Below are 72,089 nucleotides of genomic sequence, written 5' to 3'. Positions count from 1 at the left end.
AGAGAGAGAGAGAGAGAGAGAGAGAGCTGTCAAATAACTTGGTTATAAGGAGGGGAAAAGGACAGAAGCCAAAGTAGTTTCGTAAGTGAGGGCAAGTAAACCCCTTCCTAACCCCTTCCTAGATCAAACATAAGAAATTACACTCACATGTCCCACTCCAAACCTCTCTGCCAACCTAAATCTTTAATCGTTTGAGGAAAACCAGGTATCATAGAAACCCCAGGCTCTGCCTACATCAGGAAGCACTCCACCACTGAACTCCACCCCACGACCTGCTTTGTCCTCTTTGTTTTCAAACAGAACTCTCACTACGTTTCCCAGGCTTGTCTTGAACTCCAGGGCTCAAGTAATCATCCCACCTCAGCTTACCAAGTTCTAGAACTTGACAAGCATGCAGCACCATGCCTGGCTTTGAAATTTTCTCTGAACCATGACATGAGCTCACCTCCCTGGCCCCATATGAGGCCTTTACTTTTGGTAAAACTAAAAGCAATCTCTAACATTCTGCTGAGCTGATGTTCATAAGGACAGCCATGTTAACTTTGCCCTAATGGTCATTTGCCCCAGTCTGTGACTAGTAGACCTTTTGCAGGAACAGGCATGGTGTTTGATTATGGGAATCTGTCCCAGAATTCTGCATGGGGTGTGTGGGGGCAGGGCTATGACATAAAATGTACTCTCATACCTGACACTGCCTTACTAAGATCTGAAAGGGTTAATTCTGGACCACACCTGGCCCTGGAAGTTTGTCATAAGTGATGATCAGCCACTTATGACAGGCTCCTGTTCTGATCAGGCAGGGACTGGGTGGGTGCCCAAAGGCAGGCTGCTTCAGCTGGGGTCAGGAATTACTGAAGGACTCAGGCTGTTATGATTTGAACATGGGTAAGGTTCTGTTCCCCCATGAAATGCCAGCTGATGAAGCCACTTCATGATTTAACATTAACCACATTTGAGGGGGAGGTAAACCCCTGTCGAAGCAGATCTGTGCTCCCAAGCTTCTCCCCAACCTGAAAGAACACCCATTTCTTCTTCAACAAGAGGGTACCCTTCCCCATAAAGCCAGCATAAAACATGAGCTGGTTCTCAGTCTCACAATACAACCTGAGCTTAAATTTGAGAAGAGACTTTTCCTTTGTCAGGTGAAATATGTAGTTTAATACAGACTTTACTCATGGTGTTTCTAGAATTGTTTGCTTAAGAAAGATAAGGAGCTGGGAAGATAGTGAAAGACCCCCGAATTGGGGAAGCCCCCCATTCTAGTACCGGCAGAACTCGAACCCAAGAACTCACAGAGATCCAATCTTGCTGCAATTAGGCAAGAAGTTTATTTGGGGGGTGGTTAGGGCAGAGCTCTGGAGATGACACATATCTCACACAGGAGATAGGGGAGTCAACCCCGAACTCAATTAGGGGGACATATTTGTAGGGAAAATTACATAGGCAGTTAGCAACAAGCACATAACAATTTCATTGGTTCATTCAAATTGGCACACTCTGTCTCCTTTTGGATATGATTTAACTCTAGATCAACCTGTTTTGGGGCACACTGACCTTCATTCTTGTTCTTTTTTCAGGACTGCAGAGTCAGACCTTATCGAGACCAGGTGGTCTGCGGTTTTAGTTCTCAGCCTTGAGACATACTTGTCCTCAAGGCAGGGTTAGTTGGGCTAGCTTAAAATTTTAACTCTTTCAATAGCCCAGACAATAAAGTCTTTGCCACATAAGCATGGGAACCTGAGTTTAACTCCAGCACCATAAAAAAAAAGCCAGACATGGTTGCATGTACCTATAGTCCCAGAACTGGTATGCTGATAATTATACATCAACTTGATACAAGCTGGAGTCATTTTGGAAAATGGAACCTCAGTTGAGAAAAATGCCCCCACCAGATTGGCCTGCAGGTAAGCCTGTGGTTCATTTACTTGGTTACTGCTTGATAAATAATGTGAATGTGTGGGATGGGGGGATGTCCAGCTCACTGTAGCAGGCCAAGCAAGCCATGAGGAGCAAGCCAGTAAGCAGCACCCCTCCATGGCCTCTGCATCAGCTCCTGCCTCCAGGTTCTGGCCCTGCTTGAATTCCTGCCCCCATTTTCTGCCCTGATGGTCCATGATGCAGAACAGTAAGTTACATGAGCCTTTCCTCCCACGTGGCAATTGGCCATGGTGCTTTACAAAAGCAAAAGAAACCTTAACTGAGACAACCAGGGAGGTTGAGACCCTGGGGTTTGGTAGCCAGGAAGTCTAGCTGAATTATCAAATTCCTTCTCCCAGGGAGACCTGTCTCAAAAATCATATACCTGTAAAAAGAAACTAACATGTTCTGCTCTCCACATACACAGCACTCACACACACACACACACACACACACACACACACACGCACGCACGCACGCACGCACGCAGCCTACATACATGCTCACAGCAGAAGCATGGAAGGGAGAAATTCTGAAGTGTCAATGTTAGAAGAGTATCTTTCTCCAGACAATGTGGATCAGATGGGGAAGGGGTGGAAACACATCTCCAGCACAAGGCTGTCAGCCTTCACAGTGGCTCCTGATGGACACCAGGCTTAGCTCCTCTTTAATCCGGCCCGAGTGCTATAATAAGCCACTCTAGAGACTTAATGACTACCCCTCCACCAAATCAATAGCAGCTCTACAAGATCCTTTGCCCGAGTGGATTTCGTTTGGAAGCACTCAGACCCACTGTGCTGTGGTCGCTGCCCTCATAAAATGCCTGGCCTTCACCTCTCTCCTAAGCAGGCAGCTCATAGAAAGACCCATCCACCCAGAGGGAGAACCATTCAGACACAAGCTTTGATGGAGACCTGGTAACAAACACGGAAGAAGGCCAGGAGACAGGGAGTTGACAGGTGCACAATGTCACCGTCATTTCCAAGTTGCCCCCCCCCCCACCCCATGAACGCCAAACAGCTTTTGCACCCTGGGAAAAGGGCACCCATGTGTGCATCATTATACACACATGGTCACCTGAAATACACTGACATATATGGTCACCTGAAAATTTACTAAGTGATCCAAGGACTGACAGATGGGGTGAAAATAACCTCCAGGGGTGGGGCCCATTTGCTTTTGTTTTGTCTTTTTTTTTTTAAGGCTAGTTAGTGGATACAATCTTTGGGGTTGACAGAAAAGGGGGCAGGGTGAGGGGTGAAGAAAAATGAGAAGAAGACAGAAGCACATCTCAACAACACTCCAACCAAAGAAGTTGCTGGGGACCTTCACCCTGCCCCAGCCACAGAAGGGGGCTGTCCTGGCAAATGCCAGCACAGAGCCCCCCACTGGTGGTAACCTCTTGGCAGCTTCAACACTATTGTTCTGTATAAGTGAAGGAAAATTGAGCAACATGGCAGCACAACTTCTGAGCAGTCACTCCAGCCCAAGGGAGGTAAATCTGTGCCAAGGACAGAGCAAGTTCTCACCCCTCCACAGTTCACAGGGGGCCTGACAGCCTAGTGAGACCTGATGGAAAACTTGGCTCACAGTGGGTCCACACAGTGCAGCATTTCTCTCTGCTCCACGTGCCTCAGGGGTGTCTCCTCTGAGACAAGCAGTACTATCCCTGTAGAGACACCCCAGAAGAGGGTACCGGAAAGGACATCTAAGAGAATGGTCCTTGACTCTGAACAGAAAGTCTACGTTTCTGAGCCCCCAAGTGTGTGTTCCCCCCTTAAGATGAGATGAGCTATAACTGGCCCAGCATGCAGCATGCAGGATGCTCTTGGGAGATAACACATGTGAGGGGCTTAGTCACACAGCTCATGGTAGCCCTGTTGCTACTGAGGATGAAGGGACAAGTTGACAGTAATGGTTACTTAGTTACTTCTCTGTTGTTGCAAAACACTATGGTCAAGGCAAATTAGAAAGCCGCGTACTTAATTAGGCTTACAGTCTCAGAGAGTTAGAATCCAAGATGGCAGAGCAAAGAAACAGCTGAGAGCTCATATTTTCATCCACAACCATGAGGCGATGGGAGGGGTGGCACTAAGAATTGTGTGAGTCTTTTGAAAGAATAAAGTCCAGCCCTAGTGACACACCTCCTCCAACAAGGCCAAATGTCATAATCCTTCTCAAACAGTTCCACCAGCTGGGAACCCCAGGTATTCAAGTTCATGTGTACATTGAGGACATTCTCATTCAAACCAACACATTGGCAATCACAGTGGTGAAAGTGATGAAGAAGATGATGATGATAGTGATGATAATGTTTTCCCTTAAATTCATTCATTCCTTGGTACCTGGCATCTCAAAATTAGAACGAAGAAACAGAGTAGTGGATAGCGAGATGGACCAGTGGGTAAGAACACGAAGTCTGCATGCATGAGGGCCTGAGTTTGAATCACCAGCAAACATGTAATAAGGCCATGGATGGCTGTCCATGCCTATAACCCAGCATCGAGTGATAGAGACAAGCACGTTCTTGGGGTTCACTGACCAACCTTCCTGAAACAGCAAGCTTCAGTGAGGAAAACCTGTCTCTGTGAGAAAACGTGATAGAGAACACCCAGCATCTTCTCTGCCCTTGGTATGTTTGCACACAGACACATCTACCATATAAGCATACACATGCACCCTCCCTGCCCTCCCCCGACACACACCACAACAACTAGAGTAATTAAGGGTATTTCGACTGTGCTGGAATCAAACAAATGCGCCTCCAAGACAACACAATAATCCCAGTGTGAAATTGCCCGTGGACAGCTGTTGAAGCACAAGGAACACAAGGAACACACGGAAGGGATACCCTGACTTCAGAGTTACTGCAGTGGCCACTTGCAATCTGCCTGGTGGGAGGATGGAGCCAGATTCCCCTCAGCACCATGTCTATGGAGAGGCTACCCTGAAAACGCAGCCTCTGTGCACAGCAGAGAGAGGCTCTGCCTCCTTCTCTCCAACTCAGCTGTAGCTTCCTGCAGTTTCCCCCAGACCCAGGCTTGTCTAACAGAATGAGAAAATGCAGCAACAACTTTCAGGTGTTTCCTCTAAGCCCCTAAAATGGAGCACAGAGGCAGGAAAGACTGAGAGCCGGGTCTCCGAGGAGTATCACGCAGGCCTGTGGTGATGCTCTCAAGTTTTAAAACATTGAAGGTTGGTCTGATGTCAACTTGACACACAAACGAGGGTTTTCGGAAAGGAAGGAGCCTTAGTTGATAAAATGTCTCCTAAGATCCAGCTGTGAGGCACTTTTCTAGCTAATGATGGGAGGACCCAGCCCATTGTTAGAAGGGCCATCCTTGGCTGGTGGTTGTGGGTTCTATAAGGGAGCAGGCTGAGCAAGCCATGGAGGACAAGCCAGTAAGCAGCACCCTTCCATGACCTGTAGAGACACCCCAGAAGAGGGTACCAGAAAGGACATCTAAGAGAATGGTCCTTGATTCTGAACAGAAAGTCCACGTTTCTGAGCCCCCAAGTGTGTGTTCCCCCCTTAAGATGAGATGAGCTATAACTGGCCCAGCATGCAGTATGCAGGATGCTCTTGGGAGACAACACATGTGAGGGGCTTAGTCACACAGCTCATGGTAGCCCTGTTGCTACTGAGGATGAAGGGACAAGTTGACAGTAATGGTTACTTAGTTACTTCTCTGTTGTTGCAAAACACTATGGTCAAGGCAAATTAGAAAGCCGCGTACTTAATTAGGCTTACAGTCTCAGAGAGTTAGAATCCAAGATGGCAGCTCCTGCCTCCAAGTTCCTGCCTGTTTGAGTTCCTGTCTTGATTTTCTTCTGTGATTAACAAGGCTATGGAAGTGTAAGCCAAATAAACCCCTTCCTCCCCAACTTGTTTTTTTGTTCCTGGTGTTTGGTCACAGCAATAGAAACCTGAACTACAACAGAAAGCAAGAGCTGATGTGGAGTTGTACTGGATGGGCCAGTGTAAGGATGTGCTGGGCTTCATGGAGAACACAGGACAGTAAAAGATTCCAAGGCAGCATGGTTGTCACGACGATCATCATCATGACCATCATTATCATCATCACCAATGGCATCATGGGATGGTGCAGCCATGCAGAAATGATTTCTCAAGACTTTCCTTATCTGAAGGCTATAAGGCAAAAGGAGCTTGATGCCCTCAGAGTTTCACCAAGAACTTGCCACAGATGGGGGTGGAACGGCCTAGCCAAGAAGACAAGGATGCCTGAGAGGAGTCAGCTCTGAGGCAACCACCATCTCAGCAGGCCAGCATGTCAGCCACCTGCCTATGAAAGCCCTCTAGGCATACCCCTGTCCCTGCTCACACCAGATGCCCCCAAGTCACCCAACACCCCTCTCCTCTCACCCCATCTCTCATCTATAAATGTGCTTCCTGACACGCATTCTATCCAGAGGATGGAAGCCAATGGCTGAACTTTCTGTTTCAGCAAGTGGGCTTGTTACACATGTAACAAGCAAAAGTAAAAGACCAAGTAGCAAACTGCAACTAGTAAAATACTATCAAGTCGGGCACTTAAACCACCCAGCTGAGACCAACAGGGGAAACTCTGGAGAGGCAGATGGACTTACTAGGAGAGAGAGTTTCAGGCAGAGCATTTCCCTTCAGCTGGGGATCACAAGAAGACCAAACAGCAAGTAGGAGAGAGAGAGAGAGAGAGAGAGAGAGAGAGAGAGAGAGAGAGAGAGAGAGAGAGAGAGAGAGAGCAAAACAGCATCACACAAGATGCTTACAGCTCCCAGTAGTAACAGCCAGAAAAGCCTGAAATGGCCATGCCGCAACTCCTAACTGAAATCTCTAGGCACAGCAGAGCACCTTCTGTCCTCTCCCTGGGTAAGCTACCAGCTTCTCCTCCCCTGCAGGCATTTTATGCCACAGGATAACTGTTCTCAAGATTCCTTGTTTATATATATACCCTTATATGTCTGACTGTTCTTTCTCCCCATAACAGCTCATGGGCAAGCCTAGCTGGACAGAAAATCTTGGAGGACACTTGCAATAAGCATACTTGAGCCTGGAATAAGGGAGTCCTCTCTCCTCCCAGAGTCCACTTTCAACAAGCCTGAGCAGCTCATGACAATTCCCCAGTATGATTTATGCTGTGGCATGGTTTCAGTGCATAATAAGGATCCCCTACTGCTCGACCCTGTCATCCCTACCACCTTGGACGAGATCTGAGTTATTATGACAAATGCCTAAAGATCCTCCCTACTCCTGCCCTTGGCCCAGATGGCCCTGTTTCCATAGCAGCAGGACTAGCCTTTCTTCTGCTAAGAATCCTTCAGTGCCTCCCAGCTTCCTCTCAACACCTCCCCATGCTCCCTTTGTCCTGTCCTCACCCAGCATCCCAAGCTCCTTCCCAAGCATATGCCGCTCTGCCCAGTCTCCCTAGTTCCTCCTCCCCATTGGGCATTCTTGGCTATTCACATCTGTGATCAGTTATCCTCTGAAGGGCTGCTCCATGGGTGTACACACACACACACACACACACACACACACACACACACACACACACACTGTAATCTTGTCTCACCCACAGTTTTTTTTTGTTTTTGTTTTTTTGTTTTTTTTTTTTTTGTGATTCTATTTTATAGGTTGCCTCTCCTCTTGCCAAAACATTTATTCCTACCCATGATTCTGACTCCTGGGGGCAATATGTCCCTGTAAAATGTTGCTCTTGTGACTGGGAAGGGACACCACTGACTTCAGACTGGAGAGATGCTGGCCAGCAGCTAGCAATACACAGTACAGCCCACTGACAAGTAATTGCCTCATAACACTAACAGTAACAATAATGAAAGCTCTACCACCAAGGAGTATGTGAATGGTCCAGAAGCTTGTCTGCCTTGTTCACTCTTGTGATCCCACTGATGGAAAAGGCACCATGGAGCAAGGCACAGTGGCACAGTTGTCATCCCAGCATGTGGGAGGTTGAGACAGAAAGATCAAGAGTTCAAGACCAGCCTTTATTGCATGAGATCCCGAGAGAAAGAGCAGGGAGGAAGAGAGAGGGGGAAGAAAGGAAAGAATGAGGGACAGAGGGACAAGGGACAAAGGGAGGGAGGGGGAGATAAAAGGAAGGGAAGGGAGGAAGGAAGAAAGGAAGGAAGGAAGGAAGGAAGGAAGGAAGGAAGGAAGGAAATAAGAAAGGAAGGAAGGAAGGAAGGAAGGAAGGAAGGAAAGAAGGAAAGAAGGAAGGAAGGAAGGAAGGAAGGAAAGAAGGAAAGAAGGAAGGAAGGAAGGAAGGAAGGAAAGAAGGAAAGAAGGAAGGAAGGAAGGAAGGAAGGAAGGAAGGAAGGAAGGGGATATTGAGTACTTGCTGCACAGCCTGCCCTTGTCTAGAAAGTTGTACTGTAGAGATTGCTTGCCTCCTAGGCATTGGGTACATGAAGAGAGCTCAGTACCCGGCAGAGATTTAATGTGTGCTTATCACGAACTAACCCCTAACCTACAAATATGATGTCATGGCCAACTCTTCCAGGATTATATATACTTCAGCCACATGCATCCACATGGCCACAGGCATAAGATGTGGATGCAGCTAAATGACCTGCCTTCCTCTCCTGGCTCCAGCTCTGATGTGCTTCCTTTGTTTTCTCACAGGCTGCTTGGTTCTGGGAACCCTGATCTATCTGAAAGCCTTTGTTTGGCATTTTCAGTCCAACTAATTGTGAGACTTACCAGCTCAGGCAGAGATCCAAATGCTGTCTGCTGGTAATGCAACAGAACAGAAATGTGTTTGGGTGTTTGGACTCCTGGCTGGTGAAGCCACTTCATCCTGATGAATAGCGACATGTGGAAATCAATCCAGGTCACTTAGGAGAACAACCTGGTATTCGGTGTCCAAATGAATCGCTGCTAATTTATTATGGGCGATTTGATTAAATACACAAGCAGGAAGTGAGTCGATGCTACGGTCTGCGGTGAATTGTCTTGTGGCTCATTTGAAAGCATCTCCAAGGCTCGACAAAAAAGTAAACCATTTCAAAGCATTCTAGAACAATCCAAGTGGATCATCCTGGGGTAGCCAATATTGTTTTGATTCTTCCTTTTTTTCCATCTTTGGGAAATGGACCATGTTGTAAGAAAAAAAAAATGAGCTGACATAAGGAAATCCATCTCCCCCCCCCAATAATAATAATATCAGAAGAAATGTTGTTCTGTTGACTTCTTGTCATTGTGACAGGATTTGTGATAACTGAAAGGGGTCTTCAGTTCGTGGCCCACAGCCTCCACGTAGCCTCCTACAAAACCATAGACAGGAGTGTGGTTTTCCCACAAAACCACAGACAGGATTGTGGTTCCAAAGTGTAAACTCTGAAGATGGTAACACTGTACCAGGGAGAGGAACACAAGCAGGTCCCAGAACTCCCTAGCCACCCTAATGTACTTGGTGGCCGCTGGGCCAGTGAGAGACCATGTCTTACAACACATAGCATTTAGCACCTAGGAAATAATGGCAAGGTTGACCTCTCACCTCTGAATGCATACACAGACACTCACACATATACACACTTGTACATGTGCACACACACACAGATACACATTCATATACTCACAGAGATACACACACACTTAAATACACGCACATGGGCACACAGAGAGACGCACACATATATATACACCCACAGAGATACACACATCGTTTACTAGACTACATAAATATTATAACCCAAGATTGGACCCAGAACGTCAGTCTGGAGGAAGAAATGCAAACACATCCCAGAAGGCGGCAGTAGGAGGTAGCTGGTGGCATCTTAAGGGAACAACAAGAGAAGCTCCTGACCCTATACTGTTCTTTACAGGTTTGTCTCAGCTATTTGCAATGGTGGATAAAACTGACCACATCTAGCCCATTGTCTAGTGTCACCGATGGACAATGGATGAGAAGAGAGAAGACAGAGAAGCAGGAGCCAGAAGCTGGGGGAAATGGGAAACCAGGATCTGATGGTCAAAGGCTCAAGGCTTCTTCTAGGGTGGTGACCTAAAGTCAGTTGTGGGGATGACTGCGCAGCTGGGGCTGCTACAGAAACCACTGAACTCACACATAAAGAAATCCCTGGTGTGTGAGCTGTGCCTTGATCCAGTGGTACCCAAGAAGGAATAAACTATAGGAGAGGGAGGGAGATCGCTCAGTTGGGGAAGTGCTTGCCATGCAAACATAAGGACCTGAGCTCATCCCTAGAGTCCACATTAATGAAAGAGATCTCAGTGTGTCTGTACAAACTGCTAATCCCAGTTTTTGGAGAGGTGGAGACAGAGGAAACTCCCCTGGAGCTCACTGGCCTAATCTGCAAAATCCAGGCCAATAACAGACACTGTCTCAAAAAACAAGGTGGCCAGTGACACATACAGTCACTCACACACACATGCACACACACACACACACACACACACACACAGCCATACAGTAAGTGTAGCAGATTACCTACTAGCCAGCTTTATAGGCATCAGAAGGACCTGAGAACTGTCCAGGTCACCATGGGAATCAACCCCAGCGTGCTCACTCTGCCAGCTGCTTCATCATCACCTTGGACATCTTATTGTCTGCACAAGGAACTGGAGACAGTGGCCTTCTGGTGAGATACTATTGGCTGGCAAGTGTGGGGACCACCGTTGTGTGCTGTGTTGGTTACTTTAAATATGAGTGGCCAAAATTCCCAAGAGAAATGGTATAAGGAATTAAAGCTTTCTTTTGGTTGAGAGACATCTACAGTGTCTGGACCCATGCTCTAGGAGTGAACATTGTGACAAGTGGCCAGAGCCTGTGGCAAAGAAAAGGTGCCTATTTAGAAAGACAGGAAGTAGAATTGAGACAGGAAGTACCAGGGACATAACCTCAAAGGCCTGCTCCCAGGGACCTGCTTCTTCTAGGTAGACTTCACCTCCTAAAGATTATAGAACCTCCCAAAATAGAATCACCAACTGGGGACTAAGAACTCAATGCATCAGTCTATGAGGATATAACACACGCCCTAGAAACCTCGAGAGTGGTTACCAGGGTATGGTGCACATACACTCATCCCCAAATCAATCTTCCCAGCTCTTCTCCCCTCCCTCACTGCTAATCCTGACAAATGTCTTTAGGGACTCTTGGGGTTTCCTGCTATCGTTTGACACCCACACCCAGGACCAAAGCCCTGAGCTCATGAATAATCAGAGACCCAGAGGCAGCAAGACCATTAAGTTTATTCACGGAGGCCTGACCCTGGCAGTCTCAGAACCTTGGAGAAAGGCAGTTCTCACAAGCAAATGTCTGGCTTCTGACTAGAATTGCTGACAGTTCCAGGTCCAGCTTGACAGATCGCCACGGACTACCAATTACTGTGCTTTACAATGGATGATGTCCTCAGAAATCAACGTGGACGGGGCAGAAATAAATCTATTCCATCACACCATTCTTTGTCTTGAGGATTCAGTGGTCTCTCTAACTTTGCTGCCAGCTCAGAGAGACTCTGTTTTTGAACTAAAGATGAAGTGACCATTTGTTTCAGAGCACAAGGGAAGTGGTTCCTTCAACACTGTGCTGGATGCTTAAGTTCGCTCAGGAAGGAACAGACCACAAAAGCAAAGAATGACAGCAGGTGAACTTAATTTCTCAATGGACAATGATACCTTAAAAAGAAAAAAAAAATCTCATTAATTTTGAGGTCATCACCCTAAAGTGAAGTTGCAAAAGAAACCAAGCCTAGCTTCTTTGAGTAATTTCTCCTGAAATATACCTAAAGGCAGATAAGTGAGTGCAAATCCATTTCCCCAAAGAAGGAAGCAGATGACCCAGTACAAAACACCAGGTACTTTCACTAAGATAAGAGAATTTTAGATAATCCATGGGGCAAAGAGCATGAAGGCTTATTCTTGGTAAACTTAATCTACAGAAGTCTAATATTAAAATTAAATTGGAAATGCATTCAAAGCTAGATATGGTCACCCCTTCCCGGATGTCCAGCAGGGCCTGACAGTCACATAATGGGTTTCCTTTGTACTTTTTCTTCCAAACTAATTAAGTTAGGATGGTTTCCTCCTGTTTCCAGAAATGTCCATGAAGCAGTAAAAACCCAAGCAGGGTTGTCTCTGCCACCTGGTGTGTCTAAGATACAATTAGGGGCTTTTAAAGAGGGGTTTAGTGGTATAGGCATGCCATCCAAGCTGCCAGGGAGACCGAGGCAAGAGGATTGCAAGTTCAAGACTAGCTTGGCCCACCACCACTACTAGGCAACTTAGTAAGAGGCTGTCTCAAAATTAAGGGTTAGAAAGAGAGCTGAAGATGTAGCTCAGGGGTAGAGCCTTTCCCTGGCATAGGCAAGGTCCTAGCTCAGCCACCAACACCAAAATAACAAAACTCAAAAAGAACTTCTGAATGAAGCTATTTCTAGCTTTCCCTGCTCTTTGCCTAACTCTGTTGACAGTGATAACTATGAAAATAAAGACCCAAACTTAGGTAGAATTAGTAAGCTTTTATTGGGTTTTACCTAAGGTCCAAGTAAGAGTCTATTTTTGTTTCTTTGAAAATATTTAAGTGTCTACAGTAGTGACACCCTAGGGGTAGACAAGTTCACAGAGAAAACCTAGGGAATTATAATCCCCAAAATTAAAATATTTTCCACAGTGTTAAACCAGGGAAGGTAAGACAATAGTTAAGGTATCTATGACCTTCAAGGGCATCTCACCCACTAAAGTCAAAGCTCAGATGCAAGTATACCCTAAAAGAAGAACACATTGAACATGGATGATTCTTGAACTTTGTGATTAAAAACTAGAACAGAAAGGCAAACAATTTAAAACATTATTTGTACACATGCATATTTACTACACAAGCACCAAGAATCTGAGCTGGCTTGGACTTCATGGCCCTAAGGTGCAAGTGTCCAAGAAGCCACGCTCCTGCTCTGCTGGAGCTATGGGTCTACAGAGAAACAAGATACAGCACGTATGGGGTGAAGATGATGTCACAGGACTTGAGGAGAAAATTATCCCAAGCCCAAAAATTGGAGCATGCTGGTGGAGGAAACATTGGAGCTGACAGCTCAAGGACCTGTGGAGAAAGACTGTAAATAGAATCAGGCAGAGGAGGGAAAGGGATGTGTGTTATAAGCCACTGGCCAGGTGGATAAGCTCCTAAGTTTATGTTTCCCACTGTCGTCAGGAAGAAAGAACAAACGAGAATACACAGGCAGAACTAGCTACTGATAAGAAAGTTTCAAGTTGAGAGATGGGCCTGGCAAAAGAGTTGGAGATAGCCAAGCATCAATGGACAGAGTCAAGATCTGCACAGAGCCCACAAGGTAAGGAAGGGTCAATCTGTGTGGGTCCCAGATGTTGTACAGAAGAGGATGGACTGAGGGAGATCATGGCCACTTCAGTTACTTTTCCAGCTGCCATCTGCCTGCTGGGGATGAGGACAGTGGGCACCATGAGCAGCTTCATAAAGCTGTGTCAGTGAATCAGACCACGGTGAAGGAGATGGACAGTTGGCTTCTATTTCAGGAGTAAAGCAATGGACTTGAGACTCCAGAGCAGGGGATGTGCCAATCCTCAGGAAGAAATGCAGGTTGGTTCCCTCACCTTTTGGCCAGTATCCAGCCCCAGATGGTTCCAAAAGTGTGGTATATGCCTCCTTACCCTGCAGTAATTCTGTGGCCTTGGTTTTGGTTTTTTTGTTGTTGTCGTTGTTTTGGGGTGTGTGTGTGTGTGTGTGTGTGTGTGTGTGTGTGTGTGTGTGTGTGTGTGATCTATAGGTAGGTCCATTTCTGGATTTGTTATTCTATGCACTGTATTTCAGATTTAGGGTTCACAGCCACACTGGACTACAAAAGGAAGGGTCTCTAAATCATGGGTTATTATGATGACTCTTGAGCTATATCTAATACAGGAAAATATATATACCAAACACAATTCAACTGCTAAGAACAGGAATTGGGGTGCTGCTTACCACACCAAAGGGACAGGGTCTCTGCTCACTTTTCTTTGCACATGGTAACCCCAGATAAAGGTTTCCCTGACTACAGGACACTCCCCCAAACTAATGGTGCTTTGAGTGGATGTGTTAGCATACAGCTTTCTAGAACTCTAGGACCTCCCAGCTCTCAGAAGGTAGAGGTAGGAAAATCATGTATTTGAGTCCTGACTGAGATGCATAGTGATATTTTGTCTGAGAGACAGAGAAGGGGAGAGAGAGGGAGAGGGAGAGAGAGAGAGAGAGAGAGAGAGAGAGAGAGAAGAGAGAGGGGGTCAGGGGGAGAGAGAGAAAGGAAGGGAGGGAGGGAGAGGGAGAGGAGGAGGGGGAGAGGGAGGGAAGAGAGGGGGAAGGAGGGGGAGACAGAGGTAAGAGGGGGGAAGGAGGAGGAGAGGGAGGGGGAGAGAGGGGAGGGGGAGGGGGAGGGAACCTAGGGTATATGCACATGACTACTATGCCTCCTATGTCACCCAGCCTTTCCCGACAGCACAACTCACAGTTTATCGTTGCTCCCTGTGTTCTTTGTTTGTGATCCATCTCCAAGTTTCAGGACACCACACAAGCCCCATCTGCCTTATCCATCTTCCTGTCTCTCGCCTCTGTGTATTTTGACGTGCCAACGAGGGGAAAGAAACTCAAAACTCTTCAATTTTTCAGGAATTCAAATTAATCTGGAGAAGTTCCAGCTTCAAAAAAGCTCGTGGAGTCTTGGGCCCCAGGCGGCCTTTAAAGAACATTATAAATGTAGACATGCACACACGAGTTTTGCATCAACAGGAGAGAGAGAAATGCAGGCTGCATGACTTCCCAAAAACATTTGCCTACGAAATAATTCTTCTTTATGGCATCTGGGTGCATGCATACATACATGTGTTCAGGAGTGCGCTCACGCGTGTGGGAAAAGCCAGTGGGCAAATTCAAGTGTTGTTTCCTTGTACCCCACCAGCCTGTGTAGTTTTTAAATGTTTAATTACATACATGTAGTTTGTGGGTATGCGTGTATACTCCCAAGTGCCACGGCACCTGTGTGGTACTCTGAGGACCTTCAAGAATGTGCCTCTTTTCTCCTCCTCCCTAGCATTGGAATTTCAAGTACACTCCAACTGTCTCAGGGTGGTTTTTTTGTTGTTGTTGTTGTTGTTGTTGTTGTTGTTTTGTTTTTATAACGTGGATTCTAGGAGAGCACACTGAGGTTCTCCTGCATATGTGTCAATCACTTCCAACCTCTCATCTAATGTCCCGAGAAGCGCTGCGGGGGGAAAGCACATTAAATCTGTTCTTTAAGGCGCTTGAGGTACAGCACACAGTGCTTCTAACTCCAGAGGGCACAGAGCTTGCATCCCAGAAATCATGGCCTGCCACCCTATTAAACATGTAGCTGACAGACGCAGACAGCCTGCAGAACAGAGCTGTCATTGCGTATTCAGCAAGAAGTGTGTGTGTGTGTGTGTGTGTGTGTGTGTGTGTGTGTGTGTGCATGTGTGTATGTGTGTGAGCATGTGTGTGAGCATGTGTGTGTGCATGTGTGTGAGCATGTGTGTGCATGTGTGTGTGTGCATGTGTGTGTGCTCTTTTGGTAAAGGCAAATAGTTTCCTGTTCTCTGAACCAATGTCAAACGGCCTAGAACGGTGCTCCTGAACAAAGCAGAGCTTCATCTCTCTAGGCTGACGGCTCAGTTTCCGCAGCTCCAGGGAGAGGGACAGTCATGACTGTCAGAGCTGGCTGAGAGCCCTATGATAGCTCTGTGGATGGCAGGCCTGGAAGAGCTTTTAGGCAAAGCAGCACCTACGTTCGTGTACCTGGGGATCACAGAGCAGACCTGCGAGACCTCATATGGAAGCATGTTCCTTAATGTGTACATGTTCCTGGTGCCCAGTACCAACTCCAGTGCTCCAGCTTATGCATAGAGTATCCTAATGCATGGAGAGAGGGCTTTCCAAACAATCTGTCTACTTCCTCTAAAGCCCCACATTTTCGTTCCTACACTCACCTCAGCGGAGTGGCAAACAATGCTGCCTGCATTAAAAGGGTTACAGTTAGCCTGGCCTGGTGTTACCCCAACTATTCTGACGGCTGAAGCAGGAGGATCACAAGTCCAAAGCCAACCTGTTCAAATTACTGAGATGTAGATAATGAGACAGAGGGTTAGGGGTGTGCCCCAGTGATATGGTACAAGGACCTGAGTTCATTCCCTGCACTGTTTTTATTTTGATTTTTTAAAAGTGCATGGACCAAGGATATAACTCAAGAGCACTTGCCTGGCAACACAGAGGGTGTGAGTCCAATTATCACTACTTCAAAAAATAAAATAAAGTCTTAAATAAAAGTGAACCATCCCCTCATCCCACATAGGCTATAAGCCATGGGAACTGTCTGGCTTCAACTCTGTGCAGCTCTTAACAAAAGGAGGGGACAGGGATGCTGCTGAGCCAAGAGCCCCTCCGTGGTGTCAGGTGCTTCCCCAACACCATGCTGGACACATGGTAAGCTGAACTCAGGTTATAGGTCATTGCATCCATGATTAAATATAACCAGACCCAAAAAAAGCATTCAGAATGGTGCCTGTGGCTCAGGACAGCTCTTCACAAGGCCTTGATAAGGCAGCCTATGGGGAGAGAACTGTTTGTCCCAGTGCTAGCATCACCAGGTGAGGTCACTCAGAAGTGATACCTTAGATGACAGGGGCAGAGGTATCAGCTTTCATTGATGGCTTGTTGCAGGCAAGCTAATTATATTATCTTATTTAAATCTAAGTCTGGCATGTTGGGATCTTATTTTACAACATTAAAAAGGTAAACCAAATCTATATGCATATATATGTGTGTGTATGATATATATGAATGCATGTACATATGCATACATGTATGTTGTGTGTTTATGTATATGATATACACACATGTAGTATGTATATGTGTCTGTGTATATGTGTATAATGGATCATCCACAGGTAAGACAGAAATGAGGGTGAATCCCAAACCCACTTACGTTAATGAGCCGAAAGCTGAAGTGCGGAGGCCTCTTATAATGAGACGTGGTCCCAGTATGACCGGTATTGGGAGTCTGGGGAAGAACACTGAACAAGATACATGGCAGCAAGTATTCTCACACCGAGCTGGAGTTCTATAAATCCCAGACTGGCTGGAACTGGTGAGCCCCAGATGAGACACCACAGGTTATAAATAATAAAGGGGATTGTGTGGAGTTGAGATCACAGTGAGGCAGCTCAGGCAGCGGGCCACTTGCTTAGCAAGCACAAAGCTCTGGGTTCAATCTCCAGCACCTCATACACCGGGTGTGGTGTTTAAAATAAGTAACCCCAGAGTTTCCGAGGTAAAAACAGGAAGATCATAAGCTTAATGTCATCTTCAACTACAGAGTGAATTTGAGGCCAGCCAAAACTACACAAGACCCCATCTCAGGGGAAAAGAAAGAGGCTAGGGTTGCGTTGGTTACTCTTACTGACTGTTGCATCCCTGACTAACAGTCCAGCAGCTTTGGGGTATCCAAATCCTTGCAGGGTAACCTGCTACCTTAATGGATGCTGAAGTCATTATAAACATGTGCTTGTAACAAATCACACCTATGGAGTGCCTGTAGCCTGGGTTTGTGGAGAATCAGTGTACTTGGTCCAAACCTCCCTTGTGGGATTCATGGGAAAAGGGGAAACTGAGGCAAGAGCACCAAAAGAAAGCTTAAAGCAAGATAAGGATTCATGGACATTTCAGAAATCAGACTGGACCATGGGTAGCTCTACAAAGTTCCTCCAGCCTTTAATATACAAGCGACACCTTGCTTTTCTGAACACAAGCCACTCACAGGTTGCTGTGCCCTCCCTGTGGCTTGACCAGTCTCTGATCTCTAACTATGGGCCACAAGACTCCACCCTTTTCTTAAGGGGCCAGTCCTTTACCTTTATTGTTGTTGCTGGTTTGGTCCTTCTTGTGCCCCATGAAGCAAAACAATCTATGAATCATGTGTCTGACTCTCCCACAGAATCCAAACTCCACAGAAGCCCTGCCTTTTGCTCCCTGCATTTGCTACTAATTTCAGAATCAATACCAGATACACAGTAGATGCTCAACAAATCAGTTCCAAGCTACTGGATACATTAGCAACGTCTTTCTCAGGCGTTGTTTGTTTTAACCTTACAGGTCTGAAATAGGACACTGGACGTGAGGTCAATCCGACTGTGACCCCTGTGACTCCATTGATTGTCAGGGTTGAAGTAGCATCCTGAATTGTCTCTATGCAGCCTCAGCATTCTGTGACAGCCAGCATCCTTTCCTATGTCCTCATCTGGGCATTTTTTGACGGTTAATGGTACTGAGTAGACTTTAGAGCCCCTGTCAGCTCACAAACAGCAAAACTGAGCCACCTGCCCAGCACCATCCTTGGTTGGAAAATCAGGGACCAGTGAGTTTGAAGACTACTAGTTCGGCTAACAGCTGTAAAATAAAGATCACATAGTAGGTCTGGTATTCCTGACATCCTCCAGCTCCTTCCCAATCCTCTACCTAGTTTCTTAACCTTCGGGTCCCAGTCATGTATGCAGCCATGTAACTAAACGTGTAGAGTCATGAAAAGATGGGCAGCAGTAAAGTGTTCAGGAACACAGAGCAACCAAAAGGAACCCAACGTCAAACCCAAGTGAATCTGACATGTTGCCGGCAGTGTTCACCAGTGTGGCATCACAAGACGTCATCCCAGCCTTTGTTCTGAAGACACCGCACACCCACCTTGTGCCATGCTGTCACACCTCTGTCTGCCCCTGTCCCAGTCCAGACTCTGTCACATTGCATCAGACAGAGACACTATGTTTTAATTCTGGAAAATAAAGACTCCTGCAGTTTCCTCTCACCCGTCCTCAGCATGTAAATATTAAGTGTGTCTATCTGAGGATTGGGTTATGTTTGAACGTTTGATTTTTTTTAATGGTTGTTTGTCCAAATAAATACATTGTGTTAATTTTGTCTTGAGATTGAGGCAGAATTTCCGAAGTTCCTGAATCAAACCTAAATTTGCTTCCGCCCTTTCTAACTATTGACATATGCAGGCTGCATTCCCAGAGGCCAGGATTCTAATATCAAAAAAAAAAAAAAAAAAAAATCAGTAAACTTAGAGAGATGATGAAGAAGGGACACCAAAGCATTCTCGCTGTCACCAGGCAATGACGGTGCACAGCTTTAATCCCAGAACTCAGAAGACAGAGGCAGGCGGATCTCTGAGTTGGAGGCCAACCTGCTCTACAGAGTAAATACCAGGACAGCCAGGGCGACTCAAAAAAACCTGTCACAAAAAATATAAAAAATAAAAAACAAATCTTCAAGATTGATCCCCAGGACCCACGTGGTGAAAGGAGAGAACTGACCTCCACATGTGTGCTGGGACATATATGTGCCCGAGCTTGAGAAATCACATATGTACACGCAGGCGCGCTCACACACACACACACACACACACACACACACACACACACACACACACACACATACACACACACTGAATGAAAAACATTGAAGATGATCTGTGTCCTGAAGTACCCAATAGCCAGTTAAGGTTTGCTTGTGTATGTAAAATAAACAAGCATGCCCATCTCATTAATATGCAAATTATTTGTTTTAAGAAATGAAAAATTATACATGCACTAAAGAATTGTATCAAAGTAAATTTCTTTATGAATTATTATCGGTCAGCGCCTGCATGACATCACTGGTGGTATATAAAAATCTGGGAGGCAGAAAATGGTCACAAGTCGACAGTTTAGGAGGAAAGCCCACTGGATGTGACCCTCAGAGAGTACTCCTTCCAAAGGCACCTCTGCACCTATCAACCCTGCACTGGTCCTTGTTCGAACAATGTGAATTTGATCCACCTCAGCTGACACACCAGACGACAATCTGAGCAGGATGTATTTTGCATCTTCTCATGCATGATAGCATCTGTAAAAAAAAAAAAAAAAAAAAAAAATGCTGGGTGTACACAGAGAGCTGTGACCAGCTGAGATGACACAGAAAAATGTGTAGGCTCCTGTGTTCTATTTATACACATCCACATCTGATGTCATAGGATTCAAATACCTCAGTACCTGCCCTGCTCAGCACAGTCACTCACAAATGGGATGCCCTCCACTCCAATGCCCTGGGGCAACATCAAACTTAAGGTTATTTTCAAGGTAAGATGTTATTTATCATGGTGTGTGTGTGTGTGTGTGTGTGTGTGTGTGTGTGTGTGTGTGTGTGTGTATGTGTGTGTGTAGCCATTGGATTATGCAAATTGGCCCTAATGCTTGTACTAGGTCTCTGCCTTTTTTATTTCTTATGAGTGTCTGTTTGAAGACAGTCTCATGAAGACCAGGCTACCAAGTTCCCTAAGAAACTGAAGACAACCTAGAATTTCCTATCTTCCTGCCACCACCTCCCAAGTGCTGGAATTATAGGCCTGTGCCATCATGTTCTGCTTATGTGGTGCTGGGGATTGAACCCAGGGCTCTAAGCATGCTAGGTAAGCATTTTTTTTAGCAACTCAGATGCTCTGGGAGTTTGCCTTATTCGAAAATCCACCCTACCTCTCTTCTGCACAAGGCTCTAGGGAACCATGGTCTGCCTTCCCGTCACTATGGATTCGCCTGAAGTTTTAGCATTCACATCCAGCGGAGGAATATATGGTATGAAGTCTTCTTAACCTGGCATCTTTGACACCGAGTTAAAGCCTTTTAAACTCAGATACATTGTTACATGTTGTGTGAAAGTCCACTCCTTTTCACTGCTGAATGTTCTTCTATCTCAGGCATGGATTGTTTTCTCTGCCCATGGTGATGCTCACATTTGTTTGGTCTCTGTGTCTCTGTGTCTCTTGGTCTCTGTCTGTCTCTGTTTCTCTGTCTCTGCTTCTCTCTCTCTCTCTCTCTCTCTCTCTCATTTACACCCCAAGAATTGCATAGCTAGAAAAGCTGGTAGGGAGATATTCAGCCAATTTAAGAATTTAAGACACTGACAAACTGTCAAACTCTTTTCCAAAGTTGCTGAACCTCTGAACACACCCACAGATAATTGTGCAACTGTCTCAGGTCCTGCTCATCTTTGTTTTGTTTGGTGTGGTCTGGTTTCCTGACTCCAGCCCCTTTATTAGAGGTTCAGTGGTCCTTAACTGTGGTTTTTGTTTCATTTATATTTATTTTGTGGGAGGGTGCCATAGCACATGCATGGAGGTCAGAGGGCAACCTGAATAAGTTAGTTGTTTCCCTCAATTTTGCAAGTCAGACTCAGCAGGGAGCACCTTAACACACTGAAACATATCACAACCCTCTCTCTGCTTATATTTCTCCAATGATGTCAAATATGTTTTCTGAGATTATTTGTCACAAAGATTTCACTGTATAGAGTGTCTACCCAAACATATTATTATCAGTTTATCTTGGGTGTTCCTATCAGTGAGTTTGAGGAGTTTTTTATATATTCCAGATATAAGTCCTTCAGTTTTAAATTGAACAGATACTTTTCCCCAGCCTAAAGCTGATAATTGTCTTGACAATATAGCTCAAAAACTCCCTGAGTTTTAAATGCTGATAAAGTTCAATTAACTGCTCTTAGTGGATGTACCTTTTAGTGCCTGTGGTAGTCTGAATGAGAAGGGGCCCCATAGACTCCTGTGTTTGAATACTTGGTTCCCAGTTGGTGGAACTGTTTGGGGAGGATTAGGAGGTGTGGCCTTGTTGGAGGAGGTGTGTCACTGCGTATGAACTTTGAAGTTTCAAAAGACTTGCATCACTGTCAGTGTGTTCCTCTCTGTCTCCTACTTGCCGATTATTAATGTGAGCGCTCTGCCTTCCCTGCTGCCTTGCCTATGCTGGAGTCTGATGCTGGTCCACCATCATGGATTCTAACTCTCTGAAACCATGAGCCCAACTGAATTCTTTCTTTTCTAGTTTGCCTTGGTCAGTGTTTTGTCACAGAAATAGCCTAGTAACAAAGACAGTTCCTGTGTTGGTTATTTTTGTGCAGCAGTGACCAAAAATATCTGCACAAACAACTGAATGAAAAACAGTTTGCTGATGAGGTCTGTGATTTCCAGGCCATCAGCCCATGATTGTTCAGGTCCATGAGCTTGGCCAGATCATAATGGTGGCAGGACCATGTCATGTGGAGTAGATTATTCACGTTAGGATAAGCAGAAAACAGAATTGAGGGGAGGGGATGAGGCCAGAAACAAGACACTAAGGACCCTCAAGGACCTTAACTCATGAGCCAATGTGGCTTCATCTATCTTTTTGAGTTTTTAGAACTTTCCATAAAGCAAACAAAAACACCTTGAGTTGGACCAAGCCTTTAGCCCCTCAGCCTGTGGGAGACATTCCAAATGACTTAGATCCCCTGCATTTTCAGGTATCATCTTATCAATTTCAGGTGGAGTCAGCCGTTTCTTTCTTTCCAATTTGGCTTGCTTTTTTTCTTTCTCTTGCCTTACTAAAATGTCTTGTTCCAGCGTGTTGCAGGTCAGAAGCAAGGAGTAGAGTGGCCATGTCCTTCCTGCTCTGAAGAACATTCTGATTCTGGCTGTTAAAACTGAAGAGGATTTTTCCAACATGGAAGCTGTGCTCTACCAAAGATTTCTGTTCCCGCTGGCATCATCCCGTGTTTTGCACTGCTGTTTCTTAATATGACGAGTTTTATGGATTATATTTGTTTGGTCTGGGTTTTTGTTTAAGTTTGATTTTGTTTCTCTAGACTGGGTCTCATTTTGTAGCCCAGGGTAACCTTGATCTCAAGATCCTGTCACCTCAGCCTCACAAATGTTAGGATTACAGGCCTGTGGATTCAACTTGTGAACTAATGCATATATAAACATTTACTATGTATACATATATATTTGACATGTGTATTTGTGTATACATTATATATGTGTGATATACATATATACCACATATATTTGATATATATTTTAAACTAACATAGCATAAGCCACATCAGTCCATGGTAGCTTATCCAGTTTATATGTTAGTGGACCCAGTTTGCTTATTTTGAAAATGAAAATGGATACAGGATTAGTCAGTATTCTTAAGTCTTAAGTTGGTCCTGGAAATATGTATATTATTACACAGTTCTTACTAATATGCCCTTAGTAGGTTTAGGACATATATGTATCTTTTCAAGTTAGAGACTCACAGAGATCCACCCACCTTTGCCTCCCAAGTAGTAGGACTAAAGGTGTGTGCCACCATGCCTGCCTTCCTTCCCTTTTTGCAGCTTTGCCCCTGAGCCTCAAGCCCAGCTCTAGGTTCCCTGCTTTGATAGAGACCGCCCATTCCACCTGGGATCCTCAGGTCATGGCTGCCTGCCCCTTGTAAGTTCTTCCAGCTTCCTGGAACCTGGAAAAGGTTTCCCATAGCTTTCATAGAAGACATCTTCATCAGGACAGCTCCAGGGCTGTTCAGTGGTTCCTTTGTCTGCTTTTGTTACTGTTACAATTTTTCATCACATTTTTAAAATGTATCCTTGGGGCAGTGTGTGGTGCACACTGGAGGTTAGAGGACAACTTGAGCAGCTAGTTGTCTTGAGAAGCCACAGTCCAACCACACTGCATCCACAGTCAGGACACAGGAGGCAGTTAGGATATGGGCCTGGTTATCAAATCCTAGGGCCTGCTCCCCAGTGACCCAGTTCCTCCTGCAAGGCTGCCCCTCTCCCTAAAGGTCCCACAACCTTTCAAAACAGAGCCACCAACCGGAGAGCAAGTGTCCAATGTGTGAACCGATGACAGACACTCCATGTTTAATCCTCGGAGGGCTCCCTGATGTGACTTGAAGGAGCAGATGTCTTCCCCATACCTCCAGGTCCTTGTCCCTCTCACCCTGAGGAGTGGCTCTTATGATAACCCTTCCATTCCAGGCTCCCTGGAATGAGTCTAACCTTCTGGAACCCTACCGTACTGATGATCTCAGACAGTAAGACAGCCATGACAAAATCAGAGAAGCACTAATCATCCTAGCTACCCTGCTTACTGCAAAACTCAAGGCTATTACAAGCTGACAGCTTTGAGTCTCCTCACTTAAAATCAACGCATTTGTGCTCAACAGGTAGTACTGGGGGCCTTTTTTCTACTTCGAGCCTGCTCATTTACCTGGTCTGGGTCACAGAGTGTCGGTGTAGAGTGAAATTGATCCCTATTGAAGGAAGGTGACTCCATGGAACTCATGACGCAGCAGAGAGGGGAAGGAGAGGGTGGCTCTCCACCATCACCAGTCCCCTGATGTTAACAGTCACCAGTGAGGCCCTGGAGCTCCAGTCACACCAGCCCTCTGGAGGATGTTTTGTGGGATGGAGTTCGTATAAGGTCTAGAAATGGCTGGGGAAATATTCACAGTGCATACAGACCACATTTTTCTCATCCATTTCTCGGCCACTGGACATCTGGATAGGATCCATAGCTTAGGCATCCTGAAAGTACAGGAAATCAACACACCTGGAGGCTGCAGAATTAAGCAAGTGACGTCAGCCTCAGAAAGACAGCTCACCAGTCTTCCCTCAGTTATAGGCCCTAGATTTGTGTGAATCAAAGCTCTAGGGGAAAGACATAGATTAGCCAAAGGGAGATGGGGGAAGGGAATGCTCAGCGTGATCTAAATACATTTATATATTCTCATGGGAATGACTGTATGTAGCCAAGTGTAATACGAGAGAGAGAGAGAGAGAGAGAGAGAGAGAGAGAGAGAGAGAGAGAGAGAGAGAGAGAGAAGAGTCAGGAAATACTCAATAGGAGCTCAGACCTTTAAATGGGAACCTGTTCAGAACACGGTGCTCACCCAGTAAAAGGAGTTAAGACAGGGCTCGCCTGTCCTGTTCCTCTACATGTGGCTTTAACTGAAGTAGAGATCTTAGCTTAGTTTTTTTTTTAATTGCAATAAAATGGTTATTAGGGCTTCTCGTCTGAGCATGCAGCGCAAGCAGCCAGGGGGCCCCTTAAAAATGCAGAATTGGGGGCTAGGGAGATGGCTTCTTAGATAAAGTTCTTGCTTCCGAGAATAATGGTTTGACTCCCCCAAACCACATAAAGGTCCCAGTCATATGGCATCTGCCTGTAATCCCAACACAGTGGAGAGGAGAAACCCAGCTGAGGGCGAGCGAGCAAAGACGCATATGCTCTCCCTCTCCACTTGTCACTATAGACAGGATGCTTCAAGTTCCTACCCTGATTTCCCCACAGTGAAGGGCAGAAGCTGGGAATTCCGAAGCAGATAAGCCCTTTCTCCCATGCTGCCTCTTGCCATGGTATTTTATCACGGCAAGATGAGTTTTATCATGGCAAGACAAAAGAAGCCAGCACACCACTTTCGAGATGAGTGTGTATGTGGAATGGTCTACCTTTCCCAGAACTGTGAAGAGTCTGTGGCAGAGGCCACAGCCAGAACTCTGCAATGACCCTGCAGAAGCACCACACGGAGTGGGAGTCTAGATCCTTGAGTTTTCAAATATGCAACTAGGCCTCCCTTTAACTTGTTGTTGGGACACTTTTGCTCTTTTGCTCTTTTGCGCTCTCTCTCTCTCTCTCTCTCTCTCTCTCTCTCTCTCTCTCTCTCTCTCTCTCTCTCTCTCTCTCCCTCCCTCCCTCCCTCCCTCCCTCCTTCCCTCCCTCTCTCTCTGTCTCTCTCTCTGTCTCTCTCTCTGTCTGTCTATCTCTGTCTGTCTGTCTCTCTCTCTCTCTCTCTCTCTCTCTCTCTCTCTCTCACACACACACACACACACACACACATACACACAAGTACATACACACACACACACACACACACACACACACACACACACACACACACCCTCCCCATTCTGTGTGCACTCTAAGAAGAGAGTTGCCTGCTGTCTAGGAAGACTAATGGACCAGGAGTAGGAAGAAGAAAAACAGAGTGACCAAACCCTTTGATCTTTGCTAAATGCTGAAATAAACTTTCAGATCAAAAATCACCCCCCCATCAAATCTAAACCCTCCACGCACCCGTGCTGCAGACACACGGATCCCACTGACTTCCTCTGGCGTTAATTTCTCATGACCGGAAGCAAGCCATCAGAAATGTTCCTTGTCCCCTTTAACAGCTTCAACATCCCCGTCATGGTCACACACCTACTGTTCCACCATTTGTGCAGAGGATGCTGGGACAGCAGGGGGTGTGGCTACAGAGTGAGTCCTTACTCCAGCCTCCGGAGCTTAGTGTAATGTTCCTGCTCTTTCCTTCCACCTCTGCACCCCGAAACACGTCCTGTCACCGCTACTCTCTGCAGACGAGACAAGTCCCCGGAACCTCGGGTGTCAGAGGACCTCACCAGGAGCCAGGAAGTCTGAATGCTGGAGCTTTTCTGCCCGTGGAACTGCTTCCAATACTGGCTACACCTAAGTTGACTCTGTAACCTCGTGCTGTGAAGGATGCTCTATAGATGTGGTCACTCTGGGGTATGTTGATGGAGTCCTTCCTGCAGACGTGGGAGTGGTATAGCCTGCTTACACAGTACTTACGTTTCTGTTCCTTGAGGACCTTCTTTAAGGATCCATGATGATTTCCATAGTGACAATGACAATGTATATGCCCATCAGGTGTGCATAAGGATTCCCATTTCCCCACATCCTCACCAGCATTTGCCGCTGTCCCTTTACACTGTGACACTCATTCTGGCTGGAGTGACGCGGGATCTCAGTGTGCTTTCGATGCGCGCTTCCCTGACGGCTAAGAAGCCGGAACACACCTTCCTGTTCATTGGCCACTTGCTCTTCACTTCTTGAGAAAGAGTCTTCTCATCTCATCATCGGCCATCAACAAAGATTAAAAGATACACCCACATACTCCATGTGTACGAACAGCACCAGGGACACGTGTGATGGGCCCCCCTGTGATGTAGGAAGCCCTTGATAAATGCACATTCTGTGCCAGCCCCTCAGGTCAGCAGTAGATGGTGGGGCCCAGGGACATGTAATTCCCGCACATCCAAAGAAAAACAGGCAGAAACTCTCTCTTAGGATACCAGTGCTGAGAACTAGCTCTGTGGACCTCCATTGAAGAGCTTCAGTGGGCAGCTGCAGCAGGAAAACGTTGTCCCGCCTTGTCCCCCACATTCTGTAGGAAGCTGCTTCAAAATCATGTATTATTTAACTAGCAAGCAATCCTCCAGGATGACTAAATCCACACGGTGAGTTGATGTTTGGAACTGAGCACCCATTAGTGGCACTTAATGACAACAAGGGCACTATTGGATGCTCAGAGGGAACACTTTTATACCCTGGCAGGCGATTCGGGGCAATCAAATTTCTCATAAGTGCAGCAGGTGTTGGTGCTTTCTAGGGAGCCACTGTGTTTTCCAATTAAGATGATAGCTACCTTCACGATGGCATACGTCATTACCTGGAGCATCCTAGGCCCAGGAACATGGGTCATCCCTTACAAATCAGGCACAACACACACAGACACACACACACACACACACACACGCACACATACACATACACACACACACACATACACACATACACACACATACACACACACATACACACACACATACACATACACACACACACACATACACACATACACACACATACACACACAGACACACACACACACACATACACATACACATACACACACACACATACACACATACACACACATACACACATACACACACATACACACACACATACATACACATACACACATACACACACACACACACACGAATACACACACACACACACAAGGTCTGCACTAACCCCTGCTCTGCCCTGAAGTGAGGCAAGGGGAACAGAAGCAGGGGTGCACTGGTCAGTTAGTAGCAACAGCTGCTATAACAAAAATACCCTGCACATACATAATAGGATGTTATTTCTTGCTGTCTACCAGCAAAGATCCCAAGAAATGAATTCTTTCTCTTTTTCTCCTCTCTTCCCCTCACCAACCTCAATACATGACTGGGCAGTTTCATGATTTCCACAAACACATGTGTAGAATTGTGTATGTATGTTTGTGTATATATGTATGTATATATGTATACGTGTATGCATGTGCATATGTATGTATGCATGTGCATGTATATGTATTCGTATATGTATATAGTATGTGTATATGTGCATTATGTATATGTAAATGTATGTGTATGTGTACACGTACATATGGTAGTTTGAATATGCTTGGTCAAGGGAGTGACACTATTAGGAGGTGTAACCTTGTTGGAGAAAATGTGACCTATTTGGAGGAAGGGTGTCACCGTAGGGCAATGACAACATCCTCCTTACCATGTGGGAGCCAGTCTTCCTTGGTCTTCAGATAAAGATGTAGAAATCTCAGCTCCCCGTGCACCATGCCTGCCTGGATGCTGCCATGCTCTTAACTTGATGATAATGGACTGGACCTCTGAACCTTTAAGCCATCCCCAATTAAATGTTGCCCTTATAAGAGTTGCCTTGGTCATGGTGTCTGCTCATAGCAGTAAACTAAGATAGTATGCATATAACAGATATAGCCAAGCTACTGCAGTAATGAAGCAGCTGAGCAGGTATGAGACAGGATAGGAACGATTCAGGCCTGGGAAGAACCCATGATGGTCTGAGCCATCCTCTGACCTTCTAATCCAACTTCAGGCCTCAGTCCCACTGGGAGATAGATCCTCATTGACTCAAGGCCCCCAAGTTGATCCTCAGTGAATTCTACTCCTGGATTCCTGAGCTCATCCCTCCAGTGCCTTGGTCGGCTCCCGTGTCTCGTGTTCACCAGAGTTCTCCTAAAATCTATTTCTAGTCTCTGCCGTGCCTCTGTATGCACCAATTCACCCAGGAGGTTTCTGGGAACAAGAACCAGATAGGAGGAAAGCCAAGGAGTGAACCAGGATTTCTTAAATGCCTTTTCAGAGAAATGAAAATTAAACACGATCCTGTTTAATTCTCATTATGACTCTAAAATTAGTTTTATTATGCTTACTAAATAGTTCAAAAACTGGAACTTGCCCAGGGCCAATTTCAAGGAAGAAATGAAAGATAAAATTTAACAGGAGACATAGGGAATCCAGGAGGCAGAGACAGAAAGTGACTTGGGAGAGAGAAGGGGATGGAAAAAAGGGGTGTGCACCCCTATAATCCCAGCACGCCAGAGGCCAACACAGGAGGAGCAAGAGTGGAGACCTACTGAGCTGTGTAAGATGACCCTGTCTGCAGAAATAACTTCTTGTGTAATCCATGGGAGTATCACCTGTCAATAAAAAGCTGGGAACAAACTGAGGCAGGATTAGGAGGGACATCCAGAAAGGAGAGGGGGAATTCTGGGAAAGAGTCAGGTGAAGGAAGATTCCCTCTGGACTTGGAGGACAAATAAGACAAATGAAACTGAGGAGAGGTAACTAGCTTTGTGGCAGACATAGGATAGTATAAATGGGTTAAATAAATTACATGCTAGCAGAAATAAGCTTAGCTTATGGCCTAAGCATTTAATTAATAAGTAACAAGGCTCCAAGTCATTATTCAGAACTGGGGCATGAGTGGAAAAGCCTGTGGTCACAAAGGCACCCCATTGGGTGTCATATATAAATGTATCTTTTATTTATCTGATGTGATTGTCATATCTGAGGTTTACTACCTCAGTCTGCTAACCTTGGCCTAGTCCTGGAAGCTTCTAGCCTCTGAACAATCTAAGCTAGGCCTACAATGTTTTCGGCCTCTGAGACTTACTGCTGAATACGTTCACTCTTTCTAGTTCCTTCTGAGCTTTGGCTGGTTCAAGTCAGCTGTTCTGGTTCAAACTCCTCTCCAAGCTGACTGACTCAATCTGGCTTCTCTCTCTGTCTCTCCTCAATTACTCTGTTTGGCCTCATACTAACTTCGGCCAAGATCTGTTCTAGTCTTCTGGTTCCTGCTGATTCTCTGGCTCATCCTGTCTTCACCTATGTCTAGCTTGTGCTCTCTGCCACCTGACTCTGTACAATCATCTCAGTGAAACTGTCTCCTCCCCCTCTCTCTGCACTGCTCCTCAAGTAGCTTCCCTTCCCCTCTCTCCTCTTGAGTGTTGGGCATGTCCAATTCTGTCAAATCTTTCTCGGATTCATTGCTTTGCCACTCAATTAGACATCACTTTCAAACATGGGTGCTTCCTTCTACAAACTACCTCTACCGTCATTGTTTGGGATTAAAAGTGTGTACAAAGGGCGTGTCTGCATCTCAGCCCGATCACACAGCCCTAGAAGGTCTTTGGATGTTAACCCAGCAGCCAAGTTGCCAGATTAAAATTCATCTATACCTTGTCTCTAAAACTACAAGAAATGAAAAAGAAACAATGTGAGACAGGAAGTGGTGGAGGAAGGAAAGTTACCGAGGTAAAATTAGCCTCGTTTCGCAACATATACATTCGCCATCAGCCTGTTAGATTCCTGGGGGTGGGGAGTCTCTACTTTAGGACCAGTTTCAGGACCTAGATGTCCCCTGACTGTTGTCAATGGTCCTTGCCTACCATGCCCTCCCAGAACAGGAATATGAGAGCCTAGTGTCAACTGACATTCTAAACAGTCAAGAGGAAGGGTCAACATCTGGGTAAAGCTGCTCGAGTCACATTCTGACACTACTGATCACTGGGTCCATTGCACTCACTCATGCCTCAGTTTCCCCACCTGTGGAAGTAAAATATTAGCCAATGATCTCACTAGGATGTGTGTGGAAGGTCCCAGTCCCATGCCCGAGCAGTCTGGTGACGAATACTGGAAGTTTCTTTCTTACTAATTGGATGACACATCCCCGCCAGTGTCAGGATTTTTCCAGAGCCTCTTCAGCAGAACACGCCTCAGCTCCTCGCAGCATTGGATATTGATTTTTAGCATGAATACCCTTAGATAAACTGCATTTAGAGCAGCAACTGCATCAAACTGACCTGAATTGATTGGGTGTGAGGATTTTCCATTAGAAGAAAATTAAGGAAATAAGTCTTCCAATATCTCAATTAAAACAATGGGAAACTGCAAAGTGGAAGCTGTTGGTTTAATCCGAGGAGGCCGTGTGCTGGGGACCTTTAAAGGAAGGCTAAAGCACCACTGTAGACGCATCGCGCCTCCTCGGTGGCTCTGTCCTAGACACAGTTTCTTCCCTAGACTTGGCCACAGAGGTGGACAAGCTGCAGTGGTGGCCAGAATCTCCCCAGGATGTCCACAAGTCCACAGAGAGCCAAAGGCCCCCAAGAGGCAGGATAAAATCATCCTTCCTCCCCTTCGTTATCACTGCCTGGACCATTACTGCTGCTGTTTTTTTCTGCGTTAGCTCCTCACGGTGCAGACACACAGTTTGTTCTGTGCACTGGTGATGCTCTGACCTGGAAAACAGTACCTAGCCCTGGTAGATGCCCCCTCTCACTGCTCCCCCATGGGCTCACAGGTTCAAACACTCGGTCCTCAGCCGGTGTGGTACTGTTTTGGAAGGTGATAGGCTACCTCCAGTTCTGTTTACCTCTCTCTGCCTCCTGGCTGAGTGAGCCACAAGCTCACACCACGTGGATTGACCCCTCTGTCCCTCACCATGGAGACTGTACCTTTCAAAACACGACTCAAAATAAATCCTTCCTCCCTGGCGTTGCAGCTGTCAGATATTTGGTCGCAGTGACACCCCTTCTCCTCTGCCACGTGACTTGGGGGTCCTCTCACAAAAGAGATGATTCGTCCTGCTCTCCCCCTCCGCTAAAGTATGACTAAGTGACTTCCTGTGTCCAAGAGAAGGCCGCAGAAATCATGGAGTGCCAACTAATGCCTGGTCCTCCAAAGGCTTTGTAAGGTTCTATCTCCTTCACTCTCCACACACCTGGGACAGAGCAAGGTCGGGAGAGATGCAGGAAAGATGTAGGCTTTCCCCAGCCATTCCCACTGCGGCCAACCAAGACTAGACAACAGCACCAGCATCAAGTAAGCCTAGTTGAGCTGGGGCATCCTCAGCTGATCTACAGGATACCTCACTGTTCATTCTCTACCGCCAAGGCAGGAGCAGCTGATCACACCAGGAAGAAAGTCCCTGATGGGCTGACATCTCCACATGAATTGACAGAATCCATCTATTATCTGTATGCTAAATACTAGACAGCTGGTTTAGTGATTTACAGCCATTACAGAGCCTGCCTCAATATAAATATTGATATTTCATCCGTTACAAAGTTTGTTTCATTCCTTATGATTTTTTAAAAGTCGCCTTAATGTATTATTCATTTCAACTAGCGAGGGCAGGGCACTTGTTTTTTGACAACCTGTTCAATTTCATAGCAGCCACTCACCTTGTCCTATTCCCAGCCCTGATTAACACATTTATTCCTCATAAAAAATAATTCCATGAGGAAAAAGAGAAAAAAGGAAAAGTTCTGAATGAAACTGGCTGACAAAACCTGAGCAACAGCAGAAAGAATAAACTATAGGGTTGTCACTCCGGGCATAAAATACAAACCTTTGCACCATGTTGATGTGGGTAAAAATGATTGAATAAATGAGTGTGTGGGAATACACAAATATCCAGTGTAGAAGGGCTCCAAATGATTGATGTACCACCTCCTCCACCAAGAGGGAGATGTAAAATACCACACTTGAAGTGAGCACTAGATGCTCAACCCCTCCTCAGCACCAGAATAAGATATGAAGCGGGGTGTGCAAATGACAGCCTGGCAGAGACCTCTGGAAAGCACGCTGTTAGCCAGACCAAAGTCAACATCTTGAGTGGGGCCATGCTGTCAGCTAGCTGCCCCTCACCTGTGCTGGGACAGATGCTTTTATCCACTTTGCATGCTCCCAAAATTTGGTGTCAGGAGGGTGTTCTACAGGATGCTGATTTGTCTTCCTTGGGAGTGTCAAGGTCACTACAACAAGGCAGGTCTGGGTGGCCTAGGGGGACAGAAGGACTCATATTGTGTCCCCCTAGGGAGGATCCTACAATGGGAAGCCATGTGAGGTAAGAACACAGAGATCCTAATAGAGCACCAGCTTTCATTAACAACCATGCATCAAAACGGGTCCATTAACTTTGACAAATGTACCTTGGTAATGGAGGATGTTAGCCAGAGGAGGGATGGGAGGAGAGATGTGGGGACTCACTGTATCGTTTGAGCACCTTCTCTGATTATCCAAAACTACTGAAAATAAAGGACTGAATTTTTTTAAGGAGTTGAATATGGCTTAAAAAAATGAAATTTGTCCAAGGTCACAGAGCTTATAAATGGTATGGTCGGGATGATTATCTGAGGTTGTGTTTAAACCCATAGCATAGGGTTCACCCGCACAGGCTGGGGTAGTATGAGCTATCCTGCACAGGCTGGAGTGGTGTGAGCTAGCCTGCACAAGCTGGGGTGCTGTGAGCTAGCCTGCATAGGCTGGGGTACCTTTCTACCAGAAGCAGAAAGGGACAGAAAGAGGAAAGGGAGGAGAAAAATAAGAAAAAAGAGAAAGAGAAGGAGGAAGAAGAAAAAGAGGGGAAAGAAGGGAGAAAGGAGGCAAACAAGAAAGAGAAAGGGGAAAGAGGAATAGAGGAAGAATAGGGAAGGGAGGAGGAAAAGAAGACAGAAGGGAACAGGGAGAGAAAGTGAACTTCCACGTACTTGGACAGTAACTCCAGAAAGCAAAGAACCTCTCCCCGTTGGGGGGAGCCAGTGTCAGAAATGCCTCCTGTCTCCTCTCCTGATGCATACCCAGGAGCTCTCAACCACACCTTGGGCTCCTTCTTTCTCCAGCTGTATTCACCCCCATGCAGACTCCCATGGAATCAATAGCTCACATCCATCATTTTATCCCCACCACTTAGCAGAAGCTAAAGCCACTTTGCCAGAGTACCCTCCACTGGACAAGACATATCATCCCATCTCTGCCGCTCACATCCATCTTCCTGCAATTGTTTAAGTGGTTTGGGGTCCTTTGAAATCAGAGATTTATTCCTCCTTCCCTCACGTTTTATTAGGGGAGGTTTATCATCAATATGAAACTTTAATACCTCCAAAGCCGCGGATTAATAGACTCATAAACCTTAATACCTGGTGCTTTATGCTCTTCATGGTGTGCTTGGCACAGATGGGGAGGGATGAGTCCATTCGATTTTCCTGTCTCCCCCATCCTGCAGGTCTGGCACTCTGGGGGGACACAGATTCACCTTGATAAAGCATCACAAGGTGGATGAGAGGTTGAAGGCTGGAATTAGAGCCGGAAGGTTTCAGGTCCCACTTACGGTCCTGCTGTTTTAGTTGTACGGTACCAGGCTGGATGCTTTACCTCCCTGATCCTCAGCAACTTCTGGAGATAAAGGCTGGAGAGGTGGCTCGGTGGTTAGAGTATTCACTGGGAAGATATTCAGACTGTAGCTTATAGAGAGCCCATGGAAGTCCAGGTGGATACTAGGACTGCCTCTAATTCGAGCTTCAGAATGCAGAGGGAGGATCTGCAGAGTAAGCTGGCCAGAGAGACTAGCAACATCTGAACAAGGTGCAAAGAAGGATCAAGGATGATCCCCAAAATCAACCTCAGACCACCCATGCACTCACAACTACATACGTGCTAACACACATACACATCTATGTACAACACACACAAATGGGGAAAAAAATGGGTCAATGGGAATAAAATTGGAACTTTGTGAGCAAAGCCACTGAGGTGTGTGTGAGCACATGTACACACACACACACACACACACACACACACACACACACACACAGAGCTGTGTGTAGGGAGACAGGATGAGGGTAGGCAAGAAGGAAAGAGATAGTGGATGCTCCACATGGTGCTTGGCCTCCTGACCATACCTGGTGTTGAATAAGCAATATATATTGTCATGACCTCCCTTGATCCAATGAGGAAAGATTAACAAAACATAAATTTCAAAGGAAAGCCTTCTCCATAGAAGAAGGAATCAGCCCCCGCCACCCCCCACCCCCAGAATCTCCTCTGGAGCACACACAGTCAAGAGTGCTGGTTCCTCTCAGCCTTCTGTACAGCTCCAACCCAAGTCTCTGATACTTAGTGAATGCTTGCTGTTCTACACCCTTCATTTCTTACAGTGTAGCCATTGCTGCTCCCGGTGGTAACTACTGTGTGTTCTTCCTAAGAGTTCTGGAAAGGCAAAGGCTCAGGCTGAGTCCTTTGCAGCTTGCTAGTTCCTTGGAAGGCCATAGGAGAGACAGGCACATAGTGTTTCCACAGCTCCATGCCCCCATGCTACAATCTGTTCTCCCTCCCAAAGGGTCCTTCTTCTGGCAACAAGTAACTCGACTAAGGAAAACTAATGAGCACACGGACTATTTCACTTCACAAGGGTGGCGACTCAGATCCTGAGAACAGTAACTAGTGTTCACGCCAGTAGTTCTCAACTAGGGAGTCTGAAGCAGGATCTAGAGGCATTAAGGTTGCCATGGCTGAGGGATGCTATAATCTCTAACATGTAGTGGCTCGGGATGCTGTGGGAATCTCTGATCACAAAACGCTCCTGGCCCAGTGTCTAGCTACAGTGCTAAGATTCAATGGAGTGTCTGACACATACAAACCCCAGTGTCGCACTGGCCACCTGCAAGAATGGCATAACATCATAGCTACCCACCTGAAGGTCAGACTGCCAGCCTCATCCTCTGCCTTTTCCAATGTGCCTACATCCTCACCCTAGCCTCTGGACTCCTCTATGCAACCTACTTTGGCCAACGTCACAAGTGAGGGTGACAGGGCACTGGCTAAAGGAAGTGTCCTTTGGCCAGTGGTCTCAGTGGTGGCACCAACTGCATGCTAACTACAAGTTGAGCCTGGAGAGAATTCACCAACTTCTGTTTAGCCTCCTACCACCCAGCTAAGTCTTTGCAAATGAGATACCCACCACTGAGACACAGGGAAGTCAGGTAACCAGCCCTTGGCACACAGATAAACAGGCTCAGATGCACCTCTCCAGGGCCGGGTCTGTGCTGGGTGTCTTTGTTTGTCTGCCATGGACAATTTTAACACAAGGGTGCCTCGGACCCGTTCTTCTGTGGAAACAACATGACATCCAAAAGCTTCTGAACATCAGCATCTTTACCTCATGTTCAGCCCTGTGCTCTGAGACCATCTGCTCAAACCAAAGATTCCACTTGGTTCAGATTCTGCTTCAAGTCTTGCTTGATAGGCTGTGACTCAGGCTCTGGGCATCTCCGGGACCCTCTTGTCCTGGAGCACTGGATACTTTGTCACCTCAGTTGCCTCTTAGGTCTGCAGCTCCTGTGTATGTCTTCATCTGCCCTCTAGCAGCCAAAAGACTAATCACCAATCACCGTCCAAATTTTCAATCTGGAAGGCCTGTGAGAGAGGACGGTGAGTCACCCTGCTTCACACCATGTTTCCAGAGCCTTGGAAACAGCTTATGCACAATGGGGCTGAGCAAAAGTGTGATCAAAGAGAAAGCAGGCCCACTCAAACAAGGTCCTCAAGTTCAAGTGCGTCGAGGGCTAGAGATTAGTGGACAAGATGCTGAGTTTCTACAGCCAGAGATGTGGTAAAACCCAGGCTGCTGGTTGCCATAGGAACTGCTTTCAGGCCCATTTGTCTGCAAGAAGCATAATCTTACCAGATAGGAGATGGATAACCAACCCTGGACTATATCCTGACTACAGGGGACACACTCTAAGGTGGTCTGGAATGGCTATTCATGTGGTCACAGTATGTGATCAATCCTTTCCCTTCAGAATGGCCAGAACCTGAATTTTTCTCTTGGTTAACCCAATGTGGCTAAAATTGAACTACATGAAGATGGCAATGTCACTTGACAGGGTCCTCTGTGGTTCTCATTCTTGTTAGCTTTGATGAAGGAAATGTCATACCAAGGAGAGGCAAGAAGCATAGATAATGTGTAAGAACATCCAGCTCAGAATCTAGGCTTTTGGTCTATTAACTATGAGGCAAACCTTCCCAATGATGCCTATAGGAAGATGCTATGAGCTATGCTTACTTCAATTAAACTAGATTTTGAATCGTCTAGAAGGCACACCTGTGGGGGAGGGTTGTCTGACCAAGTGGAACCTGTGGAGCACAGTTCACACTCTAACCATGACAGGAAACACATAGGGTGTCCACAGCTAAGGGAAGAGTGGGGTTTAAACATGGGCAGCCAAGCTCCCAGGACAAAGTGACCAGGAAGAAAGCAGATGTGGGATGAAACAGGATCTGAGATCCAGCAGGAACATGAAGGAGTTTTGAGGGCAGAGGTCCGAGGAATATTGTAGATTAGCTTCCAAATTTTAGCAGGTGAGAAAAAAGCATTCACGAAAGGCATAAAAACAAAGACGGGATAGTTCTGGTTTCTTCCCAAGGACCATGGCTTCTGAAATACCCACATGCCCCAGAAATCAGAGATGGAGTAGAACCCTCAACACTTTGACAACACTTTGTTCTTGGGATCCAAAGACTGGGGCAATGTGCTGTGTCATACCCTGGTCCCCTCTGGATGCCCGGTTTCTTACAGCCTACCTTCCCTCAAAGCCCCATCTGGGGTGATTAATGGGTTTAATTTATCATTAACTTCTATGGATCTGAGCTGGACTGAGGTGTCCTGAGAGTTGTGTGTGAACAATTGGCGGAGGAGCAGAGGTCTCTCCCTGCCTATTCGTATTCATTGTGCTCTAAGGACATCCCTAATTTGTTCATTTGTCTCTAGTCTGGTTTCACTGCACTTGGATGACTAGGACAAAAGATAGATGTGGGCTTAGGTTCAAGGTTCCCAGTCAATGTTCTCAAGGGAAAGACAGTGATGTTGACAGTTCCAGAACAAGGCTGGCCAGGTAGCAGCAGAGCAGGTGCAGGAGACAAGGCAGGGCCAGTGACTTTCTCACTCTTGTGATGTTTGGGAGCCTGGCTTCACCAGAGACAGGCTGAAACCCAGGTAGCATTTCCCCCACCTGACACCGATGGAGGCTGGGAAAGATGGTTGTCCTCGGGATACATGTTAAACAAAAGTCTTCAGAATACTCACACTTATAATCCCAGTATTACTGAAATAGGAAATGGAGACCAGCAGATCTGTGGAGCTTGCTGGCCAGCCAGCCTAGCTACACAGCGAAATTCTAAGGCAGCGAGAAATCTTCACCAAACCAAAAATGTTGAAGGTGCCTGTGATGGTTAGTTCAAATTGTCAACTTTACACAGACTAGAATAACCTGAGAAAAGAGTCTTAACTGGGGCTCTCTCTCTCTCCTTCCTGCTTCCCCCCCCCCCGCCTCCCCGAGTGCTCATGGCCGGCCTCTAATTCTCTACTCCTCTTCTCTGCTCTCTCTCTCCGTCTCTACTACCCCCTCAACTCCCCTCCCCATGCCCTGAATAAACTCTACTTCATACTATAAAAGAGAGAGAGAGAGAGAGAGAGAGAGAGAGGGGGGCTTAACTGGGGAATTGTCTAGGTCTAGCTGACTTGTGAGCTTGTCTATGGAGGATTGTCTTGATTGGCTTAATTGACAGAAGGTGTAGCCTACTGTGGGCGACATCATTCCATAGGCCTGGACTCAAGTGTGGAAACAGGGTTGAGGCAGAGTGGAAGGAGGTAGAGGAAAGGTCTTCAACAAACAGATCCTGGGTGGAGATGGGAGGCTGAGCCTGGGGCTTATCTCTCAAGGGAGCCACCCACACAGTGAGACTTCAACCCCTCCAAACATATCAAGAGCCCTTGGGCTGTAGTCCTAGGGTAAAGCACCAGGCACTCCAACCAATACATCCTTGCAAAAGGCTGCTATCTCCCAAAGTGTGGCCGAATTCCCCTCCCTTTTCACATTGTGGAGTATATATAAAGACTGAACAGAGAGAAAAGAGGCTCTGTGTGCAGTGGGACATCAGTATGGAGCCCATGAGGACTCTCCCACAGAGAACCCACTCACACCCCAGTGAGGGTCAGGAGGAGGCAGCAAAAATATGACCCAAGTGTAGAGCTCTCTGTCCTACTCACACAGATCATTCCAGAATCTGGGGTTATGAATATGCTCAGAGACCCACTGGTGGATTCTGCAGGCATCTCTCCAATCAGGAATAGACAGCCAACACTCTAAGAGAGCCTCTTCTAGATCCCATGAGTGGCGCTGTTAACAGTATACGAGATTAGCCATTGAATGGACAGAGAAATAGGACAATGGCTCTGCCATCTGGAGCCCAGTGTCATCTAGTCTCAGAGGGAGGGGACACTCTAGAATTTACTCTGAGATATGGGAGCTTAAGAGTCTGTAAGAAGGCATTTTAACATCCTGCAATATCATGTTTATACTTTTGTTTCTTTGTCCAGTTGGTTTAGGTTGAGTCTGTTTGTTTGTTTGTTTGTGTGGGGGAGGTGTGTGTTATGTGGGAGTAGAGGTTTATTAAAGCACAGAGAAATTGGGGAATAGGTCACAGTGGCTGACATTAGAAACTAATCAATATTTCCCCAAATCGCCAACATCATTTGTCCTTCCTGTTCTCAGGCATCAGCGCTGGAAGGAATCATACTGTCTCTCTGGCAGCCACCTCAGACCCAGAAGGCAAGCTCGCCCAAGTGAAAGTGTCTCCACTGCCTCATCGTCTCTGCAGCAACCTCACACCCAGAACTGGGCAGCAGAACTCTAGTGATAGCCTGCTAATTAATTCCAATCACATGACATCATTGAAGAGTGTAAAGCCAAGCTACAATGGACTCTGTGGATTTGGGCTACATAGACAAGGAATGTATGCTCTACAGAGCACTTGGGGAGCTGGACCCCACAGCTGTGTCATCTGGTAAGGCTGAAATCAGCAGAGCAGCCCAGCAGGTCAGAGACTCGGGGAAGAGTCAGCATTTGCTCTGAATGCAATCTGCTAGCAGAATCAGTTTGCTTTGGTTTTTCTGAGACACAATCTGTAGCTGAGGCTGGCCTTGAATTCCAGGGATGCTGTGATCCTCCTGCCTCAGCCTTCTAAGCTCTGGGATGGCATGTGTGTGCCATCATGTCTGGTTGTCATTTCTCTTTCTATTGGGCCTAATCTTAGGCTGGCACAATGCACTCATTGGAAACTACTCATTGGAAAGCTACTTGGCGGCTCTTCCCTCCACCCTCAGATGGTGCCAGTGTCTTCTGGATGACCATTCCCAAATTTGCATGGGCCCAGGTCCTGAAGCTCTCCTCACTACAGCTCTAGTACTTGCAAATCCAGAGAGCCACCTGGTCTGGGACAATTAATAAAAACTGTGTCCCCCTTCACAATGCTGGGCTCTGTTAAGCTGTGCCAAAGACCTCCTAGCTTCCCTCCAGATCTAGCTTCTGCATTCAATTAGTGTGTGTATGAGAGAGAGGCAGAGAGACAGCAGAGACAGAGACAGAGAGACAGAGACAGAGAGAGACAGAGGCAGGCAGAGGGGGAGATTGAGAGAGAGAAAGGAGAGAGGAGGGAAGGAGGAGAAAGAAAAAGAAAGGGAAAGTGTGTGTGAAAGAAAGGGGGAGGGAGAGGAGAGAAGGAGGGAGGTAGGAGAAAGAAAAAGAGAGGGAAAGTGTGGGGGGAAGGAGGGAAGGAGAAGGAAGAGAAAGAAAAAGAGAGGGAAAGTGTGTGTGTGTGTGTGTGTGTGTGTGTGTGTGTGTTCATGTGGGTATATGTATCATGAACAGAGAGCAAACATCAATCTTAGGTCTCGTTCCTTAGGCACTATCCAACACGTTTGTTGAGACAGGGCCTCTCATTGGACTGGACTGGACTGGATCTCATGAAGCATGCTAGGCTGACTGGCCAGGGAGCCTACCAGTCTCCTCCTCTCCAGGTCTAGAATTATAAGAGTCCCTACACTAATTTTTACATGAGTTTGGAGGATTTAAGTCAACCTTTCTTGCTTAGAATCTAAGCATTGCCCAACTGAGGCATCTCTCCAGCCCCCCCAGTCCTTGTTCTTTATGAGCCCAAGGACAGAGAGGCTTTTACAGGTTAATGCCTCGAGTTGCGCAGAAGGATCCATGTTGGGATGGAAAGCAGTGTGCTCCTGACTCTGAGTACCAGCCACCCATCTCTGGCCTAGACACAAATGCTGAGAGTATCCTTAGTAACCAGATCCAGAGCCAAGCCAGGCAGGAATCTCACAGCTGAGTCCCAGGATCAATGCTCCTGGCAGGCCTGCCATCTCCCAACTGGCAGCTGTCAGGCCCAGGGAGGCTGCCCACACTAAACTCCCAGCTCTGGGGACCAGGGAGGGATGGTGGTAATTGGGTTACATGCTTCAAGGATGCGGCTGCTCCTGGCAAGGCCACAAATTGAGTTTGAAATAAGTAATCCGGAGCCAAGCCACTTATGCTGTGAACAAGGCCTGCTTGGCAGGTCTTCCCTTCCTCTCTTCCTCTGGGGACACAGCCCCAAGTCCCAGAATGGCTGAGAGAGAGCCACAAGCCAGGCCTGGAGGTACAGGGAACCAGGTTCCTGCAATAATGGAGGAGGGGCAGGTGACACTCCCTAAAGAAGGGAAGAGGCTGAGGCTGTACAGACAGATCCACAGTGATGATCTTGGGTCAGGAGTTGTCTAGGACTGGGGGAGGAAGAATAGGGGTCTGATAGCTGGCACATGGTGGGTTCCTTGCAGGCAATGGAAATGTTCTAAAAATGCATAGGGGTGGTGGCCAAACCACACTGTCTTGTACATGTTAAACAGGCAAATCCTATTTCTCAATGAAGCTCCCATTCAAGACAGCTATGGGTCAGTACTTGAGGTGCAAAGCTTGGGGCTTAGAACCCACACCCACAAGCATGCTATAGCACATGTGTACACCCATGACTCATGTGAGCACCCCCATCCATGCTGATAATAAACAAAATAAAATGTAATTATATGCATGCATCCCATTTCCCGTTATCTGTTCATCTGCTGGGGGGACATTTCGGCTGCTTCCACTTCCTGCCTATTCTGAATAGAGCAGAAAAACAACAAACACATGTTCTCCCTCATATGCACACTCTAGCTCGTAATGCGTACATGATACATCACTGTGTGTACGTGTAGTGTAAATGTGGGTAAAGCCTAAGTAACTGGGAAGATGACCAAGAGAGGGTGAGAAGCAGGTGTTGGGGTGGGGCTGTGCGGGAAAGACAAAGGGAAACACTAAACTAGAAAAGAGATTCAGGGTCAAGAAACAAGGGATAGCAGGGGTGGAAGAGATGAGATAGAAGAATCTGTTAAAACACCATAACAGTATTTAATATTTTGTATTATAATTTTTTAAATCTATGAAAAAGACAAATATCAAAATCAAATGATAAGAATAGAAAAACAAAGATGTCACTCAAAGTAAGAGAGGGCTGTTGCGACGGCTCATTGGGTAGAGGCACCTGCCACCAAGCCTAATATGACCTGAATCTGATCCCCGGAACACACATGGTAGAATCTGGGAACTGACTCCCATGGGTTGTCCTCTGACCCCTAAACTTGTGGTGGCTTGTGCACAGGCTCGCACACCCAATAAAGAAATATAATGCAAAGGGAGTGAGAGAGAAGAGGGAGGGAGGTTGTGGGCCAGCATGACTTCTCACACATACAACTTTTTCCTCAAAACCGAAAGTCTCAGATCCTGCCATAATAACAGAAGTTTGCAAAGATGGATAAATCAAAAACTGCAGCCCAGACAGGTTAACCCCGTTGCTTGAAACCACACAACAGGACGAAAAAGCCCTGGAGTTCTGCCCCAGCTCTCTGTGGTCCCAGGGGCGGGGAGGTAAGAAAAAAAAAAAAAGCGCAGGTTTTTCAGCTCCAGGCTTTTTACCTCTGACCAAAAAGCAGTTTAGCTTGCAGAGAACCCGGAAGGTCAAAGATCGTAGGAGGGTTACGTGCTTGGGGGATTCTTCGAAGTAGGAAAAGTAAAAACAAAGCCGTCTGCCGGCCTCTATTTCTCCCTCCAGGCAGGGAAGGGGCTGCTATGGCTGTAATTAGCTGTCTAGGCTCCAGTGTGCAGAGTCTAGGCAACCATCTGCAAACCCTGTAACTCAATACAAAACTTGCTAACAGGATTGGTGCCTGCTGTGGGCTGTCACCACCAGCTTCAGCCAGCTCCAGCGTGACCACGGGGAGATAAACACGCCCAAGGCTGTGGGTCTGCTCACACTCCCCCCTCCCTCACCCACCCCCACACAGACTGGTTTCCCCGGGCTTCTGCTGCCACCTACAGGACTAGAGACGAAAGGCAGGTCTCCGGCCAGACGTGACTGAACTAAGGGGGCTTCCAGGACCAAGGTGCGGGAGCTGGAACCTGGGTCCCAACACCAAGTCCTTCCCCGACCCTCGTGAAGCCTTAGGAAACCTGTGCAGGATCCTTCTCCCCACCTGGCCCCATCCACTGTGACACACACCCTCTGCAAACACCCTGGGAGGCCTCCTGTCTGCTCCCGCTGCGCTGGAGGATAGCCACAACTCCATACCTCTCTTTTGAAGAGATACCAAGAGCCCAGCCCTCGTGACCTCCGCCCATTCCAATTACCTCCCCAAGACCCCAGACCACAGATACGAGTTAGCAATAGGGTTTCCCGGACAGAGCTTCCCAATCATAGGACAATACTCAGGACCAGTTTCTCTCCCCATGCCTTCTCTCCCCTCCTCAGCCCTACTCCTCCATCTAAATAATCTTTTGCCTCCTCTAAGGTTAGAAACTCCAGGAAGGGCAAAAGAAAGCTGTTTGGGGAGTCAGAATGAACATAGAGACCTGGGTTTGATCCCAGTAGTCTATGGGGGCTGGGAAGGGGCAGGCATTGTACGTTGTGGTCTATACCTGCAACAATCATAGAACGGGGAGGTACAGGCAGGAAGGGGTCCCTGGGGCTCACTAGTCAGTGAGTTCTGAGGTTGTTTTTAGAGACCCTGTCTTAAATACAAAGTGAGAGCACTTGAGAGCAGTGCCTAGGGTTGGTTGGCTTCCACATGTGCACATGTGGGTACCCATACATGTATGAACACACATCAACAGTGTGGAGATCCCTGTTGAACACGCACATATCAAGGTTTCAGAGTATTTCAGGACCCACGAAAGACAGACCACCCTGACAAGAAAAGCCTTGAACACCAAACTAAACATAGTTGGGTTTGCTGAGAGCGAAGTACCGGGTGTGACCAATGTGACAGGGAATGCACCTGTCTTATCGAAGAGGATAAGGCCCCCAAAGGATTTCAAAGATAATAATAGCAAAATAAATTTCAAGAGCAGATCTAAATGCACCGAGCCCGGCGAGCGATGAAAATTACCATCCCTGCCATTGGAAATGTCAATTCAAACTTCATTTGTAAAATGGCTCAGGCTCTGATTGCAAAATTATTATTTCATATGAGAAAGAGAACTGTGTGGAGAAAGAGCGGGTGGCGAAGTTTAAAAAAAAAAAGAGTTAATTTTCTCAAATATCCCCCTCCCCCCAAACAAAGCAAAACAAATTTAACATTAAAAGTTGCTCGGGATAATTGCAGATGTAAATATCACTTAGCGCAGATGCTTCGGGTAAAATGTAATTATGACTCATGGGGAATCGATGGCAGGCGATGATAAAATCCATGGTCTGGATCTTTCTGCTAAGCAGAAATGGATTCACACTCTGGATGTGGTTTATGTGCTTTTTAATTGAAAACGAGCTATACGTAGAAATTAATCTCAACCCAGGAACAGAGTGACTGCTGTAAGTAAAAACATAGCAGTTCTATGAGCTGAACTCTCAGGCAATGCCAGAATGTCAAGGGACGAACCCTTCTCCATCCCAAAGATACCCCTGCTCTTCAAAGTGTTTACTGAGCCCCATTCCACCCCAGCCTTGTGGCCCAAGCTGTGACCAAAGGAGGTCTGACTCATGGCCTCCCACCCACCCAAGGGCCTCCCAATAATGAAGTGGGATAATGGGATAAACTGGGATAAAACACTCAACACTGTGATTTGAGTCCAAATTCTTCCCCACAGGCTCACAGGTTTGACTGCATGGTCTACAGCCAATGGTGCTGTTTGGAGAGTTCTGGAAGCTTTAGACAGTGAGACGGGGCAGAGAGGGAGAGTGGTTAGAAGGCAGGCTTTGAGAGGTTAGCACAGCCCCACTTCTGGCCTGAGTGCTCTCTAAGGTGCTTTTGATGGTCGCCCCAGATGCCCAGCCTGGAAATGTGTGTCTGAGTCCACCCCAGTTTCACCCCCTTGCCACTTACTCCACTGTGCCACTGCGGCCATTTCTGCCAGCTCCCCAGAGGAAGTGGCTCTTCCTCATTGGCCTGTGACTCAACAAATGGTCTGCCTCAGAGAGACCTTAGGGGAGAGGAAGGAAGAACAGAAATGAGAGCTTCTACTGTCGACTCTGCCTGTGGACCAAAGAGCTCACTGCAGCTGTCTCCAAGCAGACACTCAGGCTTCAAGCACAACGGTCCATTGATTCCCCCTAAGCCAATTGTCACCCAAGCCCTGTGGTAGCCCTCAGTCAGTATTCTCTCGTCTCCTGGGCATGGGAAGGCCAACCCTGGTGAGACTCCCTGACACCAGGCTACACAATCTGCATACCCTGTGGTCAAGACTAGAATTTAAATGCTGGAATTCAGGGAAGAAGCTACCGAGGTGAGGATGGGATTCATCAATCAGACAGCACGGAATTATCAGATTATCTGGAAGAATGCATGTCCCAAATCCAGGTTCAGGAGCTAGGAAGATAATCAGTAAAATACTGACTGAGCAAGGGTGAGGCCCTGAGTTGTGTCCATGAGAACATGGAAAAGTCAGGCACGGTGGCACGTGCCTGTAATCCTAGCTCTAGGTGTAGCGGGAAGCTAGGGAGATCCTTGGGGGCTTGCTGGCCACCCAGCCTAGCCAATCAGTGAGTTCACTGACAGACCCTGTCTCAATAAGGTAGAGAGCAATAAAGAAAGGCATGGGACATCAACCTCTGACCTACACACACACACACACACACACACACACACACACACACACTGAACATATGCACACAAAGGTGAGGTTCAGCTTCCTAGTGCTTCTCTGGCAGCAACATATCATCCAGTCTGATTATAAATTAGATAAGGACACACTATCTCCAAGCTGGGGCTAGCCTCAGCTCCACCATGAAGAAAGCCCCTCTGGAATCCTCATGGCCCCCTGAGAAGTCCGTTTATTACCTGCCTTCTTAAATCCCTCTTTTCCCTTGCTCCTCTGCTCCCCCACCCCACCCCCCACCCCACCCCCCACCCCACCCCCCCCCACCCCGTCTGCTCTGGAGCAACAACAAACATGACAGGGTGGCTCATTTTGTATTTTGACTACGGCAGCAAAAACACCTTTCCTCAAACTAGCACAAAGGGAAGGGTTTAATCAGTCTCTGGTGTGGTTACCTGTACGCGTGCTCAGGGTCTCTAATAGAGGCAACGGAGATGTTTTCAGACATTAAACTTTAATGAGCAGGAAAGGGGAATATACTGTTGCCTCCACACTCAGCCTAGTCTCGCTCGGGGAAAAGCAAGGCAGTTCCATCCATCTTGCCAGATCGGCGCTGTCATTCAAGTACCATTCCATTTCATTTGTCCAGCCTGGGTATGCCTGGGCAACGCTGTTAATCAGCACTGGGAAACGCCAACCAATAGAGGGAGGGGTGGCAACTGAGTTAACTGAGGCAGTTCTCCCTCCACCCCTCCCCTTCCCATCCTCCCTCCCCTCTCTCTGTATGAGCTTAACTTCAAGCCTGCTCCCTGAAGAAAAACCCCTTTCAAAGTGGAAGTTAGTTCTTTCTATAGATAGAGAACTCCTGATCCAAAAATCCAGGGTCCTGGGTACCAACGCAATGCCACAAATAGAAAAGTCCATAGCTAAGCAGGCTCAGGGCTCAGCAGTAGAGGGCTTGCCTAGGATCTCCCAGTAGGGGCTGAGGTCACAACTCAGTTATGGGGCACTTGTCAAGTGTGAACAAGAGCCTGGGTTCTATACCCAGTACTGAATAAGAAAGTAAAAGTCTATTTTTACTCAAACATAACCATTCTGAATGTTTTGTACAAAGCTGCCTTTGGATATGCACTTGAGGGTACTTGAAACATAAACAAATTTTGAGCTTAAGTCCTATCTCCAAGGTAGCTCATTACGAATTCCCAAATACCTCAACATCTGCAGACACCGCCAATGCAAACCACTTCTGATCTAATATGTTTGGGATGAAAGATGCTCAAACCTGTGAATTCTAACAACTCAGGTCTTAGGTGGACTTGTTCTCCAGAACAGGAGTCCTTCAGGCGGAGGAGGAGAGAGCCTATGGAGTGAGTCTGGAATGGGCCCACATGCTCACATTTGAACGCTTGGTCCCTTGTTAGTGGCACTATTTGGGGAAGCTGTGAAGTCTTTATGGGGTGGACCTTCGAGAGTTCTCTGGTGGTCCTTTTCCATTTCCTTCTGCCTCCTATCCAGTTGAAGGACACCCCTTCTTTCTCCAACCCCACCCTTTCTCTGGCTCACTCAGGCTCTCTGGAGTCAGGTGATCACTGGCTGAAATCTTTACAACCAAGAGCCACACGAAATCCCTCTTTTCAGTTGTCATCCCCGGGCTTTGTCACAGCAACAAAAAAAAAAAAGTCTCAAGATGCTGGGAGGTTGTCTGGAGGAAGAAAAAAAACCAAGGCAGGAGTGAAACCCAGAGTGGCAGCCCTGAGGTATGAGGATTGCCTAAGTTAGGTGTTCATGGACTAGCTCTTACTATGTGAAGCTCTACAGCCCCTGCCACACCTGGTCAGCTCTGCACACACGATGTGAAAGCAGACAAAGGGGTGGAAGTAAGGGGCTGGCCACATTCCAATACAACTTTTCTTGACAAACACTAGCAGGGCCCACGCTCCTATGAGTGCATTCAGGTCATTACAAACCAGGCTGCCACAGCTGTGAGGGTGTCCATGATGTAATGAATATATCCATCCCTCATGGAAGAAGCTAGAGAGAAAGCACGTGACATCATGGATAGGAAGATGGGCATAGGAAAAATACCATAGCTCTAGGGATTGAAATACAATGGGGGAGGTGGTTGGAGGGATGGAAACACTACTGAGCTCAAAATCCATAGGTTTGGAGTTTCCAATTCTATGTCTGTAGATGGAACCAGCCACACATTGAAAATATACTTGTTTACTTGTATACACTTGAACTGTTGAATTGTCTGTAAGTAGGGAGATGGATAGATAGGTAGGTAGGTAGGTAGTAGGTAAACAGACAGACAGTCAGACAGACAGAGAGATGAGGCAGACAGACAGACAGATAAACTATCTCCCCGGCATACACATTGCTGCGTTGAGAGTTATAAGGCATCTAGAGATGCTGTCGGAAATGGTGGGTAGGCGGGGCTTATATGGGACTCTGAAATTTTCTATAGAAGAGATTGGTACATCTTTGGGTCTGTGTACCTATGGCTGTCCCAGAACCAAACTTCTATAGATCCTAGGGAACAAGGAATTCACTGCTAGGCAAAGGTTCTTGTGTCAACTGTGAGTCTGTCCTATGAAGATCTTTCAGACCGTCCTCTTGGATTCATTACCTATACAAATATCTGTCTTGCTTGGATCTAAAAGAAGAAAAGTTCACGCAAAGTTAAAACAGAAACAAACAAAAATACTAGTCATGCTGGAGTCTGGGGTAGCTGCACCTCTACTCACGGCCTGCAGGGGGCGCCACGGCCTCATGAACTTGGCTCTGGTTGAAGGACTAGTCTGATCCGGCCTCCCAGAGAATTCAAAACTGGAGAATCCTGTAGGCTCAAAGCTGGTAGAGGGGCCAAGCTGGGGGCCAAGCTGGCCACACTTGCCTCCCCAGCCCTAGAGTAGGCCCTGTAACAAGCCTAGTTTCCTCTCTGTCAGCACCCTAGAGAAATTCTTCAGAAAGAAGCCAGGTGGCAATGCTCCATTCTCAAGACCTTTTCCTCCTCACCTCTGGAAGTCCCAGCACATACAAGGGGACATGTAGCTAACTGGCAGGGTAATCTGCTTCCAAATCATCGCTAGGCATTGGGACACCAGGGGTGGCCTTGAGCAGCTCTGCCGATTACTGTTCCACGGGAAGGCGGCCCCGGTGACCTCAGAGTCTTGTGAGGACTTAAGGAGGTCAGATGTGCTTTTCCAGAGCTGCATTAAAGCACTTGTGGGACAAGGGTAAGGACGAGTTTGGATCCCCAGCACCCATGATGATTTGGCCGTGCATGTGACTCCCAGCCAATCCCATGGGGAGGTGAGAGGCAAAGACAGGCCAACCAAGCTTGCCTACACAGAGGATGATGAGATGTGGTCAGAGTAGCTACTGCAGAGCCATGTCAGCATCCCTTAGTCACCAGCAACTTGTCATCACAGAGGACTAGGACAGGCTAGCTCAGATGCCCCCACCTTCCGATTCACGCAGCACCACGTGGCAGAGGGTGAGAAACCACATCCCCTGTCCCTTACATTCCTGAACCTGTGACACTGGCAACTAAGGACAGCCCCAGTCAGTGCCCACAGCTCAAGGCCAGTGAGCTGGCAGCACCACCTTAGGATGCAGTAGCCCTGCCCTGAGCCTGACCTCCCTCCAGCTGCTCCAGCTGTGAGGCATCCTCTCAGTCAGCACTTCTGGAGCCAAGAAGGCTGGAGGGCCTGGTTCACAAACCAAGAGACGGTTGGAGAGTCCGGGCTGACCTCCACGGCCAGCTAGCCATCCAATGAGCTGAGTGACCTTGGGAAACAGCTGGGCCTCTTCGTCTCTGTCCCCACAAGGGAATTCCCCACAGCAGGGTGACGGGAACAGTGAGAGTCATGAAAGAGAACCCAGGCAGGTTTACGGTCCTTGTCCAGGAGGTACCATTTCAGGATGTAGTAGTGACAAACAGCAGTACCAGCCAGTGTCGAGGATGCTGTGCGTGTAAGCAAAACAGCAGGTGCTGATTTCACCGCTTGTCAAAGACACCGAGAGGAGACCAAGACTCCCTCTTGCCCGAGGCCACAAAGTGCTAAAGAGGTGAGTTTGGTTTGGGTTTTGAGATAGGGTATTGCTATGTAGCCCACACTAGACACAAGCTCATCCTCCTGACTCAGCTTCCCCAGGACTGAGATCACAGGTTTGTACACACACACAAACACACACACACACACACACACACACACACACACACATGCCACCTAGAAATGTTCTTCTAACCCACCTGTGTGCCAAAATTTAACTCGTCCCAGGACCGAGCCCTTGGAAGTAAACTGTTAACCTTAGGATGACTACATCCACTTCTCTATCTGAAACATGTGACGGCCCACAGAAACTTGGAAACAATCAGGCACGGTTTGAGAGACAGAGATTAACGACACCTCGGAGCCCTCGTAATTCATGTATACACACCCACCTTCATGCCCTGCCCATGGAGCTGCAGTGTCAGGTGGAGCTGGAGATTAGGCTTGGCTCTACTGCCTACCAACTGACTATGGATGAGTTAGGGCACCCCCATGTGCCTGAGCATCATCACATGGGAAAGCATGGCTAATTCCCGAAGGGAGCTTGCCAGGAAACAGCCTAACCAGGACTCCATGACATGTGGCTCACCGCTACCATCCCCATTTCTCACCATCACCATTATGCCCACCACCTCCACCAACATCATCACCACCTCCAGCAACATCATCACCACCAACATCATCATCATCACCACCAACAACATCATCACACCTCATCGTCAGGATTCTCACCATCATTACCCTTGTCACTCTCACCACAACATGATAATCACAAGCAGCATCACCACCACCACGATAAGTATCACCACAGTAACCACCATCACCATCCTGACTACTGTCAGCACCGTTATCTTTGTGCCGTTCGAGGAAACAGTGTAGGAAGGCATAACCATTGCCTTGCTTGCTCCTCAGACTCCACAAACCATGGATTGAGAACCAGGCTCCATCTCCAACACTCAGCAACAAAGGACCATCATCTTTTATACTCCTTCGCTAATCTGTTTTTCATGCACAAAACCCCGTTCCCTCCCTCTTGGGTACCCACTTGTAACCCTCCTGGTAGGAATAAAGACATCCTACAGAGAATATAGTCAGCTGGGCTCCTTCCATTGACTGCCATAATATTGAAACAACTGTCCCCAGGAAATTGGTATTACCCAAATTCTTGGTGGAATTCTGAAGGAAAAGACTGGGACCATGGTGCCAGCCAGAGACAAACTTGTCTCTCAGGAAGGGATTTCATGTGATCTGGAAAGTTTGTCAGACCATCTTACAGGAGCCCAACAATGAAGACAGGTCCAAGGACAGGTCAACTGAGGTGTGCAGGGTCCTTTGGATGCACCTGCAAGGCTATGTGGACACCTTGCCCTTTACTTAAACCTGAACCTTGTGTCAGTGCTCAGAAATGGGCTGGGGAACCACAAGACATCTTTCATGTCTCTTTTCTGTGGTCACCCTAAATAAATCCCCTTTCTCTGTCTTTCTCTTTAATTGGCTTACAAAGGAGTGGTTGAACCTGGCTTCTGAGAGCAGCCATGGTCCAGGCCCTGACCCTAACGTGTGTATTCACTGTACTAAGGGATGCCATTTGCTGAGAGACACTGCCCTAGAGACGAGTCCATCTATGTGGCAAAGAACTGGTATATCCACTCAGGACAGAGTGCGACCATAGCTACAGATCTTCCACCAAGCCTGGAGTTACCCACAGCCCTGATGGCACACATGACAGCCCATGAAAAGTTCCAGTGCAGGATGCCCCACAAACCCACCATATAATTTCAGTGAGGTGCCTAGTGTTCATCGTCCTAATCCATGGAGTTTGGGGAGATTTGTTCCATGTCAGTTAGTAGCTGACAGTCTTCCATCTCACAGGCATTTATTTGCCCTAGGAGCGGATCAGGAGGCAAACTTCAGTTTGTGCAGGGATGATCAACAGGAACATGCTGAAGGAGCAACTCACTGCCTTTCGCTCTTCAGAGCATGAGCCTCACAGACAGAGCTACCAGTCTTCAAGGCTCACTAAGAACAGTAGGATTCCAGACCTGATTAGCACCAGAGGGCATCTTGGAAAGCTCAACCAACTATAATTATATGGCACACATGGGTAGATGGATAAGAAACTATGGGATGACTCAAGTAAAGCCTCCTATAGGGATGTCTGAAGCCAGATGTGGGCAAGAACAGCCATTACAAACAACAAAAATCAAATGTACCTTGATGGACTAATAATGTCTGATCTAGAGCTAGACATGAGGATGAGTGGCCATTGAATATGTGTAAAGATCGAATGTGCTGTGATCAACTCATGATGTCTGCTAGGAGCATGGAAGAGTGTGGAGTGGAATGCATGTCACCCATGCTGCTATTGCTTTGCATATGACTCCAGAAGGACAGGGGCTCCTCTTCTTGAGCATAAGATGACCATGCCCATTTCGTGTGGTGCTGGGGATGGATCCCTAGGCAAATACTCTACCAACTGAGATATATCCTCCACCTGGTTCTCCTTAACACTCAAAGAGTGGCCATAGTGTGTGGCAGCATGCCCAACCAAAGCAATCTCTTCTTGCACCTGCACACGGTCTCAGAATCTAGCAGTCCCCATATCTGCTAGGCATGAGCATGGAAAAATTAGATTAGAACCAACTACAGGCTCTGTCTTTATCTCTGTCTTCATCTCAGGCTCAACCCTGAGTTCACCACGAACATCACAGCTCTTCCACTGCCTGGCTGGGCAGCAAATGCCACACAAACAGGCACCTGCTCACCTGTTCCATGGGCTAAGGGGATCTTTGAGGTCTCGGCCACCAAGTGGGAAATGTGGGTACCCGACTTCAACTGCCAGCATGTGTGTTAATCACTGTTTAATGCCCATGGTAGGAGACCACACACCCTGGCACACAAGGACACCCTGCCCCAGATGCCCCAGGACTACCACACTCAGAGTCTGAAATTCTGCTTGGAAAAGTCCCTATGATGAGGAACACATGTGGCCAGTATGTCTCATGAGTCTCGCCAAGGGATCGTCACTACCACCTCCTAAAATGTTTATCACAGACTGTGCTCCCCCACGTTCCTATTAAATCTGTACCCACAGTACCTCCGAATGTGACTTGTATTTTACAGTAAGGTACTTAAAAAGGTATTTCAGGTAAAGTGATTGGATTAGGTTGGTCCTAGGCCAATTTGACTGCAAGAAAAGGACACTGGAACACAGATGGCATACAAAGGGACAACATGTGAAAACATGGGAGAAAGTGCCATCTACAAGCCAAGGGCAGAAGCATCAAAAGAAATCGATTTGTGACACAGCGTCCTTAGACTTCCATCCTCCACAATGCACGGAAACAAACGCTTGTTTAAGCTACATGGGTAGGGCACTGCTTTCTGATAATCATGGCCCATCAACTGTAAACACATCAGTTGACTAGGTCATGGTATCCTCGCTTGGAAAAGTGTAATCCCAGCGCTGAGGAAAGAGGTTAAAGCGGGAGGAACATGACTTCTAAGCCAGCCTAGGCTACACAGAGAGAATCTGTCTCAAAAAAAAAAAAAAAAGCCAAAAAACGAAAGGTCTGGGATGCCCAAATGGAAGAGCGCTTGCCTTACATGAACAAAGGCCTGGGATCTCCATCCCCTGCAGAATAAGGTCTACTCTGTCTCCTCTTCCGTAAGAGAGAAGACAGACACAAGGTGGGCCAATGATGATAGCCGCCAGAGCTTACATCATGTTTTCACTAAACTCTGAATGTGGAGCACATGGATTCATGACATGATAGCATGATTCGAAGCAGGTAAAGAGTAGGTGGGGCCTGGCTGGACAAAGCAGATCCCTAGGTGTTGGGGAGCCTGTCCTTTGGGAGCTGCATCTTTCCCTGACCCGTTTCTTCATTTCATTGTTTAAAAAGACTTATTTCATGGATGTGAGTACACTGTTGCTGTCTCCAGACACACCAGAAGAGAGCACTAGATCTCATTATAGATGGTTGTGAGCCACCAAGTGGTTGCTAGGAATTGAACTCAGGACCTGTAAAAGAGCAGTCACTGCTCTTAACCACTGAGCCATCTTTCCAGCCTCCCATTTCATTTCTCTGTGTCCTTCGATGTGTGTAACCATGAGCCCATGCAAGCACTCCCATAGTCTGTGTATGCAGGCCTGGACTTCTGAGTTAGTACCTGACAGCTCTCCTCTTGTCTCCATATGAATGCTGTGGCTCCTGTACTACATATGTGCTGTATGCTTGCTCATGTGCACTCACGAGTGCACGCACGCGCACACACACACACAGAGAGAGAGACAGACAGACAGACAGACAGATAGACAAACAGACAGACAGACACAGAGACAGAGAACCAATTTCAAGTTTTGAAAAGAGGGTTTCAAGGCACCGAAGCTTATAACTACCCTGCTCTCTCCTTCCTCATCCTATGACTTGACAACTCTCTACTGCTCAAATCCAATTAGAACCCAATGTGGTGCTGTGGTTTACACAAAGAAGCCTCCATGACGTAGTGCAAGGAAGAGAAAGGAAGAGAGTGTGGCTGAAGAAGCCAGCGAGTACTAAGTCCCCCTCAACCCTACCACTCCTTAATGTAGTCATCATCCATCATCTAACCATCACCCAAGAATAGAGTCTTCTACCCATTCATCTATCAATTCATCCAGTTGTCCATCGATCTAGGTATCCAACTAGCTGGGCCATTCTACCCATTCATGCAACCATCCATCCATCTAATCTATCCATCTACCCATCCATCCACCATCCACCCACCCCCCATCCATTATATTCATTCATTCATTTATCCACCCATCCATTCTATTCATTCATTCATTCATCCACCCATCCATCCATCCATCCAATCACCCATCCATCCATCTACTCATCTAACCACCCATCTACCCATCCATCCATCCACCTATCCACCCACCCACCCATCCATCCGTCTACCCATTCATCCATCCATCCATCCACCCATCCATCCACCCATCCATCCACCCATCCATCCATCCACCCACCCACCCATCCATCCACCCATTCATCCATCCATCCATCCATCCACCCACCCATCCATCCATCTACCCACCACCCATCCACCCACCCATCCATCCACCCACCCATCCACCCACCCACCCACCCACCCATCCATCCATCCATCCATCCATCCATCCATCCATCTATCCACCCATCCATCTATCCATTCATCCATCTATCCACCCACCCACCTACCCATCCACCCATCCAGTCTATCCATCCATACCTACACATACCTACATACATCCTACCCATTCATTCACCTATCTATCCATTCTATCCCTTCATTCTACCTATCCATCCATTTATTATCCCCCCACCCACTCAGCCAGTCAGGCAGTTAGCCATTCTACCCATCCATCTATCCATCCATAAATCCATCCATCTATCTTTCCATCTCTCCATCCTCTTCATCTTTGAATCCTATCCATTCTGCATCTATAGTGTCCAATGAGAATGACCTTGCCCATTCTTCATAAGTGTTTCATGCTAAATGTGATGATTTACTACAAACACCATTCTCCATGCACCAGACTTTCACTGTCTGGAGCTTAAGTTGGTCCAGGTAATCAATAACACTGCAGTTCTGACTCCAAATTAAATAACTGCACATTTATTATCCATTACTAGAACACCAGCTGGGAGCCCTGCCTCAGAAGCAGGCGTTCTTACTCTCTGGCATCCTCAAAGCATCCAGTGGCTTACATCTGAAGGTACAAATGTCATTTAGCTTTCTGAAGCTGCTCTCTAGCATGAATTGGAATGAAAACTGACAGGGCTGTTAAATTTGAAATTTGATTCATCATGAGCCCCTGGAGTGGGTAGTGTTTGGCTGTAGACTTCTCTGTCACCTGCTCCTCCCAGAAGGTTGGGGACAAAGAATTTCAGCTCAGTGGGCTACACAAAGATTGTTTTCTCTTCCTAGGATCTAGGAAACATGCAGGCAAGGGCTGCCTATAAGTGGGTAGTCAAATGCCTGGGAGGGTGTAGTGAGCAGGTAGAACTATGTGTTGCCTTTCCTATAGGTGTGGCAGGGTGGGGAAATGGGAGAGTGCTGAAGCCAGATGTTCTGTACAGCAACACCCCCCCCCCCGCGCGCTCTGTCACATTCATGCATATCCAGGGAGTCCTTTCAGGAATCAGAAAGCCATGCTGGACCCACAGTAGCAACTTGCCCTACAACCAACCCTTCAAATATGACAGTCTTGAATGGTGTTCACCCAGCTACCCAGATTCCCAGGTACCCAGATACTCAGGTACCCAGATACCCAGATACCAAGTATGGTGGCACCTAGGGCAGATGGAGTAAAAATCCACCAACCTCTGAAGATTAGTGTACCACAGAGCATCCTGCTCCACACATCAGCGATGAAGAGACAGCCTACACACTTATTTTAGCCACATGGGCAAAGTCAGAGGATCCCCAGATTTTAAGTGATAACTCAGAACACCTGACAAGGAAGATACTGTGTCCTAAGAACATTGAAATACTCATGTCTGGCCCTCAGGAGCTGCCTTAGCTGTGATATTAGATTCAGCTTTAGTGTCTGTCACATTTAGAATGGTAGGACTTTTAACAGTCTTCTGAAATGAATTAGAAACTATATGAAGGTCGGGGAGAGGGCTCAGCCAAGTGCCTTCTGCACAGGGGACCTGAGTTCAATCTCTGGACCTTACATTGAAAGCCAGGTACAGGGGTGCACATTTGTAATCCCAGAGCTGGGGAAGCAGAGGCAGGCAGATCCCTGAGACTCACGTGACAATCAATATAGTCTACTCAGTGAGTTCCAGACCTGTGAGTGTTGAGTCTTTGTTATTTATTGTAATGCTAAGTTTGGGCTACCAGGACTGGTTGTCCCAGAGACTAGAGAGTCCACACTTAGACACTAGACAAGTCACCATGCCCTCAAGTTATTTCTGACTGATAAATAAAGATGCCAACAGCCAATAGCTGGGCAGTTTAGGTTTCATGGGCTTGGGGTCTGAGGAAAATCAGGAGGGGAGAAGAAGGTTCAGGAAGGGGAAGGAGAAGCCTCCATGGGTTAGGAGTCAGGAAAACTTGACCCTGAGGGCTGGCCAATTGGAGTTAAGAGCAACCCAGATAAAACATACTGAGCAGTAATAATTCGGGGTCATCTATAGGAATGGAGGTTCTAACAGTATAGAGGCTAGGTATCTACCCAGTTCTTGTTCTGTTTAAGGCTTATTGTAAATATAAAGGCTGTTATTAGAGAACTAAAGGATCAAAAGCAGGATAGGAAACTCCCCCCACCTGTTGGGATTAATAATTCTCACAAGAAGTAAGGGAACCTGTCTCAAAACACCAAGGTAGACTGGGAGATGTCTCAGTAGGTAGGGCACATTCCATGCAAGCCTAATGCTCAGAGTGTAGATACTCAGACCCCACAGAAAACCTGACACAAGCTGAGGATGGGTGGCTGAGACTTCATAATTTCCATGAGCTCACGGGCTTATGCAGTGATGAAAAGACAATGTCTCCAGCCAGAAGGAAAGACAAGGAATGATATTCAAAGGTTATCCCCTGATCTCCATGTATACAATGTAGCAGGTATATGCAGAAAAACAGGGGGCACCATCCAAAAAATGACAGTCAAGGTTGTCCTCTGGCCTCCATGCATGCCATTGCATGCACACGAATGTGCACACCTCCAAGTACATCAAGTATTTGCTGGGAAGTTGAGAATTCATGTTCCATATTGAAGGCACCGATACGTTTTACATTGATAATATATATCCACATATATAACCACAGAATCATTACTATCATATTAAAAACAATAATTCTTTCTGGGGACCTGAGGAGCCAGGTCACTGTCCAGAACCTCTGGGTCCAGCCACATAAACGCCTATGTCTTAGTTACTGTTCTAGTGTTGTGAGGGGACACCATGACCAAGGCATCTCTTGTGAAAGAGAGCACTTAGCTGGTCAACGATCACAGTTCCAGAGGTTTAGTCCATTGTCATCTCAAGAGGGAGCATGGTCATAGGCAGGCACAGCTGAAGCAGTAGCTAAGAGCTCCATCCTAATTCACGGGCAGAGAGAGTCTGAGCCTGGCCTGGGTTTTGAAACCCAAAGCCCACCCCCAGTGGCACATTTCTAACAAGTCCACCACTCCCAATCCTAATCCTATCAAAGAGCACCACTCCCTGGTTACTAAGCAATCAAATATATAAGCCTATAGGGGCCATCTTTGTTCAAACCACCATAGCCTCTGTCTTAGTCAGGGTTTCATTGCCGTGAAGAGGCTTCACAACCACAGCAACTCTTATAAAAGGACAACGTGCAATTGGGGCTGGCTTACAGGTTCAGAGGTTCAGTCCATTATCATCAAGGTGGGGGCAGGGCAGCATCTAGGCAGGTATGTTGCTGGAGGAGCTGAGAGTTCTACCTCTTGTTCTGAAGGCAGCTAGGAGAAGACTGGCACCCAGGTAGCTAGGAAAAGGATCTCAAAGTTCACCCTGACAGTGACACACTTTCTCTGACAAGACCATACCTATTCCAAGGAGGCCACACCTTCTAATAGTGCCATCCCCTGGGCCAAGCATGTTCAGGCCACCATACCCTTCCAGTCCATGGGCACCCCAACCTTGGTCATGATTGAATCAGAAGAGCCTAAGAAAGTACTAAAACCCTGAGGCCTCCTGCAATGTGTCACCCACATAGGCAGGCAAGGTAAAATCTGCAGTCCTATATGCTTCTTGACACTTCTGTGTCGTAGTTTCCCCCTTTGTAGTTTCCTTTGGTATTGCTTGTGATCGCCAACAGGTTTTCACCTAACTGTTCACTTCCTAACTCTGGAACATCGGCTGCACTTCCATAGAATACCAGAGGCAAGGCAAGACTATAGGTTGGCAAAAAGTGTTTCTGAATCCTCAGGTCTTACCTACAACCTGCTACATTTATACACACACACTCAGGCTGCCGTGGAAGCTGTTCTGGTATTCTGGCCAGGTGGTCTAGCAAATCCAGTGGTTGATGTTGGAGGTTGGGGTGGCAGCTAAGGATTCCATACAGGGCTGCCAAGAGACCCCCCCCTGGACTCTGTTTATACTCAGTTGAGGACAACCCTTGTACATCACCTGTGTTCCCCCAAAACAGCCACCACCACAAGATGCCCACAGAAGACAAGCAACGAGGGAGCAGCAGGTGGCTAATGAAAGAGGACACTGTCCCCAACAGAGTGGAGCTTCTTATTGAAGCTGTTCAAGACATCTGACCTTCCCTCCTCCATTGCTCCAAGAGCCTTGAAGTTCCTGGGATCCCATAGGCCGTCTCTGGACTCTAAGCTTAGATCTTATCCAGGGACAACAGCCTGTAAAAACAGTTTGGTATCCCTACTCCAGCACGGCCCAGATCTGACACTCAGCAGTATGTGTGTATGGTGTGTATGCATGTGTGTACATGTATGTGTGTGTGTTTGAACCCTTGTGCACACACAATATAGTTTAGTGGCATCTGAGTGTCTCTAAAGCCCAGAGGTAGTAGTAATGCCTGAGAAGAAAGCAGAAGATACAGAAGAAAGAAACAGTGCAGGGGGCTGTGTGTGCCCCTCCTCTCAGACCCAGTTCAAAGGGCTGTTTAGCTCTTGACTTTGACAAGAGGGAAACCAGGGTGACAGCTGCCTTTTCAGTGGGGATTAAAGGCAGCCCCATGGGGAATTAGCAACAAGATGCCTGCCTTCCAAACCAGCAGGGAGACAAGAAAATCAATCACCTCCACTGAAGGAGCCATTCTTTGTACCCTGTGAGTGTTTTAAATGGCAGATCAAACGCACCCATTAGGGCAGACATACTTCTTTAAAACTCCTCTATTAAAGCACTGAGATCCTCAGACCATGTGAGCAAAGCCAGGCCATATGCTCCTTCTGAGACTCCTGCCCTAGCAGGAGGTGAGAAAAAAAGGACAGATATGCTCTGGCCCCACAGAGACAGCCAAAGCCATGTCAGAAAACTACTTGCTTCAGACAATCTTGGAGTTTCAACCTTAGATCCACAAGTCACATGACACAAACTAAAAATATATAAAGCACAGGACTGGGAGATGGCTCTGTCTGTGAAATGCATGGTGAGCAAAAGCATGTGACACTGAGTTTGAGTCCCATAATCCACATTTTAAAAGCCACGTGTGGTGGCATGCACCTGCAGCCCCAGCACTCAGGAGGCAGAGACAGATGGATCCTTGTCACTTGTGGGCCAGCCTGGCCTAATTATCACGTTTCAGACTAATGAAGGGCTCTATCTCAGAAAGCTAGGTAGAGCTGGTGAGATGGCCAAATGTTCAGAAGAGCTTGCTGCCAAGTTCGACAACCTGAGTTGAAGCTCCAGGACTCCCACAGATTGTCCTTTGACCTCCACACTTGTGCTAGGGTACCCACATTTCCACACACATTTGTACACAATAAAAGTGACTGTTTAAAAAAAAATCAAGGTGGTTAGTGTCTAAGAAACAGCACTCAAGATTGACAGCTGTGACTCTCTCTCTCTGTGTGTGTGTGTGTGTGTGTGTGTGTAGCACACTGTTGACCATCAGTAACAGCCTCTATTCATGTGTCTATATATCCTTCTATCTATTCATCTGCCCATCAGTCAATATGTTCTATTACTTTATCCATCCGCCCACCTACCCCCACATCCATCCATCCACATGCTCATCCGTCGGTATCCATCTATATATGCATCCATCCATCTATCCACCAATATGTCTATCCATCTATCAATCTATTTATCCATCAATATGCCTATATGTCCATCTATCCATCTATCCACCAATATGTCTATCCATCTATCCATCCATCTATCCATGTTTATCTATCCATCTATTTATCCATCTATTTATCCATCAATATGCTTATATGTCCATCTCTCTATCTATCCATCTGTCTATCCATCCATACATTCACCCACCCCCACATTCATCCATATGTTCACCCATTCATATCCATCTATGTATGCATCATCTACCCACTAGTCTATCCATCCATCTATCCATTTGTCCATCCATCCACTCACTCACACACACATCCATATGCCACTCCAGCCCTACCTAGCCATCCACCCACCAAGTATCTTCTCCCTGTACCAAGAGGTTGAGAATGTGATGAACTACATAGATGCAATGCAAAATTATCAAAGTTAAGAATCTCCCCCTTGGTACAGAAACCGATGACTGAAGCAATGTAAAAGGGTATGGCAAGGAGCCCCTGGACCTGACAGAGTGGAGTGGCATGCTGAGGTGCGGGGTGATGCTGAGGTAGGGGGTGATGCTGGGTGAGAGGCTCTGTGTTCCATTTAACAGGTGTTCACTAGCACTCTTGGAGCTGAGCTATCATGGGTCTCTCTCCCTCTCTCCCCCACCCCTTTCTCTCTCTCTCTCTCTCTCTCTCTCTCTCTCTCTCTCTCTCTCTCAGAGCCTGTGTTTTTCTGAGAAGAAAGCAAATGAATAAAAGTGACAAGAAAGAATGATTACTTCAGATCACAGGGAGATGTGGAATCCTAAGCACTAAAGAAACAGGTCTGAGGCAGGAGAATTCTCAGTGGGAGTCAAGCCAGGTCTGAGGCCATGAGGACCAGGGAGACAGAAGAAGCAAGATCAGAGAGCTGACTGGGACCAGCTTATGCTTGGGCATTTAGATGAGATACTTAGAATGGACAGTAAACCACCCACCCCAAAGAGAAATGGGATCCATCTAGAAATCATGGGCAGACAGCTCTAGGTGGCCCTCTTGGGTCTAATGGCACTGTGGGTTCCTGGAGGGGCCGCATGCCCACAACAATTCCAACAGCACCTTTGCAGCAGCAGGAGCAACTGTGTGAATAAGATGGAAAATTCTGCTGTGATTTCAGGGCTGACAGACTGCTGGTACCAGTTGTGAACAGGAAACAGCATCCCTTCTGCAGGAAACTTAACACAGACAGGACAAAAGCCACAGCTCTGAGAAGTCACAAAGGGGCCTGGATCTAGAAAATAGTTCCTGTCCAGTACGCATGCTCAACTCCCTCCTCAAGGCAGCCTCGGGGTTGATCACACCTGGACTCCCATCCTTATCTTTCCCTCCAGTGGCCTGGAAGCTTCATGTGGACACTTACTTGCCTTTCTGAGCAGGAAGAGCCCCTCCTGAAATAGGTTTAATGGTAACCTAGCTTTCTAGGTATAGGAAAATTTACACAAGATTAATTTTGCAAGGACCAGTGTCTTAGGGTTTCTATTCCTGCACAAACATTATGACCAAGAAACAAGTTGGGGAGGAAAGGGTTTATTCAGCTTACACTTCCACAATGCTGTTCATCACCAGAGAAAGTCAGGACTGGCACCCAAGCAGGAGCTGATGCAGAGGCCATGGAGGGAGTCACTTACTGGCTTGCTTCCCCTGACTTGCTCAGCCTGCTTTCTTATAGAACAATGGGCTGGGCCCTCCCCCCTTGATCACTAGTTGAGAAAATGCCTTACAGCTGGATCTCATGGAGGCATTTCCTCAACTGAGGCTCCTTTCTCTGTGATGACTCCAGCTTGTGTCAAGTTGACACAAAACCAGCCAGTACAGCCAGGGACACAATAGCACAGCAGATGCTCAGCAAATGCCAGAGCCCAGTGCTCGATTTGCAGATTGCTCTGTGCCTCCTGGCTGGCCCAGAGCTCTTTGCTGAGGAGGGAGGAAAAGAAGATGAGAGGGGTATTATGTCCCCGAGGCATGCTGGTGGGGAGAAAAGGCCTCCTGACAGTGACACTCTCGTTTTGTTCTCTGTGTGGTGGTGAGCACGAGAAAGAGGAAAACAGGAGTCCATTGGAAGAGCACCAGGGTCTGCATCTTTTCCAGTGGTGTTAAGGCCTAAGTAAAAATGTTACCTGGCTGGCCTGACATTTTTTTGCTGTTCCTGTTATAAGGGAACTTTCTGGGATATTGTTACTGCTGTGACTAAGAGTTGATGGAGGATTCTGTTGCACTGTGTGCCTTGGTGGTCTCAGAAACCAATCACCGCAGACGTCAGTTAGAACGGCTCTGTGTAGTTGGCCACAATAAGCTTGGACCGGAACCAACCACCCAACAGCACCTCCTGCACCTGTGCATGCGCTTTTATGGTATTTGCCTTTATAAGCTGCCCCTGGGATGGACCCCAACGTAAGAGAGACACCTGCACAAATATAAGAAGCCATTTGAAATAAGACTTCCATTTTGAAGAGGGGTTGAGTAAAGTTTAAGTTCCCAAGGCCTCCCTAGGAACTGACATCCTGGTTGGCAGATAGAGACATACATGGGCTGTCAAGTTAAGACGATAATGTTAGACAAGGCACGTCCCCTGCTGCAGTTGAACACCCCAACCAATGGGAGCAGGATAAATGTACAACAAAGAGATATTCCTAAGGAAACCCCTAATCCCTAAATCCTGAGTGGTAGAATAATTTGGCACATATGCTTGTGGATTTTAGGCTTAAAAGCCCTATAGGATCTTAAGGTCCCAGGAAGCTCCTAAGTCTAGTCTGTAGCCGTAATCGATCAGTCTTGGGGTGTAGTGTTCAAGAAACCAGCCCTGTTTGACGGGGGTCAGTGACTGAATAGTTTGTGTGATGATCCACAGATCCCGACAGTGAGTCCAAACCCAGACACTTTCTCCTACCCAGAGTGCCTTGAGGAGACGCATGGGAAGACCGCAGGAAGGAGGGGCATCCTCTCACTAGCTCTTCACTCCAGCACTCAGTCATCATTCACAGCTATGCTTCAGAAATTCACCCCTCCTGGGAAGACTATGGAACCTGTGTGAGCAGCCCCAGCCCCCCCCACCCCCCAATACCCCGGAGAGCTTGAGCAAATGGGGTGGGTGTCAGCTTCCAGGCAGAATAGGTAGCTGTTGTGTTCTCTGTGGAGTCAGGTCTGGGTGGAGGTAGGCTTGCCTATGCTGACCTCACCAGCCACTTCTCCATCTCAACTGCCAGTTCCCGTGCTTCTGGGAACCTTCATCTCCAGTTCTGTGAACCCACCCTCGACAGGATGAGCAGCAGCAGCGTAGCAGTCTGCTCTCTGCTCAGCGAGTGAAGCTCCCAGGGGTCATTCTCCCGGCCAGGTGAAAGGAAGAGAAACCCAGCAGCCATTTTGACCTTGACTGTAGATAAGCCAGCTAGTCACACTCTGGCCCCTTTCGTGTCAGGAAGCCACCCACGCTTCCTCGCCTCTGACCAAGGAGTTTCATGGTGCTCTGAGGGCCTCAAACACCGTGGAAGGTCAGAATGGCAGCGGATCTTTAAGAACCCCATCACCACACTAGTGTGTGTAAATGCCCATATGTAGGGAACTAATGAACACCTACCTCCAGACAAATGGAAGAAACCAGGCCGCAGTGGGTGCAGCTGGGAGTGAGTTACCTTGCCTCTCTAGCCTTCTACACCATGTGGATGGAGGAAGATGGCCAGACCTAGTCTTGCCAGGGAGACGGGATGTCTAAGAGTGGTCAGAGTCCAACAAGGCACCCAGTAAGTCACTGGAACTGTTTGTCAAGCTGATTTTGTCAGCCCTGACAGAGACTAGGCAGGCGGGCAGGCAGGCAGACAGACGGACAAACGGACAGAGAAACCAGGTCAAACAAAGCTTTTTAGTCAACAAAACAGGAGACTTGACGAGTCCGAGCCAATCCCTATCACAGCCCCAGGCTCTGCAGAAACAAGCAACGGTCAAATATTCTTCATTCATGGTCTCCAGCCAGGGTACTATTGGCCCGGTAGCTGTGCATAAGCCTAGTCAGAAAGTGGTACCTGGTCTAATGCCACCTTTCACCATCTCACACCCTCAAACGTGCATCTGATAAAGCAACCACATCACACAGAAAGTTTACGGACTAGTCACGATTCCTGTAACAGCGTCTCCTTCCCTTCCAGGGCTGTAGAGCACTCTGTTGCAAGTACAGGTCACAGTGTGTTTTCTGGTTCTTTGGTGGATCTTGGGCTGATCTCACTTCTGGGCTGCTGTGCACAGGGCCACTATACATGGGTATCCCTTGGTACTCAAGTCTTTGTTTTAGGTTCTTAGAGTGGAGACACTGGGCTGTATGGTCACCCAGATGTTTCTTGTGTGACAGAAGCCAAACATGAAAGCTCATCTCTCTGTGACTTTGCTTATATGAAATAGCTAGAACAGGTAACCCTATAAAATCAGCGTGCAGACAGTTGCCAGGGTCCAGAGAGGGACCGAGGGTGAGATCGGGGAGGGACATGTCCAGGTTCTGCCTCAGAGTGATGGAGATGCTTTGACAGAACAGAGGTGGGGGCTGCATCCTACTGTAAATGTACCAAACGCCACTACAGTGCTCATTTTTTAATGGCTAATGTCACGGATGTGAATCTCACCTCCATAAATATACATTAAAGCTGGGGGTGCTCAGTCAATAAAGCGGTTGCCTAGTCAACATGAGGACCTGACTTTGACCACCAGCACCCGCACAAAAAATCGAGTTGTGCCTAGGGGCACACTCTTGTAATCCTACGTCTGGAGAAGCAGGTACAGGAGTTGTGGGGCTCACTGTCCAGCCAGCCTTACCTGGCCAGGTCCAGGTCAGTGAGAGACCCCCGTGAAGCAAAACAAAACAAGGTATATGATGCTTTGAGAAACAGCTGGCCTCCATATGCACACACACACACACACACACACACACACACACACATGTACACACACATGTGCATGCACACATATACCTTCACACACCCGTGCAAAGGAGGCGTCATACATGAAGGTTTCTACCAATGACTGGTGAAAAGAATCAGTGAGAAGTTAGAGGAGGATGAAGACCCTGCAGGGAGGGTAAACATGTGAAGAACATGTGAAGAACATGTGAAGAACATGGTCCAATGACCACATCTGAGAACCATCAGATTCAGCCTCCTCGTTAAGCTCCTTACACTTAATCTCCCACCAACTGGAGGGCCGGCCCGGTGACACCCCAATTCTATCACACACGAGTCCCACATGAACACTGAAAATCTACTGTCTGCGCATTAATCTTATAGGGAAAACTCCCCGCATTTGCATTCATTTTCCTTCGCAGGTTTTAATCGAAGAGAGGATGATATGACGTCCCGGGGGAAATAAACTCTTACTTCATCCATCCGCAAGCCACATGGCTTCATTAGAAATCACATTAGTTCCTCGCTAAGCAACACTAATAAGGTAGAGCTGGAATCAATAAAGAATAATGCGTGGCCCCAAGGCGTAGATCTGTTTGCAGCCGAAGGCAGAGCTCAGGTACCTCCAGCAGTAACAGGTAGGGTGAGGCTGGACGGCGGGGGTTTCCCCCAACTGCTTTCATGCAATAAAGTAGAGAGGGCAAGCCAGCCTGCCCTTCCTTCTTGACAGCCAGGCCACAATGCCGAGCAAACCAACTCTTTGGCCACCTACTTGCAGCCCTGGAAAAATGAACTCCATTTTTATAGCTCACCCATCACAGATACCAAGAGGCTTCATTCGCTTCATGAGCCTTTGGTGATCTATTAACAGTGACTCCTCTAGAAAAAAAGTAGATGGTGTGCTATGATTGATTAGCAATGTCTGCCTTAGGCACTAGAAAACAGAGTGCCCTGTCTGATGGTCAAGTATGTGTCCATTAGGCTCAGGAGACCATACTATAAGTTGAAAGTCACACCCAGACATACACAGGCCACCAATACTGAAAGAAATTCACACTCTTTCCTACTAACAACATGGCTCTGCTAACTAAAGAAGCAAAAGGCATGTTGGCACAGGAGACTGACTTACCTCGTATCTAGCAAATATGACATCTTCGCCTAGAATTATAATGAGCACTTACCTGACTCTCCACCAGGCTGGGAGGCAGAGACACCAGATCCTGTATGGAAAAACAGAAAGAAAAACAGAAAGACAAGGAAGGTTTAGTGTTTAAGAAGCAATTGCTTTGAGTTTGCTTTCCTCACAGATGCAGCAGCTACATTACTTGGACATGAATATTTATCCAGTCTAAGGTGTTTGCTGAGTGAGTAATAAATGAGAGTTGGGTCGGCAGGATCTTTGTTTATACCAAGATGACAAGTGTCTGGCCTTGTCAGGAAGGTGATGAAATAAGACAGTTGCTGTGGGCAGAGACCAGAAGGGGCCAGATGGGTGGAGGAATGGTTAGTGCAAATGTCCTGGGGAAGGTAAGAGTGAGTGAGTAGCAGCAGAAAAAGTTGATCAGCAAGAAGGAGAAAACAAGAAGATATCAGGGACCAGAGCACACTCAGTTTCATGATGAGCATTTGAAGTTTGTGTGTATTGTGATTGTTAGATTTGTTTGTTGACTTGACACAATCCAGAATCATCTGAGAAGAGCGTCTCCATGAGGGCTGTCTACACTTACACTGAGTTGGCCTGTGGGCATATCTATAGAGGACAGTCTTTATTAAACAGCTGATTGATGTGGAAAGACCCAGCCCACTAAGGGTGGCACCGTTCCCTAGGAAGGGAAATCTAAACCATGTAAGAGTAGAGAAATCAAGCAGAGCATAAGCATGTATTGATTTTTCTCTGCTCTTGATGTGTGGATGTAATGTGACCAGCTGTTTGAAATTTCTGTCTTTATTTCGCCACAGTGATGAGCTATGAGCTGGTCTTTTCCTAAGTTGGCTTTTGTCAAGGTCATTATCACAGCAAAAGAAATGAACTAGAACATATGACTTTGTAAAAAAGTTAGAAAGCATAACTTTATACTCCTTCCTAAAACAATACCCCAGTTCCTGAGCTAGGCACCTGTAGAGACAGTCCTTGCCTCTGTGAGCACACTCGGTTACAGACCCATGAGGGCTGAAATGCCCCCATCTTACCACTCATGATGGGACACAGCCAAGACCACAGATCATACCTCACAAAACATCACTCAAGTGAGGTGGACCAACCCAGACATGCTCCATACAGACAGAGTGAGCAGCCAACAGGAAGAACCAGACATGTGAGGTCTGACCTACCGGTGAGCCAAGACACCACTCTACAAACCAAGAAGGCCTGCTCTTTTCCCTCGGGCTTTCTGAGGTTACTCTGTACTTCAGTCATGGGTGGGTTGCCTATGCTGACTTCTTTAAGTTACACTGAAACCCAAACTCAGCTTTCCCTCCCAGAGGTCTGATCTGTTCACCATAGCTGTGACCATCACTGAAAACACAAGGAGTCCTTACCTTGGTGGCACACTTCTAGCCCCTCTGACAGAGAGTGCAGATGACCCCAAAATTCACGTACAGCCATGGCTATGGGGAAGAACAAGAGGAATGTTCCCCCGGCAGGGCAGCTGAGCAACCTCACTCCAGACACACCTCCCTTCATTTGCTTGTAATGACCTTGAGGATTAATATTGATTGTCAACTTGACAGGACCTCGAATCACCCACCTAGAAGCCCCAGCTGCACCTATCAGGAATGGTTCCATGAGTTTAATCAGAGTGGGAAGGCCCACCCTCAGTGTGAGGGCACTGTGCCCTGGGCTACGGAGGTCCTAGACTTAGAGAAAGGATAAGCCAAACTGAACACCAGCGCCCACCCCCACAGCAGATACTGGGACCAGCTGCCCCCCTTCTCCTGTCACTACTGGACGGCACCCTCACACTGTGAGCCAAAATCAACCTCTTCTCCCTTAAGTTGCCTTTTTCAGGGTATTTTATTACAGCAGCAGGGAAAGTAATTGATTCGATAATTAAACATGTGCAGTGCTCCCACTGAGTGGGGCTGGCAGCAACGTGAGATCATGCATACTACAGAGGTACCATCACTTACTGAACTATTCCTCTAAGGATGCTTTCCTTTAGTGTGTATGCGTGCATGCATGTGCCAACATGTACATTTACATGTATGCGTGGTTGTGTTGCCATGCACCCATGGGTATGTACGTGCTATGTCAGGTGTTTTCCTCTGTCATGCTCCATTTTGTGGCAGAATCTCTCCCTGAGCAACTAGACTTGTTAGCCAGCTAATCCAGGGCACCACCCGTTGCTGCCCCCAACCCCTAGTTATGGGTGTTATAGGTTTGTACCTCTGAACCTGCCTTTTATGAGGATGCTGGGGGTCTGAACTCAGGCCCTCATGCTTGAGCCATTAGCCCTTTATAGCCTTTTCCCCAAGCTCCCCATACCCTATTTCTAAACGCACTGGGGGAACCTGATGTTTAAAACAGCCCACAACCAATATGGAAGGGGGTTGTACTCCTTGATGCTCAGTTCCTACGTTTCACAGGTAACAAGTAGATTCTGCCTCATATGAGGAAGTGACAGGATTCCAGAATAGGCAACAACTAAGGATGTGACAGCAAGGATGAGCTCACCTTTCTGAGGGAACCATCAGGTGGAACAGATCAGGTGCCAGCGTATGTGTGCACGACCCCATCCCACGGAAGGCAGTGGAGAGCAGCAGCCTGTCCCTCACATCTGTAAGCTCAGAGAATCTAGACTGCTCTCCCCGGTAAAAGCCTGGCTCTTCTTAGAGAGACTATTAATAAGCTCCAGGGTTTCTTACGCCGAGATAAATTGTGGATGAGCAGACAGGGCCATCTTACACACCACCCACTGGCCACCTCTTCCTCCCTGAGCTGTTTCACTGGGCACCACTAAGGAATCCAGCCAGCCCACCCAGCGACGGAAGCTATTTCTGAAATGATTACACGGTTTGAACCTGAGCCCACTTAAAGGTAGAAATGCTGGGCGGGGGAGGATAAAAAACATGAACTTTACTCCTTTCTCCTCTGCTGGAGATGCCCCAGGGGCTTGAAAGAAGAGAGAGAAGGCCACACCGAGTCTAATCTCAGAGAGCCACTGTGAGGGCTGAAGTTCTAATTCTGAACCGTGTCTGGTGTAATCATTAGGTGCCTGCCTCCCCTCCTTCCTCACCACCCCTCCCCGCCCTGCGTGCTGGATGCCTCACCTCTGCTCTCAGCGTCTGGGATTCTGAGCATCATGGGAGAAGGAAAAGGCAGGGCGCATAGGAGGAGACAGAGACAGGAGCTGAGACTCAGGTGTCTGGACTGGGTGGGGACAACTCCACTTGCACTCCTGAGGTGCCATGCTATTGCACGTATTTGAGTAAATGTGAGTGTGGATGAAGTTGAGTCTGGTCATCAATGCTCTGAGCCATGTCTGCCTTACGCCAGTGTCACTTCCAAATACAGGGAAGTCAAGTCACCGTGTGTCACTTGGAACCAGCTTCCCCTTTTTCTCCCCAGATGCTTTGACTGTGAACTCATAGCACTCCTCAAAAGTGATGAGTGGGCTGCAGAGGTGGGCAAAGTGGAATCTGAATTTGGACACCAGAACCCAAATGTTGGCATTCATCTAGGCTCTGCCCCACTGTTACCTGGCAACAGCCAGGTATGCCTGACTCACTATAAAAGGGGCTGCTTGCTCCCTCCTCTCTCTCTTGCTCTTACCCTGTCCCTTTCTCCTGCTCCCCCTCTCTCCCATCCCCCTCCTCCTTCTCTCTACACATGCTCATGGCCAGCCTCTACTCCTCTACCCCTCTACTTTCCCTCTCTCTGCCTATCTCGCAACTCCCCTCCCCACGCCCTGAATAACCTCTATTTTATACTATACTTTCCTATGGCTGGAACCTCAGGGGGAAGAGATGCCTCAGCATGGGCCCTCAAAGGCACCCCCTTATCCCACACTTGACTACCATCCACCAAGCATATCCCAAAACACAAAACCAAGTAAAAAGAGATCCACCCAAGACAGCATGTGATTTTAATCCCAGCACTAGTGGTGTGAAAACAAGACAGATCCCTGGTCAGCCTAACCATGCCAGTGAGCTCCATGCTAATGAAACACTCTGTTCTCAAAAAGACAAACAAGCACACAAAAAACAGGGTGGGCAGCATCCTTGGGGCCAGAGAGGTGACTCAGTAGTTAGAAATACATAACACACACACACACACACACACACACACACACACACACACACACACACACACAAACACACACACACACACACACACAAACACACACAAACACACACACACACACACACACACACACACACACACAATCTCAAAGTGACCAGGCTTGCAAGGGGCATCTCATTCTTTCCCCAGCAGGAAAGAGCAGACTCTCTGAAGCATCCCTTCTTTCCAATCAGCTCCTTGACAAGTTTGTAACATTTGGAGATCAAGTGACAGTTTTACAATGGCTTTAGGCAATGACAAAACAAAGAAAGCAGACCTGCATCAACTCCGTGGGATTAGAGCTAGGAAGCCTCAGAGCTTCTCCTTTGTGTTCCCCTCCTATGAGACTCTGTCACTCCGGGCAGCCCCAGCCTCCGGGAGGATTAGGATTACTTTAGCAGCAGGGGAAAGAAGGAATCAGGGTCTGTCTTTTGATAATCAAAGGAAACTGCAGGACCCAGCACCTGAGGGCATTCTCAGCCTTTCCTGGAAGAACACAAACTGTGATCCAGGCCCTTTACCCAATTGAAAAATGCCCCCAGCAGCAACAGCTGCCCTAAAGCAGGGTAGTCCAGAGCATGCCTGCTGAGCCTCAAATCCTCGGGGAGCCTCCCAACAAAGCTCTGCATGCTCCTCTTTCTTTGGGTGACAACCCCCTTTCCAAGAAGACCCCCCATGCATTAGGGAACACCTTTACACTAGAGACTTTTCCATTAGGGATCCTTTGCAACAGTAACAGATCTTTTCATTAAGAACTCCCTCCTTTTTTTAAAGGGGACTTGCAAGCCGCAGCCTTAGGAGGAGAGAAGGTAAAAGGATTGTAATGTTGGCAGAAACAAAATAGCAATCACTCCATTACAGGAGAGTTAAAGACGGGAGTTCTCACAGCAGAGGCTACTATCAAGGTCTCTCCTGCCATCTGCTTCCCAGAAAGAGGCAAAGGGAGCTCCTGGGATTGTTAGAAACTGGCCCCTCCATTTTTGCCTTTGCCGTTGATTTTAATATGGATTAAATAACATGACTTCCTTTTTCCTGACGGTTCAGCTTCCAGACTTGTTTCCAGAGTCCCCCCAGCTAGTGATTCTTTTGAGCAAACTGGGTTCACCCCTGGCACCAAGTAACATCACCACCCTGCCCTTGAGAAACTAACAGGGGATTCAGGAGGCAAAACTCAGAAAGCAATCTGTAAAAGGTGTTGTTGGGATAAGCAACAGGACTCAGGAAAAGACTGACCGGAAATGGGATGTGTAGCTTCCAGGGGAGGAAACAGGAGCCTGGGTCACTGAAGGAGAGGGGGACATGAAGGATGACTCAGAAATTAAGGGAGCACAGCAGGTGTGGCTGCTATGCCATGATGCAAATGCCCTAT

The sequence above is a fragment of the Micromys minutus genome (assembly GCF_963924665.1).
Source record: "Micromys minutus genome assembly, chromosome: 31".
Classification (NCBI taxonomy): Eukaryota; Metazoa; Chordata; class Mammalia; order Rodentia; family Muridae; genus Micromys; species Micromys minutus.
This window is presented reverse-complemented; position numbering follows the sequence as displayed.